The 72,089-nt window shown below is 45.1% G+C and overlaps 2 protein-coding genes across 2 annotated transcripts; one reads left to right on the forward strand and one right to left on the reverse strand.

The window, feature by feature from the left end:
* The first annotated feature begins 15,167 nt into the window (after positions 1-15,167).
* On the forward strand, positions 15,168-41,597 carry GATD1 (glutamine amidotransferase like class 1 domain containing 1). The gene is made up of 8 exons (XM_040410450.1): positions 15,168-15,370; positions 20,860-20,936; positions 22,544-22,649; positions 32,917-33,024; positions 35,364-35,458; positions 37,215-37,308; positions 38,587-38,698; positions 41,172-41,597. Exons 1-8 carry the CDS (start codon positions 15,280-15,282, stop codon positions 41,176-41,178), a joined length of 690 nt encoding a protein of 229 aa, XP_040266384.1. The 5' UTR covers positions 15,168-15,279; the 3' UTR covers positions 41,179-41,597.
* Positions 41,598-41,634: 37 nt separating this feature from the next.
* Positions 41,635-52,500, reverse strand: LOC120981006. The gene is made up of 5 exons (XM_040410449.1): positions 52,143-52,500; positions 50,626-50,975; positions 46,064-46,166; positions 43,954-44,128; positions 41,635-41,776 (listed from the first exon to the last, which is right to left on the reverse strand). The coding sequence occupies exons 1-5, from the start codon at positions 52,230-52,232 to the stop codon at positions 41,649-41,651; spliced, it is 846 nt and encodes a 281-aa protein (XP_040266383.1). The 5' UTR covers positions 52,233-52,500; the 3' UTR covers positions 41,635-41,648.
* Between the last annotated feature and the right edge of the window lie 19,589 nt (positions 52,501-72,089).

Here is a 72,089-nt window from a genome sequence, read left to right on the forward strand (position 1 = left end):
GGGACATATGTCTCGGAGGGCATATGGTCGTGTGCATGAGCCCTTATATTGATGGTCTACTATCCTGAGGAGAGGCCATCAATATCTGATCGGGCATGCCAATCAGCTGTTCCGCAGTAGCTCTGTCCATTGTGTGTAGGGGATGGAGCTGGTTATTGCAGCGCTGTTCCCATTCACTTCAAAGAGAGCAGCACTGCAATAACCACCTCAGTCCACAACACACAACGTACAGAGCTGTAGTTCTGGTGGTGACTTCTGGCACCAGAGCTACTGCATAACTGGTGATCGGAGAGGGTGTGGGGTATTGGACTCCCGCCATTCAGATATAGATCTAGAAGGACTGGAAAATCCCTTTAAATGCAATCTGGGGGTCAAACTAATAAACTGTACAGGGCCTGAGGAGGCGGTACACAGGGCTTCCAAAAACACTAAAGACAGAATCCCTATGGCTCCTCCGGTCTGGCAACCTGTAACCGTACTGTACATTTCTTGTATGAGATGTAGTGTGACAATTGCCCTCAAGAATGAAAAATCTGTGATATTTTAGTTCAATTATTTCTCACATTATGTATTTTTCCAATATGCTACTTCCTATATAAAGCTAGCATTTTCATGTCATATCACAGGCAAAGTCATATGATTCCAGAAGAGAAAAGAATGCATGTAAAAAGCCATGCGCGCCGTGAGAAAAGTAGTCAAAGATATAAAGTTTCGGAATAAAAACATTTAAAAACACATACAGCGAGCAGGGCTCAATAATAATACATATGTGTGAGAGACCCTCCCGGCACAGAGCATGATTAATTACATGATTACATGATTAATTACAATATGTCAAGAGACTCAAGTGCACTACACCAAAAACATCAAACAATAAATCCAAATACCAAATATTACATAGCATATACGGTGTGTCTAATGTCTAATTCACACAAAGGCCCTAAAGAAAGAGCTAGCAAAAAAATTATAAATAAGATCCAATAATAAAAATAAATATATAAATAAAAATAATAAAAATAGAATACATAACACCACCCCAATATTATCTAAAGTGCATAAAGTGCAAGGGCCAATGTAAGCAGAAATATACATAAAAAGGTACATTTGCATAGTGATATACAACCCATAAAGAGAATGGATAACAAGAACTGCTGTGGGATAAATCCAAAAAAACTTTATATCCTTGACTATTTTTCTCACGGTGTCCACCGCTTTTTACATGCATTCTTTTCTGTAATCATGCGCATGTCGGTAGCACTGTGTGCAGTGGCGTACTATAAATGGAGGCAGACCACACAATCACTGGGGTCCAGCCAGGAGACTGTAAAGCAGGGAAGTCATACTTGTGGCACTCCAGCTGTTGCAAAGCTACAACTCCCAGCATGCCATGATAGCTGTAGGTTGTCTGGGCATGATGGAACTTGTAGTTTTGCAACAGCTGGAGGGCCACAAGTTTGCCATCCCTGCTGTAAAGAGTCATGGTTCGGCCACTCCTCCTTTCTGAGGCTGCTCTTTTCTAAGGAGTTGGGGCGTTCTAATAGTGCTTGAGGATACCTCTGTTTATATCAAATTTAACTGTAGTCCACAGCCTTAACTGTAGTCCACAGGAGGATTTTCTCTGACTAAAAACCTCATTAGTATTCTTCCCATGTATAATCTGCTGATATAAGAACAATGTATAGGATGGCAGTAAAAGTATACCGTATTTTTCGCTTTATAAGACGCACCTGATGATAGGACGCACCTAGGTTTTTGAGGAGGAAAATAAGAAAAAAAATATTTTGAACTAAAAGATGTGCTTTTGGTGGGGTTTGAACTAATGGTGGTCTGTGGATGACACTATGATGGGGGATCTGTGGATGACACACTGTTATGGGGATCTGTGGATCACACACTGATATGGGGAGATCTGTGGATGATGCACTGTTATAGGGGGGCTCTGTGGATGACACTATTATGGGGGATCTGTGGATGACACCGTTATGGGGGGAATCTGTGGATGACACTATTATGGGGGATCTGTGGATGACACCGTTATGGGGGGAATCTGTGGATGACACTATTATGGGGGATCTGTGGATTACACCGTTATGGGGGGAATCTGTGGCTGACACTGTTATGGGGGGATCTGTGGATGACACACATATAGCATCTTATGCTGGTCCCCTCATGGCCCTATGTGTTACAGTATTACGTTATTAATGTGTCCCCTCATGTCCCTGTGTGAATAGTGAACCCATTAGACCGGGCCCCGCTCACAGCAGTCTTTACATGTAAAGTCTATTTATTTAATGCTCAAGCAGTGGCTTTGGTTTGTTAAACTAGTGTAATTGTCTGTAGTAGTACTCACTATCAAAGAGGCGGGCAGGCCGGCAGCGTAACGTCACTCACTCAGTCACGCTCCTCCCACTTCATTAATGAAGTGAGTGACGTTACGCTGCCGGCCTGCCCGCCCGCCTCTTTGATAGTGAGTACTACTACAGACAATTACACTAGTTTAACAAACCAAAGCCACTGCTTGAGCATTAAATAAATAGACTTTACATGTAAAGACTGCTGTGAGCGGGGCCCGTCTCCCAGCCCGCGTGATAGAGGTTTACTGTAACTGATACATCGCAGGTGTCTTATAAAGCGAAAAATACGGCAATTTATTTAGTAATTAAAAAAAATTTCATGGAGCAAAATAAATTACAATACAGACATTTTGTGTATATTTAAAAATGTGTTTATTGTCATTTATTTTTGCTCTGTTACATTTTCTTGTAAATACTAAATAAATTATACTTTTACTGTTATCCTATACAATGTACTGATATATAGAGATGAAGAAATACTATTGAAGCATTAAGTCAAAGAAAATCCTCTTGTTTACTATAGTTAAACATGCGGCTCAATTGCTCCAGTTTCTGTCTCTCATACAGCATGGTCGCGGGACCTGGCAGCAATCTGGAAAAAACAAAAAAACATTTTTAACATATATAGGGGTGTCCTCAAGAACTGTTAGGCCATATTCACATCAGCATTAGTTATCTTCCTTGTTCTGCCCCGCTAGGTAAGCAGAACAACGAAAATACCAAAAGCGCTGGATCTGGTACATAACTGAAAGGAACAGAGCTGGACTATGATGGAGTCCGTTCTGGTGTCTGCTTTTTTTTAGCTTAAAAAAGGTCTGCAATATTTTTTTATAAGTTTTTTGGGGGGGCAGAATCTGCAATGAAGCCATCAAACAGATCCTCCAATGCAGATGTGAACAGGCTCTTAGTATGCATATGGCTCATCCCTAGATACATGTGGGTGGGGGGGAGGCAATTCTGGACTGGGGCCCCATGATTTCTGTGTACGCCCCTGCCCGTGTGATATTCATCATATTTGTGGTGCCCATCCATTGTACATCTTGTTTGCATGTCACAGGCAATGTATGATTTCTGAATGTACCACAAGTCACAGGAGGCTGAACGCCTAACAAAGTATACTGAGCAATAATCTGTCTCCTACGCGGCCTGGACTCTGGCATGATCACTAAATGATTATTGATAAAGTATTGTTATAGCTTTTATTAGGAAAAGCAGTAATATAAAAGAAGTAACCCGAGATCATTATATAAAACAAGTATTAAACTAATTCTTCCATAGGCAAGCAGATTCCATATGTCAGCGCTTTGCCATCTCTGCCCTCGGACTTGTCTTATAGATGTCCACACTAAACGCTATGAGAATATTCCTGGTAATTATCTATCATGTGCATGTGCCTCCTTTTTCAAAATTTTTTGTCAAAGGGGTTTTACAATGTTGATGACCAGATCGGTGGGGGTCCAAACCTAGTCACCCCCTCCCCGATAAGCAGTTGTTATTTGTGTAATACTTTGCACATTCACAAATCATATGGGGGGGGGTCATTTAGTAAGACCGGCGTTTTATAAGCCCTTTAGCTAGCTGGCGCCTCTACATAACTTTACTGGTCTAAATGTAAAACTGTTTCCTTGCCGGCTTAAATTTAGACCATTTTCCATGCCTAAAAAGAGGTGTTGAAAATGATGAGACGGGCACTGCTCTGGAAGCGGAAGCAGAGTCTCTGCGCTTGCACCGCTACTTGGAAAAGCGGCACAGTAGCGAGACTGCCAATCAAGAGGTGGGGAGAGCCCTGACACCTCTGGCATTGCTGGAGGTTCGTAAGGCTCCGTCTGGCCCCATTCACTATAATGAGGACCGGTGGTGATCCAGCCACATTGTGGCAAATATGCTGAAAATCAGCCAGAAAAGTGCTGTTAGGAATTGAGGATTGGTGCGGATATGGTGCAGAAATGCAGATCTTATGTGCAGGTGGCCTTAAAGTACGGATGTAAGTAGAGGTCCCCTTTACAGCCGGTTTCATGTCAGCAGCTGTGGATCCAGCATTCTGAAATGGCAAGACAATTTGTTTTACGTCAATGCATACAACGTGGTCTGTTCAATGTTTTCTTTCTGTGCCTCTGCTGGGAAACTGTGTGGTTGTGATGGGTGAAACAGATTTCCTAACACGTCTGACTTTTGGCAGGAATGTATGAACATAAGGCATATGTACTTAATAAAATCTTAAACACATTACATCTCGGTGTATGCATATGTGGACCAATATCTGAAGCTGGCTACACCCCGTCCAGACCAGGGTTCTGATAGATTTTACTATAAAGCTGGCCATACACTTTAGATCAGCTGAATGCTGAATTTTGGCGAACAGCTACACCCCCCCCCTCCCCCACCAGTGCACTCAGCAGGCATGTGTTCTCAGTGGGAAGGAGGTTTAGAGGGGTTGTATCGCTGCATGTCAGATAGGTGCAGGTCCCCCCTCTGGGACACACATTTCCAGAACGGGACTCCCATAGTGAGCGAAGGCTGCCGCACATGGGACTGACGAAAAGATCTAAGTGCTGATTATTTTCAGAACTACCATAGAAATGAATGGAGAGCAGACGCACACATGCACGGTACTCTCTCCTTCACTTTCTGGGGCCTGTTCTGGAGATAAGGGTGGGTCCCAGAGGGGGGGCTGCATCTATATAGCATTGGTGGCATATCCTAGCGATATACCACCAATGTCTAAGATGAGACGACCCCTTTAAGCTGCTGCCAGACTCCTCTGGCAGCAGTTTATCACCCTTGGAAAGGATCGGCCATATTAAAATCGAACATGCCCAACCTTTCTTTCCTCCAAATCTGCCATAATGGCAAAACCACAGTCATTTTGATAGTCGGACAGTGCCATCAAAATCAGCAGGTTCAGCTGGCATTCATCTAAATTTAGAGAGGGTTGCGATTTTCAATTGATGAGGACTTGGTAAACAGAACTATAAACCATATAAACTAATTGTAACAGGCTAGATGTAACTTGTATATAAGTACAGGACAGTATCTGCCTGGCACTGACACTCCATCGCTGGGACCACAAGGCCATCACCTCTCCTCTTGCGGCTCTGATTCTCCAGTCCGGCTGCTCTGGTACCCAAGCTCCGGTTCTGAGCTACACCCCCAGTCTCTGCAAAAAGGTAGACACACTGGAGAAGTCTTCCCTATGTTGACTGAATCATTTACCCGTCATCCTAACCAAGGATGTGGCGCCCTCTGCTGGAGTTATATGTTACAGCAGCGTCTCTGAATTATATAGCCAAATTCTGGTTGTTACAGGGCTGTACACTGGAAGACATCTGCAGTTACTGGAGTGACCCCCCACCATGCAAAATCATTCCAAATTGTTTTTATATAAATCGCTGCATATGTATTTTCCTTTTATGATATCTAATTCAAATGATATTGTAGCCGCACTACATCAATCATACTGCTTAAAGAGGTTGTCAGTGCTCCTGACATGTCGGTTTTAGTAAATTCTTATATTTTCCAGAAAAATAGTTTAAATATCAATCACCAATCTCCCAACGCTGCTATTCCAACATAGTAACAGTTTATAAGGCCGAAAAAAAGACATTTGTCCATCCAGTTCGGCCTGTTATCCTGCAAGTTGATCCAGAGGAAGGCAAAAAAAAACAAAACCCTGTGAGGTAGAAGCCAATTTTCTCATTTTAGGGGGAAAAAATTCCTTCCGACTCCAATCAGAATAACTCCCTGGATCAACGACCCCTCTCTAGTAGCTATAGCCTGTAATATTATTACACTCCAGAAATACGTCCAGGCCCCTCTTGAATTCCTTTATTGTACTCACCATCACCACCTCCTCAGGCAGAGAGCTCCATAGTCTCACTGCTCTTACCGTAAAGAATCCTCTTCTATGTTTGTGTACAAACCTTCTTTCCTCCAGACGCAGAGGATGTCCCCTAGTCACAGTCACAGTCCTGGGGATAAATAGACGATGGGAGAGATCTCTGTACTGACCCCTGATATATTTATACATAGTAATTAGATCTCCCCTCAGTCGTCTTTTTTCTAACGTGAATAACCCTAATTTTGATAATCTTTCAGGGTACTTTAGTTGCCCTCCTCTGGACCCTCTCCAGCTCTGCTATGTCTGCCTTGTTTACAGGAGCCCAGAACTGTACACAGTGCTCCATGTGTGGTCTGACTAGTGATTCGTAAAGTAGTAGGACTATGTTCTCATCACGGGCATCCATGCCCCTTTTGATGCATCCCATTATCTTATTGGCCTTGGCAGCAGCTGCCTGGCACTGGTTTCTACAACTTAGTTTGCTGTTCAATAAAATTCCTAGATCCTTTTCCATGTCAGTGTTACCCAGTGTTTTACCATTTAGTATGTACGGGTGACTTGCATTATTCCTTCCCATGTGCATAACTTTACATTTGTCAGTGTTAAACCTCATCTGCCACTTATCTGCCCAAGCCTCCAATCTATCCAGATCCCTCTGTAGTAGTATACTGTCCTCTTCCGTGTTAATTACTTTACACAGTTTAGTGTCATCTGCAAAAATTTATATTTTACTGTGCAAGCCTTCTACGAGATCATTAATAAATATATTGAAGAGAATAGGGCCCAATACTGACCCCTGAGGTACCCCACTAGTGACAGTGACCCAATCTCAGTGTGTACCGTTAATAACCACCCTCTGTTTTCTATCACTGAGCCAGTTACTTACCCACATACAGACGTCCTCTCCCAGTCCAAGCATTCTCATTTTATATACTAACCTTTTATGTGGTACAGTGTCAAATGCTTTGGAGAAGTCCAGATATACGACATCCATTGATTTGCCGCAGTCAAGTCTAGAACTTACCTCCTCATAGAAACTGATTAAATTAGTTTGACATGACCGATCCCTCATGAAGCCATGCTGATATGGCGTTATTTGCTTATTTTCATTGAGGTACTCCGTGATAGCATCTCTTAGAAAACCTTCAAACAGTTTACCCACAACAGATGTTAAACTTACCGGCCTATAGTTTCTGATCTCTGTTTTTGGACCCTTTTTAAATATTGGCACCACATTTGCTATGCACCAATCCTGTGGAGCGCTCCCTGCCAGTATAGAGTCCTTAAATATCAGAAATAAGGGTCTGGCTATGACATTACTTAATTCCCTTAGGATACGGGGGTGTATACCATCTGGCCCTGGCGATTTGTCTATTTTAAACTTTTTAAGATGCCGCTGTACTTTTTCCTGGGTCAGACAGGGCACTTTTAATGGGGAATTTACTTTTACATTCTGCATTTCATCTGACAAATTATTTTCCTTAGTGAATACAGTGGAGAAAAAAATATTTAAGAGCTTTGCTTTGCTCTCTGCAACTTCCCCCATCATTACTCTGTAAAGGGCCGATACCTTCAGATTTATAATTTTTACCATTTATATAATTGAAGAATATTTTAGGGTTAGTTTTGCTCTCTTTGGCAATTAAAGAATGTAACCCTGTACATTAACTGCCCAGTCATAACTATCATCCAGCCATGTCTCAGGTATTCCCACTATATCGTAGTCCTCCTCACACATCACTAATTCCAGTTCCCCAGTTTTATTAGTCAGGCTTCTGGCATTAGTATACATACATTTGAGAGGTTTATGTATATTTTTTACCCTACACCTTTCCTTCTGAACTGTTATAGTCCCTCCTTCCATTCCTCCCCCAGTCCCACTACCTTGCCCCCGGTCTCTATCTGCACTATCTTCCCATCCTGTAATGTAATTACCCTCCCCCCAGTCCCTAGTTTACACACTCCTCCAACCTTCTAGCCATCTTCTCCCCCAACACAGCTGCCCTTCCCCATTGAGGTGCAGCCCATCCCTACGATAGAGCCTGTAATTGACAGAGAAGTCAGCCCAGTTCTCCAGGAACCCAAACCCCTTCTTCCTACACCAGTTCTTGAACCACTTGTTAACCTCCCTAATGTCCTGCTATCTTTCTTGTGTGGCTCACGGTACCTGTAGTATTTCAGAAAACACAACCTTTGAGGTCCTTGCCCTAAGCTTTTGACCTAAATCCCTAGAATCATTTTTAAGGATGCTCCACCTACCTCTAACTTTTTCATTGATTCCGATATGGACCATGACTGATGGACCTTCTCCAGCCCCTCCCAGTAATCTATCAACCTGATCCGCAATGTGTCGAACTCGAGCGCCAGGAAGACAACACACCGTTCGACGATCCCGGTTTTTTAACAGATTGCCCTATCTGTACCCCTAATAATTGAGTCTCCCACTACCAGCACCCGTCTGGCCTGCGCTGCTCTCCTGGTCCCTTGCTTACTGGAGCTGACATTCCCCTGACTGGCAGAGGAAGGGTCCGGCTGCAGCAGTGCTCTCCCTGAACTGACATCCCCCTCATCTGCCAACCTTGCAACTTGTTGGTGTTGTGTCCAGTCCCCAGTGCTCAACACTTGCTGGTCCTAGTTCAACGCATATGAATTGGTAGGAGATGCCTAGTGAGTGGATGAGCTAGGACCAGAAAGTGGTGAGCAGTGAAGACCTGGTAAAAGTCAGAATGACAGCAGCTGGGGATCGGTGAGTAATATTTCATTTTTTTTAACCTCTCTGAGCCTTATTTAAAGAGCATCTGTCAGCAGTTTTGTACCTATGACACTGGCTGACCTGTTACTTATGCACTTGGCAGATGAAGGCATCTGTGTTGGTCCCATGTTCATATGTGTCTGCATTGCTGAGAAAAAGGATGTTTTAATATATGCAAATGAGCCTCTAGGACAGGAATGGCCAACCTGCGGCTATCCAGCTGTTGTAAAACTACCTGTTGTGGAAGCAAAGAGAGCGTTGTCATTACACCTATAGGCTCTGCTCTTTCTGCAACTGCCGGGCCCTCTCCACTTTGATTGACAGTGAAAACGTCATAAGGACACAGCAGTTGCAAAGAAAGCTGAGCCTCTAGGTGTAACGGGAATGCACCCATTTCTTCTAATGGCTCATTTGCAGATATTAAAACATCATATGAACATGGGACCAACACAGATGCCTTCAGCTCTCACGGGTACCATGCATCAGGTCAGCCTGTTTCATGGGTACAAAACTGCTGACAGATGCCCTTTAAAGATGATATCCTGCTCAAACAACACTTTAATTTAGTTAGGTGTTCTTATTGTCTTACCTACCCTCTTGGATTGCCCAATTTAGACAGAAGAGCAGCCAGGTCCCTAACTGTCTGCTCACTAGCAATATTGGTTACCTGACCTCAACAGGTGGCAATCTCAGAGGCAAGACCTCACCCTATCTGACGTTCTGCCATATTCTACGGCACTGGTCCCCAAGATTAGTACTTAGGAACATATTAGAAGGCTACTGACATTCAGTTCTCTGCTACGTTACCCTCACTAACTCAATGTTCACACTGTACAAAGCACATTTGCAGTGCATGCTTCCAGCGCATTCAAGAAAAGCTTGAATGCGGTGCGAACAGAGCCTTATATATTTTCTGGAGAAATCTTTCTGGCCCTCTAATGAGAACATTAATACCATGGATACATGCGGTGTATCAGCCTGACGCCGCGCTTAGTACAAAAGGTTAATGTTTAGTGAAGGTTCAAGTGCTGTCCTTAAGGTAAAAGAGACTCAAGTGTTTAGTCTCACATATTATAAACTGTGAGTATACAGTATAAACTCAGGAGAGAAGCCTGCTGAGCACTAAATATTGCTCCGGATGGTGCCTGGAGATTTCTGGACCTGGCTCCAGTGTCCTGTGAAGTGGGAGCACACGACTTCACATATAAAATTCTCATTTCTCTGCTACTTTATTCTGGTTTTAATAGGAAGAGAAATGCCAGTGAATGGAGTTTCTTAACACATGTCCATAACATCTACCATACTTTCATGTTGAATCTACAGCCAGGGCTGGATTACAGATGGAGGAGGCTCCTGTTCCACCCAGCTACCATCTGACCTACTGTTACAGTGCGGATCAAGGTGGCTGCTGCTCCACTCACCGGTCCTGGCTCTCTTCCTCCCAGTGGCGCAGACCCAAGTCCCGTTCTCCTCTTCTCCCAACTCTACTCCTTCTCCCAGGATGAGGCCAGCTAGCCCAGGCTCCCTGTACGCATGAACACTGCCCCTCCAGCTCTTAAAGGGCAACTACATGCCCTGATCTTCACCAGGCAACGGCTGGCAACCTGTGGATATTTTAGGCACCTTCCCCATTAGAAGGGTGCCTGAGCAATAAGGTCCCTAGCTTGCTTGTTCCTTGCAAAGGTGTTATTGATGTTGTCTGCCCATGTACCGACCTCTGCCCATTTCCTCACTCTGATCCTCCATTGCCTGACCTGTGCCAAATTTACCATTCTGATCTTGTGTCCCCTGCCCTGACCTTCGGACTGTTTTACTTACTCGCACAAGCTCTGCCCGCCCTGACCTTGACCTGTTACTGACTCTGAGTTTTGCCCTTTGGTACATAGCACCAGGGTCTCTTGATCCCTGTGTGTAAGCAGCCAACCACATGGAGACTACTCCAAGAAGTAGTGGCCTGATGCGTCCTCTGCAGTGAAGTCCAGATCCCTGTATGGGGGTTAAGGGGGGAATACCAGGGAACTGCCAGAATATTGGTTGACACAGTGGTTCCACATTCACCGCCAAAACACCCGCTATCACATGGCTAGGCATTGTTCCTTCAACTGAAGTCTATGGAAGTTATCGAGACAAAGATACAGCTGCTTACATGAGTGGCCAACTCTTCTTTGCTGGGTAAGTTCTTCAAATGGTCATCAGGAAGGGTGGGTGGTAGAGATCCACTTGGCCGTGGAAGGCACAAGGCATGTGTCCTCCATACAACCATAGTGTCCTGTCTACAACCATTGTTGAATATCATCACAAATCACAGCAAAAATATATCTTTGCGGCGTGGAGCTATTCACACAATAGGGCAGATGCATTCATGTATTTGTCAGGGTCTGGGAGAGACTATCCGCCATGTTGGGTTATGATTGTATGTTCCTGCTTGTTAAAAGTCGTATATGTAACAGTAAGTGAGATGGAATAAAATGTGCATTGTCCAGTAGTGGTTAATAAAGTCCAAGTGGTCAGAGCCGGAGTAAGCTGGCTTGCCAGAGAAGCATACTGTTTATTGGACAGATTGACTTGTCTGTGTGGAGACTGGGGGCGGCTAGCTTTAGACCCCAGTTCCTGACAAAAGTGTGCTAGTTGGGTTCACATCATGTTTTATGTCCGGTAAAAAAACGTATACTTTTTTTTTTTTTAACAATGTAAATCTAACGGATGTCACTGTATGGCATCAGCCTGAGGCATCCGTTTAACGTATATGTTTTTTTTTTTTTACAATGTAACTCTATGGTGAATAGATGTCACTGTATGGCATCAGTCTGTGGCATCTGTTTAACGTATACGTTTTTTGTATACATTAAATAAATGGGGGAAAAAAATTTATCTGAACGCAGCCATAGTTGTTGTGCGCAACCTATAGTTTAGAGCAAGGGCTGGTTGTGGGAGGAATTTGGTACGTAGCCCAGTTGGCTGCCAGGATGCTGAGCCGGCATGTAGGGACACTGTAAAGTGCTGTGCCCAGGAACATTTGTGAATAGCCCTGAAAGTTGTTGTAGTAAAGAGTCTGACCCAGGGGCGTACACAGATCTCATAGGGCCCCAAAGAAAACTTATTATGGGCCCCTTCTCCACCCCACCCTGTTTCCCAGCACATTAAACACCTCCAGGCAACAAGTAACACAAAACGTGACACCCCAGATTTTGTATGAACTTATCACAAGTGGAAGAAATTAAAAAAATTGTATGGTCCCCAACTTCACTCACTTTTATGTCAGAAAAAGTGGAACTGGTGCTTCCTAAATGCGGCGCTGATTCTGAACACCATGCGTTTTCACCACACAACTGGCATAAATAGACTGAAAAATGTGCCCCATACGGCTCTATGCCTGCTGCTTCCCTCATGTAGTGCATTATAAAATGGCCTAGCTGAAGCCACCACTAGGGGGAGCTCAGTGCATAGGAACTTATAGTTACCATTGGATGCAAAGTAGGCTGTAAAACTCTTTATGCACTGAGCTCCCCCTAGTGGTGGCTGGAGTTCAGTGTCAGTTGTATGGTCTGCTCCCATGGAAGGTACTCCACTGGCCAGCTTACATTTTTATCCCAGTTTTTTTGCGTTTTCAGAAATGTAACATTTGGAACAAATGCCAACTTTTTCAAGTCCCTGCAAGTGCAAAAAATGCATCAAAAAGAGAAACCATCGTGTTATTTTTTTCTGGTCCAAGCTCATCCACTCACTAGGCATCTCCTACCAATTCATATGCGTTGAACTAGGACCAGGAAGTGTTGAGCGCTGGGGTCCACGTTCCAGCTTTGTAGGCAGTATTTGTAAGGCGGCCGGAGGAGTCAGCTTTGGTCACTGACCTACATAGTAATAATACTTTATAGTCTACATGTATACTAATTGCTGGTACTTATCCCCCGTTCCCCCGGCTGTAAATGCTGCTCATCACAAACACAAGTCTCTACGAAGCACATGTAAGTCCTCTGATGTGCACCAGCACCCGCGTTGCCAGGTTCATTGATAATGAGTGACCATGGTCACAAAACTGTGGCAGCGGGCGCTAATGTGCCATTATCAGTGTCGCTGACCTAGAAGAAGACGCACCTCATTTCCCGTACATACAGAAGATGTCTGCGGCCGTACAGTTCAGTAATGAAGATGAACAGGTGCACGAGCTGAGGAAGACTTGGTAGATTTTCTATCCAGGAGCTGGCTTTCTACCTGCAAGGAAGAAAAAAAGAAAATTAAATAAAAAAATTAATTAATTAAAAAAGATATATTATCTATCTGTCTGTCTGTCTGTCTATCTATCTATCTATCTATCCAGTTGGTTTCTATCTATCTAGTTTCTAGGACATTTGCTATTTTGGTGTCAAAGTCTGCAGAGGACACGGCAGTTGCAGAGAGAGCAGAGCCTCTAGGAGTAATAATAACGCCCCCGTTGCTCCTAGAGGCTCATTTGCATATACTTTATTAAAACATAACCTTTTCTCAGCAATGCGGACACATACAGTATGAACATGGGACCAACATAGATGTCTTCAGCTGCCAAGCGCACATGCAACATGTCAGCCAGTGTCATAGGTACAAGTCTGCTCTTTAAAAGGACAGATACCCTTTAAAACACTGACTGCCTTTTGTTGATCCAAGGCTCCGTTTCTGAATTATGCTAATGTTTCTTAATATGCAAATTAGGACTTTGGTGCAATGAGGGTGCTCTTGTTGCACCCAAGCTCCACTCATTACTTTGGTCGGCCCCTTCCCTAGCTGCTTGGATTGACAGGGTCTGGCAGTGGCAAAGCAGTGAGGGAAGGGCTGGTCACAGAAATGATTGGAGCTTGGGTGCAACAAGAGCACCCTTATTGCACCAAAGTCCTAATTTGCATATTAAGAAAAAGTGGTAGTGGTGGCATGCAGGCAGAAAATGTTATAACACACGGTGTGAAAGAAAGCAGTATTTTTGCCAGTTGTGTGGTGTCCCTATGAGATCTGTGAATCTGTGTGGCCCCTTGTAGGCTCCTCTATCATGTTACCAGGCGGAGGTTGGGGGTTGTCTGCAGATATTAAAAGTGTACAGTTCTTATCATTGCGAGATCATTGTGTACTGGTTTACAGGTCTTCACTGAAACACGGACCCATTTTGGGGGGGGGGGGGCAGCCAGCCTGATGACATCATAACCTGACCAGTTCACTGGGATTTTTCCCAGTATAGAGTCAATGGCCAATCTGCCCTTGGTGGGAATCTCTGATAGGACCGCCCCCTGGATTCATAACTATAGAAAGATTTTCTTTGATTTTCTTTTACAGTTTTGCCATTTTGGGGGGTTAGTTTTTTGCTCTGTATAAATGGCATGATAACCTTGTTCGGAAAGTCAGTATGATTACCTCTGTACCAAATTTATATGTTTTTTTTTTATATCTTACTACTTTTGCACAATAAAAACATTTTTTAAAGGATCTTTTGTTTTTGTGCTGCCATACACTCAGATGTGTGACTTTTTTTATTCATCCATTGACGGAGCCAATACATTCTAATACTCCTGCTCCGTATAGTATTCGAAGGAAGTTTTATGCGAATCGACTTCGGATGTTTCATCCAAAGTCGATTCACTCATCCCTAGTGGTGGCCAGAGGAGATCGGGTTTCCCTGGGTCTGGCCACCACCAAGCGCTCTCCCCATAGAAATGAATAGGAGCCCACCGCACTTGTGCAGCCACTGCTCCCATTCACTTCTATGGGGCAGACGGAAATAGCCGAGCCAGCACTCAGCTATTGTCGGAGGCCCCACAGAAATGAATCGAGGGCGGCTGCGCATACGCAGGGCGCCCTCCACCACTTTCAGGGCTCCGTTCTCAGTGTAAGGCCTAGTTCACACGAACGTGTGTGATCCGTGGCCGTATTGCCCATAGCAACCAATCAGAACTCAGCCTTTAGGTCCTACGGGGCTCTGAAAAAATGAAAGCTGAGCTCTGATTGGTTGCTATGGGCAACTAAGACAGATTTACTATTAGGCAGTTTGATTTGGAGACATTGGAGGCGGGCTACTTTTTCACGGGCCACTCTGTATAATGATCTAATGGTTCAATAATTATCTATAACTATTGCAATGTACCGCCCCCTACAGGCAGTAATGTGAGCACGCACTGACAGGAGAGACCCACGTGACCCGGTCACGTAGCTCATCACACACCAAATGAAATGACATTGCTGGGAGCGGCCTCATACGTGACGTCACACGCCTGGGCTAGTCATTCCAACAATCTTTATTGACAAAGTCCCGGTTGACAACTCCAGAGGCGCATGCGTGCAGCTATACCCGGTGTTTCACCTGCATCTTATCACTGATGAAAAAGCAAGGGTCTACCGGCGGGGGCGGGGCTACCGACCGCCTCACCAAGCCCAGTTGTTTGATCGTCTGCAGCGCCGTTACCGGAGGTGAGAGTCTAGGACTGGTCATGTGACCATCGCTGCCTAACGGGTCATGTGACCTGTATCCTGTACAATGGGACCAGTGTCTGATCAGAATGTATCGTTTATGGATGCGCTCCTGAGTGAGCAGAGCCTGTGGCTCTTGGGAGACGCTGGGAGTTGTAGTTGCTGCAGTTTATAGACCCCAGGGTAAAACATAACAGCTGTTATCAAGATTCTCTGCAGTTATTGGATTTGAAGGGTATTCCCATCATAATGATCACTGTTAAATCTGTTAATGATTTGACAGTGATCATTTTTGTAAATATACTTGATTAACAAATTCCCACCGTTTAGGATAAAATTCATCCCCACTTACCTTATTGTTGTGACTCGGTCTCCCCTGGTTACGACCACCGCTCTTCTCCAGAATCCCGACGGCCGCGCTTGCGCAGAAGACTCCTTCTTTTCTCCCGGCCGGGCCTCTCGCTGTCCTGAACGCGCACGCTGCCGCGCATGCGCGACGGGGACGTCTTCCCGGCCAGAATAGTACAGAGCTGCGAACGCGCACGCCGGCTCTGTACTATACTGGCCAGAAATAAGTCATCATGGCGCATGCGCGGCGGCGGCGTGCAGTCCAGCGCGCGGCCCGGCCGGGAGAAGACTTCAATCAAGATGAACCCCCACCTTAGCCAGAATCCAGGAAGTGAACGGCGCGATAGTGGGATAACCCCTTTAAAGGGACCCTGTCAGCAGTGTGTCCACTTTAAAGGGGTTGTTCACTCCTCGGACTAGGCATGAGCGAATTTCATATTTTGAAGTTCGTGTTGTGGTATTTACTGGAGTCCTCTCCTGCATAACGTAAACCGGACGGATCCGTTATTCAGGCCATAGACTTCTATTATGATGAGAGAGACTGGAGGGAACCATGATTGGGGGAGGGGGGAATCCCTTGAAGACTGACAGGCCAGGCTTTTCACTGCCACAACACGGCCGGGGTCGTCACAGTCCCGGGGCAGCGTTTCTCTCAGATCAGTCACGCGAGTCTTCGGCTCCTTAGCTCTCCAGCGGCCCTGTCATGTTTGCCAGGGTCCTTGGGCGGCGCGCCCCGCTCTCCTTACTACAGCCGGCCCCTCCTCCCTCCAGCGCCCGCTGGCTTCCCCTGCCTGACCCGACCTGAATCGCTCTGGCGCGCCAATACCCAACCTATAACAAAGCTGCTTGCTGTAAGGAGCTTTGTTATTGGTTATTTCTGGCACAGGCAGCATCGCTGTGCTGCTCACTGCGCTGATGAATGTGGGGGGAAAGTCTTAGGCGTATTGGTACGCTTATGGTCCATTCACACGTCCGTGAATGTGTCCGCACCCGTTCCGCAAATTGTGGAACGGGTGCGGACCCGTTCATTCTCTATGGGGCAGGAATGGATGCGGAGAGCACACAGTGTGCTGTCCACATCCGCATTTCCAGAGCGCGGCTCCGGGAAAAAATAGAGCATGTCCTATTCTTGTCTGCAATTGCGGACAAGAATAGGCAGTTCTATGGGGGTGCCGGCCGGGTGTATGGCCCGAACAAGCGTCATACTCTTGTACAGGCGTTATTGTGACCTCAGAATGAGCAGGAATTTAAATTAATTAATTACAAGTTATACTGAATATTTTCCCATAAAACTATATATCAAGCTCAGCTCAGCTCCTCCTGCTCTATAACATGCTGCTTCCAGCTCAGGTACCATGTTCAACATGACAGGTTCCCTTTAAAGGTTTTTTTTCTCAGAATCGAAGCTGTTGCTCCATCGCAAGTCATTGATACCCAAGTGCAGCTCACAGCTATCTTCGTGAGTCCCATAGACTTTGAATGGAGCGGCAGGGTCCATACTTAAAGGGTTTTCCATTATTTTATAACTGATGACCCATCCTCTGGATAGGTCATCAGTATATGATTGGTGGGGGTCCGACTCCGCTCAGGTGAGCGCTGCGGCCTTCTTGAAGCTCAGTAAGCACGGCGCCGTACATTGTATAGCAGCTGTGCTTGGTATCGCATTCTGCCCCATTCACTTCATTGGGGCTCAGCTGCGTGATACAAGTGTCGTCAGAGAGAAGGCCGCGGCCAGAGAAGGATAGGTCATCAGTAGTAAAATCTCGGAAATTCCCTTTAACTAATTGAAGACATGAGGCCCCTGTTCTCATGATCAGTGGAACCCCCTGCGATCAGACATTTATTCCCCTCCCTGAACGGAACTGTGAGGGTCCGCAATAATAAAGTGCAGCTGAGAAGAAGCCCTTCTAGTGACTGCTGCTGGGTGTGCGTGTTTTTCAGAAGGGGCGTGTCCTGTGAGCTTGATTGACAACTCTGATGCGTCGTCCATTGTCCCCTGCAGAGATGTCAGTCAAGTCTAGATGGGAGGTGGTGCACTCCAGATGGCAGGACACCTCCCTCCTGAAGAAGCACACCGGACACCTCTGTAGTAACCTGCATATGGGGCAGTAGTCAAAAAACATCTTTTAGAGAAGGGCACTTCGTTGTTGCAGGTGCACACCGGCACAGTCAGAAATTCTGTATGTCGCAGTGATAGCAGTTCAAGGGGGGGGTTGTCAAAACTACCGACAGGTTAGGGGTCCAACCAAGTGTGGATGGAGTATAAAGCTGCTCATATACGTAACGATTCTTATTAATTTGAGTGTTCTGATTTTTTATTTTTTTCCTTTGTACGCGTCAGGACAGGACGTGGACTAATATTTCCATGATATGAATAATTATTCTGCATGGGAAAATGGGTTAAGGTTAGGAATAGATTTATTGCTAACGTTCCTGGTGGTCTAGATGTGGGATGGGGATTAGTAGAAACATCCCTAGTGAAGTTTAGTGGAGCCCTCCAGGGTGGTCTGGGGCAGAGAAGGCATTAATGGAGACGTATCTGGTGGCCCAGGTTAGTAAAGTGCTCCAGGGTGGGTTCACACCTAGGTATTTAATGGCGTTTCCGAGCACTTTTTGTGTTTCTTGCTGCATTTGTTTGAATGGCTGCCATGTTGTACCAGATCTGTGGCTAGACGCAGCTTTCCCTAGTGATCACTGGTGGGGAGAGACACTGGACCCACAGCAATTATCCCAGCTGCACTTCTTAAAGGGTTTCTCTCCAAGAGGTGATCCCTTATAGACTGATGCAGTTCATGACGGGGACATCCCTGATGTTCTGGAGCATTGGACGGGGTTCATTGTAGTATTCTAACCCTTTTATTACTGTAAAAAAAACTTCTGCCCATCACTGGTGCTGATAGCGCGGCCATCCTCAGGAGGTGCCTACGAATCAGGGCCATTATTGCCCATTTATAGCCTAAACCCTATACCAGTATTTCACCGCATTAGGACAGTGCAGAGCTGAGACTGTCCAGATGATATAAAGGGACAGATTGCTATGAAACGCTCTACAATGTACAAGTGAAACTCGAAAAATTAGAATATTGTGCAAAGTTCATTTATTTCAGTAATTTAACTTAAAGGGGTATTCCCATCTTGCTACTTCATCCTGACCTGCTGTCAGCTCTGCTGTTCACTTCCTGGTTTCCTGCTGCTAAGGCTGGGCGGGCTTAGGCCACGCCTCCTGATGACATCACTCAGAGCTCAGTCCTTTAGTGCTGGTTCATGTGAATTGTATGAGTCATCAGCAGCCTGCAGTGTCTGTGAAGCCCCTCCCCCTGCTGGGGAATCCTCACTCAATTCCATAAATGTGGCCCCTTTGTTCCATCCACTCCATATTTGTCTTCCCTCTATGTGCCTAGATGCCATAATGGAGTTCCTCAATTCCTGTTGATTCCCTTTATTATCATATATTATTATATCGTTGGTGGATTTTGTGGTGCATATAATATTTAAAAAATAATACTCAGCTCTCTTGAACTTGCCTCTGATCCTTCTCTGGCACGTACTCGCACTCCTCTGTAGTTTCAGAAGTCCTTGGGGCGGCCGCGCATGCGCAGATCTATATTGTTTTGCGCCGCTCCAAAAATTGAGCCAAGCATGAGCGGCTCTGTTTTAGACGCGGACAAAGGAATAAATATCAACGCGTTCGCGATAACATGAAGAGGACAGGCACTGGATGGAGCTACTTCTTCTGCGCAAGCGCGGCCCATGGATTCGGTGGCCAAGAGGTGGCCGTATCCATGGGATACCAAACATATACAATGATGTAGGAGGCAACACATTTTAGGGGGAATGCTGGGAAATTTTTAATAAGATATATTTACAAAAATGCTCAATGGGACATATTTATTAAACTATGATCACTGAGATGGGAATACCCCTTTAAAAGGTGAAACTAACACATGAGAGACTCATTACAGGCAAAGCGAGATATTTCAAGCCTTTATTTGTTATAATTTGCATGATTTATGGCTTACAGCTTATGACACCCCAAAGTCACAATTTTGAGGTCCCCTTTGCTCAGGGGATATGGACTAGATATCTGACTAGAGTGTGACACTTTGACCCTAGAATATTGAACCTTTTCACAAAATTCTAATTTTAAGCTGCATTACTGAAATAAATGAACTTTTGCACAATATTCAAATTTTTTGAGTTTCACCTGTATAGATTTGAGTACAAACCCCACGTGGGCCCTGATTTATCACGCCTTCACTCGAAAATTCCAAAATGGGCCTTTTGCGACTTTTTGGGCTCACTTGCACAAAAAATTTGTGACTCTTTGCGTTTTTACATTATTCACTAGAGTTATTATTCAATAGAGCTATTTTTTAATATAGGTGTAAAAGTGGGCATGGTTAACTGTGTTAATGAGTTTCACCAGATTTTTCTTTTATTTAAAAAAAAAAGTCACAATCTCACTCCAGTAGGAGGTTGGAGTAGCTTTTCTAGACAAAAGTTTTAGGTTTAAAGGGGTTCTTTTGGCTTTTACTATTGATGAGCTATCCTCGGGATAGGTCATCAATATCAGATCGGCGGTGGTCTGACACCCGGCTTCCCCACCAATCAGCTGTATGAGGAGACGGCGCGCGCAGCGTACCATCTCCCTTCTCTCTTCCTGTCTGCTGTCCCATAGACTTACAGCGGAGAGCAGGAAGAGAGAGGGGAGACGGCACGTGCTCACTGCGCGCGCCTTCCCTTCATACAGCTGATCGGCGGGGGTGTCGGGTGTGAGACCCCCGCTGATCTGATATTGATGTCCTATCCTGAGGATAGGTCATCAATAGTAAAAACCCAGAGAACCCCATTAAGGATAAAATAAATGTATCACCAACACGTGACATTTGATAAAAGTACGCCAACGCAGACCCAAACAAAACTGACTTCTGGTATTCCCCTCCTGACGTATTCCCCCCGCGCAGTTTCCCCTGATTTCCTGAATACCTCCAGGGTCTTAGGATGCACTTGACTTGACACGCTCGTAGCTCTTCAGGTAACTGAAGCAATTGATCGCTGACTTGCTGTGCCCGTTGTCGGTAAAATGTTTGCCTGTCGCTCGTCTCTGATTATGAGACGGTGATGTCGTCTGTCTCTTTCAGGTGTCTCGGCACAATCCTTCCTGCAGACCTTCACCCTTGCAAGTTCAGCCTTTAACCTACAAGTGGCTTCTCCTGGGGTATGTGTTGTAATTGTGTAATATAGCTGGCTCCTTGAAATTGTACATGTTTTGTTCCTCATAAATGTAAGATCTGTCTTCTCCCGTTTCTTCTAAACACTTCTTCAATTTTACAGTTAGTATATCCAAATGGCTGACGTGCACTAGATTAAAGGGCATCTGTCAGCAGTTTTGTACCTATGACACTGGTTGACCTGTTACATGTGCACTTGTCAGCTGAAGGCATCTGTGTTGGTCCCATGTTCATAAGTGTCTGCATTACTGAGAAATCTGATGTTTTAATATATGCAAATGTGCCTCTAGGAGCAACGGGGGCGTTACCATTACACACAGAGACTCTGCTCTCTCTGCAACTGTGGCACCCTTAGCACTTGGATTGTTAGGGCCAGACAGTGTAAACGTGATCACGCCTCACCCTGTCAATCAAAGTGCAGAGGGTGTGGCTATTGCAGAGAGAGCTGAGCCTCTAGGTGTAATGGTTACACCCCCGTTGCTCCTAGATGTCCATTTGCAGATATTAAAATATAATTTTTCTCAGCAGTGCGGACACATATGAACATGGGACCAACACAGATGCCTTCAGCTGCCAAGTGCACATGTAACAGGTCAGCCAGTGTCCTAGGTACAAATCTGCTGACAGATGCCCTTTAAAGAGGTTGTCTGATCTAAATAAAAATTGTAAGTGATTCTGTCAGTGGCTTTGACCATGCGAAACTGCTGACAGCACTAGATTGCGACTGGGTTCAACAGAACAAACATACCTTTTGGGCAGTTTTTCTCAACAGGATTAGTGTGAATATGAACTTTTATTCTGCCAGATTCTGCTCCTGCAAGTGCCCAGGAGAAGATGATTCACTGTGAAGTGCTCTCTGTATTGACCTGCTTCACAGTCCCTCTCCTTTGAATGACAGATGTACTGGTCTCCTGGTTGGATGCTGTCACTCAGAGCAGAGAAGTGGAACTGTGAAGCAGGTCAATACAGAGAGCACTTCACAGTGAATCATCTGCTCCTGGGCACTTGCAGGAGCAGAATCTGGCAGAATAAAAGTTCATATTCACACTACTGATGAGAAAAACTGCCCAAAATGTATGCTTGTCCTGCGCCCTGTAGCCTGTAACTTGTGCTGGCAGCAGTTTAGCATAGTCAAAACTGCTGACAAAATCCTTTTACTAAAAGGTAAAAAAAAACAACACAATGCTGGAAAGACAGGACTTTCAAATGGTGACAGAAGATTTTTTTCTGTTACACTGTTTCGTGCTTGTTGTTAATTTTTTCTTTAGGTCGGACAGCCCCTTTAATTCATGGCATACTGTCTTGAGGAGTGGGTCCTATCTATATCCACCCAGGAAATACTTCCACGAATAGTCCACGGCACCGCCAAATAAAGTAGAAGCTGCATTATTTGGAGCAGACAAGCCAAAAACAATATTTCTGCACTCAGGCCTTTCTCAAGCCGTATACAGACTTTGCAGTTGTCATAAAGATGGCGTTCATAGATCCTGCCCCCTGAAAGGGATATGAATGACTATAAACTATACAGAAGTCTTCCCACTTGCCTGCAGTCTGGTGGATGACCACTCTCTCTTTTCTTTTTTTTCTCTCTCAGGGAAAAGCTCCAGATTTTATAGGTATCAGCGAGGTAGACACAAGATGGTTCCAAGATTTCCAACTTAAGCCGTATGCCAATCCAGCAAGACTGGAGTCAATAGATGGTAAGACGACGTGACTGAACCCCGTGGGTTAAATAGTACTACCATAACCCATATATTTCCCATCCGGGGGTGTAGTACCTTGGTAAAGTATGAAAGTATGTTGATAGTGTGGATTTGGAAATGACAGTAAGGGTCTCATTACACTCCCCAATGTTCAGGCAGGACGAGCACTGATGGATGATGAAGACATTAATCTGCACTTGTTTGTGCTGGCCTATTGCACGCGATGCAAAGTGAATGTGGGAGGAATGATCACTACCGCAGACATTCCTTACCTGCGCTTCAGAATGCAGCGCCTACGCAGTACAGGAAAGAGGCTCGCAGTACGGGAGAGAATTTCCTGTACTGTGCCTGCTCCGGATACTGAAGCGCACGGCGCATTGCGAGACTTTAGGAGAAGTCGGGGCCAGGCATGATTTACATTTTTGCTGTCTGGCCCTGTCGAAATCCAAAGGACACGGCAGTTGCAGAGTGAGCTGAGCATTTAGGTGTAATGGCAATGCCCCCTTTGCTCCTAGAGGCTCATTTGCATATATTGAACCATCATTTTTCTATTACAGCACCTGTGAGAGATCCTCCCCCTTCCGGACAGGAAACAGGAACTTCCCAGATCTTTAAAAGGGATCCTCCTCTCTCCACTCCTCAGTTTCTTCCTGTTTCCTGTCCATAGGACAGGGGTATGGATCTTTCCCGGATCGATTATGGAGGCTGCAGGACCTCTAGGGTTGAATTATATACCTAGTGGAGGGTACTTGATGGCGTAAGACTCCACTAGGAGCTGCTGTGAAGCCCGGGCTGTCTCCTTTTCTGTGCCTTGGGGGGATTCCTGTTGGCTTCCTCATGTCCCTTCTGCCAGCGGCCGGGCGATGTTCCGGGGGTAGGCAATCTGTCCTCTCCCTGCACGTCGGCGCGGCGTGTACTAGCAGGCCCTGTTTCCGGTGAGCTGGCGCGCCGCATGTGACTCGTGCGTTCCCCGCTTGTGCGGGGAAGGGGAGGAGCCAGAAACATGGCGGGTGGTGCCCTTCAAAAGGAGACGCCGGCCATCATGGAAGGGAGCAGCAGCAGTGTGGCAGGTTGCTGTAGGGTGACCAGTGCCCTTCCAGAGTCCCCCTGTAATTCCACTGATGATTATGCAGGAAGAGGGGGATGGACCACAGCGCACTGAACGGCAGGAGCTTTGGTTGGGGAGTTAGAATCACATATAGCTAGTAAAACCCCGAGAGAACAACTGCCGAAAGCGATCCCTACTATGCTGAAAGCAGTTGATTTTATTTCAGACGCATCGGCTGACGCGTTAAGATTATCAGCCAGAGCAGCGGCATTGTCCAGTTCTGCCAGAAGATCCCTATGGTTAACCCCTTAGGGAGTCCTTAAAGACCCCTGACGTACCGGTACGTCATGTGTTGTTCTGATCACCGCCGGGTGGTGATCGGAACACAGTGCCTGCTCAAATCATTGAGCAGGCACCACGGCTAAATGCGCGGGGGGGTCCCGTGACCCTTCCCCCGTGTCAATTCAGACCTGCAGTTTGCGGCTTTTTATTGTGCGGGGGGCGGTAGTCGGCGGTGCCATCGGGTCCCCATGGGGCTGTGGGGGGGACCCGATGGCATGGAAGGCAGCCTTCCGGTGAAGAGCCTGTGAGATCCAGCCCCCTGGCCAGAAGCTGTATGAGTAATACACACAGTATTACTCATACAGTCAAATGCGTTCCAATACAGAAGCATTGGAATGCATTGTAAAGGATTAGACCCCCAAAAGTTCGCGTCCCAAAGTGGGACAAAAAATAAAGTGAAAAAAAAAGTTGAAAAAATAAAGTTTCCCCCTAAAAAAATTTTAAGTTTCAAGTAAAAATAAACAAAAACTTCATTTTCCCCAAATAAAGTAAAAAAAAAATGGAAAAAATAGGGGAACCCGTATACATATTAGGTATCACTGCGTCACACATTTTTTGTCACCTTACATCACAAAAAGTGTAATAGCCAGCGATCAAAAAGTCACACGCACCCCAAAATAGTGCCAATAAAACCGTCATCTCATCCCGCAAAAATCATACCCTACCCAAGGTAATCGCCCAAAAACTGAAAAAAATATGGCTCTCAGACTATGGAAACACTGAAACATGATTTTTTGGGCTTCAAAAAAGAAATCATTGTGTAAAACTTACATAAATAAAAAAAAGTATACATATTTGGTATCGCCGCATCCGTGACAACTTGGTCTATAAAAATAGCACATGATCTAACCTGTCAGATGAATGTTGTAAATAACAAAAAATAAAAACGGGGCCAAAACAGCTATTTCTTGTTATCTTGCCTCACAAAAAGTGTAATATAGAGCAACCAAAAATCATATGTACCCTAAACTAGTACCAACAAAACTGCCACCCTATCCCTTAGTTTCTAAAATGGGGCCATTTTTTTGGAGTTTCTACTCTAGGGGTGCATCAAATGGGACATGGTGTCAAAAAAAACAGTGCAGCAAAATCTGCCTTCCAAAAAACATATGGCATTCCTTTCCTTCTGCGCCCTGCCGTGTGCCCGTACAGTAGTGTATGACCACATATGGGGTGTTTCTGTAAACTACAGAATCAGGGCCATAAATATTGAGTTTGGTTTGGCTGTTAACCCTTGCTTTGTAACTGGAAAAAAATTATTAAAATGGAAAATCTTCCAAAAAAGTGAAATTTTGAAATTGTATCTCTATTTTCCATTAATTCTTGTGGAACACCTAAAGGGTTAACGACGTTTGTAAAATCATTTTAAATACCTTGAGGGGTGTAGTTGGTTTCTATTATGTAAGCCTCGCAAAGTGACTTCAGACCTGAACTGGTCCCTAAAAATTGGGTTTTTTCAAATTTCTGAAAAATTTCAAGATTTGCTTCTAAACTTCTAAGCCTTGTAACATCCCCAAAAAATTAAATATCATTCCCAAAATTATCCAAACATGAAGTAGACATATGGGGAATGTAAAGTAATAACAATTAATTTTTTGAGGTATTACTATGTATCTCAGAACGGCCTGGGTAAGTAAAAGCGTTTTAAAGTTATCAGCACTTAAAGTGACACTGGTCAGATTTGCAAAAAATGGCCAAGTGCTTAAGGTGAAATAGGGCTGAGTCCTTAGGGGGTTAAAGGGGTGGAAAGGGGACATTGCATCAAAATCCAAATTATGCACTCTTCCTTGTCGGGGTAATTTTCTATTTGGTCCCGCACTGGATGATATATTAGACAAAACCTCTGACAAGAATAAGGGGTTTCCTTTCCCAAACAAAGAAAGCCATTTTGGTTTAGAGAGAAAAAGGAGGAGGCCAGGGACCAAAGGAAAAGCTCGGATTGGAGAAGAAATAAATCAAAAGGTCTGTTGTTTAAGTCCAAACCTCAATCTTCAAACACATCTCAGCAATGACTCCAGGCCTCAGGTGGGGGGTCGCCTCGCTTTATTTTCCCAAGCTTGGCAAAATATTACAGCAAGCGCTTGGGTAAAAAGTATAATAGAGGAACGCTATTGTGTAGACTTCAAAAAGTCCCCACCAAGGAGAGTAAAAATGACAGCTTTACGTCAGCGTTCCCTGAAACAGGCAGCTTTATTAAGGGAAATAAAAGACCTAACGGACAAATCTGTCTTAATCCCAGTGCCGGCAGAAGAAATGGGGGAAGGATTTTATTCAACATTTTTTCTGGTCCTATCAGACAATAATAAATCTGAAAGACCTGAGCTCGTATCTGTCTTATCAGAAATTCCAAATGGAATCTGTAGTATCAACAATCCTTCATCTGTTCCCCAATTGCGTTATGGTGTTAATAGATATAAAGGACGCCTATTATCACGTACCCATACATCCCTCTTCCCAGAAGTTTCTCAGGACTGCAGTGTAGACAAAAGATTCAGTCCTTCATCTACAGTTCAGAGCGCTTCTTTTTGGGGTGTCTCAGGCACCGAGAATCTTCACAAAACTAATGGCGGAGGTGATGGCGCAAATAAGGAGATTGGACATCATAATCATCCCATACCTGGACGATCTCCTTATAGTGGGACAGTCTTCGAATATCCTTTCAGTAAAGATTCAGGAGGTGTTAAGGACCTTGACAAATCTAGGTTGGCTCATAAAATGGGAGAAGTCGTGTCCGACACCAAATTACCGCTAGATTCATTATCACAAAGATCCTTTCTTCCGGAAAGGGAGAGACTTTTAATACAACAAAAGATGAGGGAATTCAGCGAAACCAGAGTCTCTACCCTAAGACAAGGCATGTCAGTACTAGGTCTAATGACATCATGTTTTCCAGCAGGAAAATGGGCCCAGGTGGTGGGGATCTCACTCAGATTTGGGGGTTTTCCAAGGTCAATGGTCGTCTGCCCAAAGCCAGCAGTCCCAGAATTTCAGAGAGCTGAGGGCAATATTTTGTGCTCTAAGCTGTTTAATCGAACATTCAGGATTTTCCACCTTTTAGGCCTCTTTCACACGGGCGTCATGTTTTTGGCCCGGATAAGATGCGGGTGCGTCGCAGGAAAATTTTCCCGGTCGAGTGCAAAACATTGTAATGCGTTTTGCACGCGCGTGAGAAAAATCGGCATGTTTGGTACCCAAACCCGAACTTCTCCACAGAAGTTCGGGCTTGGGTTAGTTGTTGTGTAGATTGTATTATTTTCCTTTATAACATGGTTATAAGGGAAAATAATAGCATTCTTAATACAGAATGCTTAGTAAAATAGGGCTGGAGGGGTTAAAAAAAATAAATAATAATTTAACGCACCTTAATCCACTTGTTCGCGCAGCCCGGCTTCTCTTCTGTCTTCTTCTTTGAGGAATAGGACCTTTGATGATGTCACTGCGCTCATCACATGGTCCATCACATGATCTTTTACCATGGTGATGGATCATGTGACAGACCATGTGATGAGCATAGTGACGTCACCACAGGTCCTTTTCCTGTGCACAGCAAAGATGAAGACAGAATAGAAGCCGGGCTGCGCGAACAAGTGGATTAAGGTGAGTTAAATTATTTTTTTATTTTTTTTTAACCCCTCCAGCCCTATTGTACTATGCATTCTGTATTAAGAATGCTATTATTTTCCCTTATAACCATGTTATAAGGGAAAATAATAATGATCGGGTCTCCATCCCGATCGTCTCCTAGCAACCGTGTGTGAAAATCGCACCGCATCCGCACTTGCTTGCGGATGCTTGCGATTTTCACGCAGCCCCATTCACTTCTATGGGGCCTGAGTTGCGTGGAAAACGCACAAAGAGGAGCATGCTGCGATTTTCACGCAACGCACAAGTGATCTGCACAGCCCCATAGAAATGAATGGGTCCGGATTCAGTGCGGGTGCAATGTGTTCACCTCACGCATTGCACCCGCGCGGAAATCTCGCCAGTGTGAAAGGGAGGCTCAGAAAACCTCCAGGCAGGCTTCCTAAGCAGGCACAGGGTCAGACAGGGGGAGTGGTGCCTTTGTCAGGAGGTGTTCAACCAAATAGCGGGTTTATGGGGACCCCATCAATAGACCTGTTTGCTTCCAAAAAGAACAGCAAGTGCAAAAGTTTTTTTCTCTCAATCCAGCGGATCATTCTCAGGGGATAGATGCTCTGTCTCTGCCATGGGGGAAAGGTCTATGTTATGCGTTTCCCGCTCTGGGCCTGCTACCCAGAGTAATTCAGAAAATCAGGAGGGAGGATGCTACAGTAATATTAATAGCCCCCTATTGGCTGAAAATGGTATGGTTCACGTGGCTGAGGAAACTGTCCCTTTCAGATCCTTGGGTACTTCCAGACAGGGAGGATTTGTTGTATTAAGGGTTCTACTTCATCCGGAAGTAGCTAAATTACATGTAACGGCCTGGATACTGAGAGGGGATTCCTTACATCCAGGGGTCTGTCAGAACAAGTGATCGGTACGCTTCTGGCTAGCAGAAAAAAAGATTACTTCTGATATATATGTGAGAATCTGGAAAGCCTTTATCAGTTTTTCCAGATCAGACTTGGATCCATCCTTACCCCCAGATATGCCATTGATTTTAAACTTTCTGCAGGAAGGGCTTAATAAAAAGTTAAGACCTAGTAACTTAAAAGTTCCGGTTTCTGCACTTAGTGCTTTGTTTGATGTTAGATTGGCAGTTCACCCCTGGATAAAGAGGTTTATAAAAGCATCCAGATCATCCCCCTGGGATCTTAATGTGGTCCTTTCTAGTCTAACTCAAAGTCCATTTGAACCTATAGATTCCATCCCTGTAAGAATGTTATAATACAAGACGGCCTTCCTACTGGCAGTTACCTCAGCTAGACGGGTGGGGGAGATTTCCGCCTTATCTGCCTTTCCTCCTTATACCTCTGTGTTGGATGACAGGATCATATTTAAACCAGATCCAGCTTTTCTACCAAAGGTAGTTTCAGATTTCCATAGATCCCAAGAGATCATTTTACCCTCATTCTGCCAAAATCCCAAAAAAGAAGGTGAAGAGAGGTTCCATACACTAGATGTAAAAAGGTGTGTTTGCAAATACTTAGAGTTAACTAAGGCATGGAGGAAGGCCTCTCAGTTGTTCCTTCAATTTCAGGGTCCAAATAGGGATCTGAAAGTCACAAGTCGTACGATTGCTAGGTGGATTATGTGAGCGATAGGGTTAGCCTGTTCTTCTGCGGGTCTCCGGGTCCCTACAGGGTTCTCTGCGCGATCCACAAGAGCCCTAGCATCATCTTGGGCAGAGAGAGGGTGTGCCTCCACTGATCAGATTTGTAGAGCTGCGACCTGGAGCTCTCCAAACACCTTTTATAAACATTACAGGTTGGACCTTTCATCTAGTCAGGACTTGGTCTTCGAAAGAAAAGTTCTGCAGTACCCCCCAAGGCATCTATTATAGTCTCTCACAGGTGTTGTCATAGGGCGTAATGGAAATACATAGAATACTCTTACCGGTAATCCGTTTTCCATGAGCCCATGACAGCACCTACATAATTCCCCACCCTACATATATACAGTTGCAAGAAAAAGTATGTGAACCCTTTGGAATGATATGGATTTCTGCACAAATTGGTCATAAAATGTGATCTGATCTTCATCTAAGTCACAACAATCGACAATCACAGTCTGCTTAAACTAATAACAAACAAAGAATTAAATGTTACCATGTTTTTATTGAACACACCATGTAAACATTCACAGTGCAGGTGGAAAAAGTAAGTGAACCCCTAGACTAATGACATCTCCAAGAGCTAATTGGAGTGAGGTGTCAGCCAACTGGAGTCCAATCAATGAGATAAGATTGGTGGTGTTGGTTACAGCTGCCCTGCCCTATAAAAAACACACACCAGTTCTGGGTTTGGTTTTCACAAGAAGCTCTCAGAAGACCTACGATTAACAATTGTTGACTTGCATAAAGCTGGAAAGGGTTATAAAAGTATCTCCAAAAGCCTTGCTGATCATCAGTCCACGGTAAGACAAATTGTCTATAAATGGAGAAAGTTCAGCACTGCTGCTACTCTCCCTAGGAGTGGCTGTCCTGTAAAGATGACTGCAAGAGCACAGCGCAGACTGCTCAATGAGGTGAAGAAGAATCCTAGAGTGTCAGCTAAAGACTTACAAAAGTCTCTGGCATATGCTAACATCCCTGTTAGCGAATCTACGATATGTAAAACACTAAGCAAGAATAGATTTCATGGGAGGATTCCACAGAGGAAGCCACTGCTGTCCAAAATAAACATTGCTGCACGTTTACAGTTTGCACAAGGGCACCTGGATGTTCCACAGCAGTACTGGCAAAATATTCTGTGGACAGATGAAACCAAAGTTGAGTTGTTTGGAAGAAACACACAACACTATGTGTGGAGAAAAAGAGGCACCGCACACCAACATCAATACCTCATCCCAACTGTGAAGTATGGTGGTGGGGGCATCATGGTTTGGGGCTGCTTTGCTGTGTCAGGGCCTGGACGGATTGCTATCATCAAAGGAAAAATGAATTCCCAAGTTCATCAAGACATTTTGCAGGAGAACCTAAGGCCATCTGTCCACCAGCTGAAGCTCAACAGAAGATGGGTGTTGCAACAGGACAACGACCCAAAGCATAGAAGTAAATCCACAACAGAATGGCTTAAACAGAAGAAAATACGCCTTCTGGAGTGGCCCAGTCAGAGTCCTGACCTCAACCCGATTGAGATGCTGTGGCATGACCTCAAGAAAGCGATTCACACCAGACATCCCAAGAATATTGCTGAACTGAAACAGTTCTGTAAAGAGGAATGGTCAAGAATTACTCCTGACCGTTGTGCCTTGTCTGATCTGCAACTACAGGAAACGTTTGGTTGAAGTTATTGCTGCCAAAGGAGGTTCAACCAGTTATTAAATCCAAGGGTTCACATACTTTTTCCACCTGCACTTTGAATGTTTACATGGTGTGTTCAATAAAAACATGGTAACATTTAATTCTTTGTGTGTTAGTAGTTTAAGCAGACTGTGATTGTCTATTGTTGTGACTTAGATGAAGATCAGATCACATTTTATGACCAATTTGTGCATAAATCCATATAATTCCAAAGGGTTCACATACTTTTTCTTGCAACTAAATATATATATATGGGCGTGTAGATTTAGGCGCACATATGTATGTAATAATAGAAGTGAATGCTTCACTGTATATAGAATTATTTCAGTCCTATGGATCTTGTCACAGACTGAGGAGTGGAGAGAGGATGATCCTTTTACAGATCTGGGAAGTTCCTGTTTCCTGTCTGGAAGCGGGAGGATCTCTCACAGGTGCTGTCATGGGCTCATGGAAAATGGATTACCGGTAAGTGTAATCTATGTATTTCTCAGCAATGCGGGCACATATGAACATGGGACCAGCACAGATGCCTTCAGCTGCCAAGTGCACATGGAACAGGTCAGCCAGTGTCATAGGGACAAATCTGCTGACAGATGGCCATTATCATAAAATTGCCATGCAGGAAGTGGTGCAGTCATGAATGGACGTTGTGGACCCAGATGTCTGCACTGTTACCATTGATATTCCTTTCATCAGTAACGTTGACCTCGACTGCATGGACAGGTCACCACAGTGCTATAGATGTTATGTCACTTGTAGATGTTAAGAACTGCGCTGAAGCAATGATGAAGCTGCTTAAAGGGCTTTTCCAGGGCTTTAATATTGATGTCCTCTCCTCAGGATAGGCCATCAGATTGGAGGGGGCCCAACTCTCAGCACCCCCGACGATCCGATGGCGAGCACAGTGGCCTCTTGTCATGTCCATTGGCCTATGTGCAGCTCAGGCCCATTCTTCAAGCTTCCATACAATGTACAGTGCTGTGCCTGGTATACTCTGAAGAGGCTATAGCACTCCTCCAGGCCTCTTCAAACAGTTGGTCTTCGGAGATTTCGGTAGTCGGACCTCTGCCGATCTGATATTAATGATGTAACCTGAGGATAGGTCATAAGTATTTAAAGGGTTGGTGTCATCTCAAGCATTGGTGTCATACCGCTAGGACATGCCACCACTGTCTGATAGCTGCGGGTCCCACCTCTAAAACGCATCTCACAAAGTGAAGGAGAGCGGACCATGCATGCACAGCCGTCCTCCATTCATTTCTATGAGAGTGCTGAAAGTAGCTGAACTGCGCACTTGGCTATTTTCAGGCGTCCCATAGAAATGAATGGGAAGCGCACTGCGCAAGCTCGACCACCGCTCCATTCACTTCTATTGGGCTTACGGAAATAGCCAAGCCAGTCCCATAGAAATGAATGGGAAGCGCACTGCGCAAGCTCGACCACCGCTCCATTCACTTCTATTGGGCTTACGGAAATAGCCAAGCCAGTCCCATAGAAATGAATGGGAAGCGCACTGCGCAAGCTCGACCACCGCTCCATTCACTTCTATGGGGCTTACGGAAATAGCCAAGCCAGTCCTATAGAAATGAATGGGAAGCGCACTGCGCAAGCTCGACCACCGCTCCATTCACTTCTATGGGGCTTACGGAAATAGCCGAGCCAGTCCCATAGAAATGAATGGGAAGCGCACTGCGCATGCTCGACCACCGCTCCATTCACTTCTACGGAAATAGCCGAGCCAGTCCCATAGAAATGAATGAAGGACCGCGGGTCACTGTTCTTCACTTAGCGGGCTTTGTTCTACAGCTTATGGACATTGCGATATGCCACCAGTGCTTGAGATGACACGACCCCTTTCATTCTCAGGTTGTAGGTGGGATCCAGTATAACGTATGGCATTTAGTACTCTTGCCTATAATGCACGTTATTTCTTGCTGTTCCTCCAGGTTCTCGCTATCATGCACTTTTAATCCCACATTGCCCGGGAGCTATGACGGACTTGGCTAACAGCGGTTATCTGGCCAGAATCTTGCAGCACTTTAAAACAGAGAAAAGTAAGATGGAAAAAAACCAGCAGCTTGACGTCCGGCACCGAGCAGTGCGGACACGCGATTTTAGTGTTTATTGATTTGGACTCAGAAAGGGTCATTAATGAAGAGAGAAATGAGAGTAGGCACCGCTTCATTGTGGAGCTAGGAGTGCCTGTTGTCTTGCCAAGCAGATTTAAAGGTGTGGTTTTTGGAAACCCCCACTGTATGCCAGTGCCGTCTAATTGTGTGCATTGGCAGGGTGGCAACATGAGAAGCTTCATGATAAAGTCAATCAACCACTATATTCTATGAGTATAATGCACAAAGAAATCCTAGTTTTAAAAGGGTTGTCCGGGACTGAAAGATGGATGACCAACAGTATCTTCAGGACAGGTATCCGGAATCTGATCGTGGGGGTCCGACACCTGTCACACCCCTGATCGGCAGTTTTTATACTACACCAGTGCTGTATCGGTGGGACTTCCGCCAATGCTGGTTGAAGTGGGAGCGCTGCAGCTTCTTCCCAGTACACCAAGCACAGTGCCGTGCATTCTATAGTGGCTGTGCTTAGAAAGGCGGCGCAGTTCCACACACTTGAATCAGCTTATGCTGCAATACCAAGCACAGCCACTATGCAATGTGCGGCGCTGTACTTGGTATGCTGTGAACAAGCTGCAGCGCTCCCCCTCCAACCCGCATTGACCGAGGTCCCAACGATCTTATATTGATGACCTATTGTGAGGATAGGTCATCAATATTTGATTGGTGGGAGTCCTAACTCCTAACACCCCAGTCTATCAGCAGTTTGAAGAGGCTTCAGCCCTCAGACGACCATCGCAGCCTCATCGTAGAATACCAAGCACAGCGCCATGCGTTGCATAGTGGCAGTGCTGGGTATTGGGACTCAGTCCCATTCAGGCTGTGTGAACGATAGATGTAATATCGCAGGCTGATGAAAAGGCTGCAGCTGTCACCGATCACCGCGTCCCCCTTCCAACAGCTGATTGGCGGTGATGCCAGTAGTCCAATTCCCCCCCCCCCCCCCCCCAATCAGATACCGATAGCCTATTCTGAAGTTAGGTCATCAATATTTCAGTCCCGGACAACCCCTTTAATAAGATTGCTGTCCAGGGCTATTATGGGTATTGTAGAAGGTGATGCTGTAGCGTCTTTAACTTAAAGGGGTTTTCCACTTCTGGTGGGGGGCAATGGTTTTGCTAGAATTGCTCCATGTTGCTGGAGGGATCTGTCACTGCTGCAGGAAGCCATTGGCTTCAGTGGCCATGTGATCCCTGTCTCCGGAGACCGGAGCGCACCGGAGGCGGACCAAAGGAGCCGAGACCCAGCGGTGGTATGTGCCCGAAAGGACCCCTGAAGATGGATAACCACTTTAAAAATCTGCATTGTGCTGTCCTTTTTGTTATTCCTCCTGGAAATGTATGCATAAACTGACATCACGGTTTACCGTTCATCTTGTCAATAAGAAGTCTACGCAATCTAACACTTGGCACGAATTGGACGCTGTCAGTCATTCATTTCCAGGAGGAACGACAGAGGCACAGCACAATGCAGAATTATAAGACAAAGGCTCTAGCTTTGTAAGGGCTCATGCACACAACTGTATGTATTTTGAGGTCCGCAAAACACGGATCCACACAAAAATGGATGACATCCATGTTGCATCCGTTTTTTTTTGTGGATCCATTGTAACAATGCCTGCCCTTGTCCTCAAAAACGGACAAGAATAGGACTTGTTCTATTTTTTTGGCGGAACAGTTTTTTTTTTTTTTCAAGCCTAATTGAAATGAATGCTTCCGCATATGGACCTGTAAATGAACGGAAGAAAAATACGTTTGTGTGTATGGGCCCTTAGTCTATGGTGACAAGTCTGGATAGCCGATAGCAATCAATGGAACAGTAGTAAGCCCCGGCGTTTGGAACAGCAATAGGCCTAGGTGTTTGTCCGGATGGGATAGCCCCTGTGTCAGTCGGTTATGCTATTTTCACTCTATGGTATATGGACGCAGCTTGATTGGCCCCCATCTAGGATCAGGCAGAGTGGTTTTTATCATGGCCAGATCTTTGTTTCCCTGGGAGTTGAATGCTACCAGAGGTGCCTGGCAGAAGCTTACCCTCCTCTCCCGATCGATCGGCCGATCTGCACTTGTATATTTATGAGCAAGAAAGTAGTCAATGGCCGGCCGCCATTAGTAACATTATGTGACTGACTGGGGGACACCACGCAGGACGCTGCAGTTAGAGGAAGGTATTACTGAGGCATTTCTAACTTTAGGATAAATGTTGTCAGATGCCATAAATGTGATTTTTATATTACTTTACTCATTTATGTTCTTTCCCTATAGAACCCATTTGTGCCATAGGGCACGGAGTGACCGCGCTATGCTGTGTAACCAGTGAGGATAAATCCTGGGCCTTCCAGGACTACAGCCTCACCGGGGTGAGTAAAAGCCATTTAGGCCACATTCACACCGCCGTATCTGCAAAATGCGGATGTGGTCCTTGTGCATGCTGCACTTTCCACGGGCCCCATATTCAAAATGCCTATTGTTGTGCACAAAATGGACAAGAATAGAACATGTTCTGCAATTTGCGGCACGGGTGCGGACAGCACACGGATGATATCCGTGTACCATCTGCATTTTTTGTGGCCCCTTAGAAAGGAATGGGATGTGGATCAGGCGCAAACCAAAAATGCGGTTGTGTGAATGAGGCCTAATTCCTACTGCATAGCCAGGCAGATTCATATACTACACAGATTGGGTGGCAGCCCTGGTGGGAGCTGTAACAGGAGCCACGTTGGTTGTTTCCCAGAAATAACTAAAACGGCTGAATATTTGACATGAGGACACATTTTACTTTATTCCCATTTATTTATTGGCTCGTGTATAGCGCGGTGAATAGTATAAGTTATTCCAATCTCCCAGAATAGCGCTGGGCTCACTTATATATTATAAGGCAGGAACTACTAATAGTATTTTCCAAATGTAGAATATTAGACACTTTGCATCTATCAAAAAAACTATTTTCTATTTTTAAAGTCCTTTTATATTGATGGTCTATCCTCAGGATGGGCCATCAGTATCTGAACAGCGGGGGTCCTGCACCCTTGGCGATCAGCTGTTCTGCAGTTCTATAGCATCTGTATTAGCTACACATCTGTCCATTGTGTAATGAACTGGTTGCTGCAGCACTGCTCCCATTAACTTCAGTGGGAGCAATGCTGCAGTAACCAGCTCCATCCACTACACACAATGGACGGCGCTGTAGTTCCGGAGCTGGAGCCACTGCGGATCTGCTGATTGGAGAGGCTGAAAGGTATCAGACCCCCACAGATCAGATATGGATTACATATATTTAAAATAATACTTCCTTACAAAGGTATTCAACATTTATCCTAATGATGGCGCCCCCTTGTGTGTACAGTGGTGTCTGCTTTGTGTGACCATGAATGAGATTCAGATCACATGGTCAGTTTCTTTTTGTTCTCTGCAGGAGGACCTTGTAGCACCCATCCCATCTATGTGCTGTATTAGGGCTCATGTACTCGCATGTATTTTCTTTCCGTGTCCGTTCCGTTTTATTTTGCAGACCATTCATTTCAATGGGTCCCCAAAAAAACCTAAATTTTCTCTGTGTGCATTCCGTTTCCGTATGTCCGTTCCACAAAACAATAAAACATGTCCTATTGTCCGCATTACAGACTTGGATAGGACCGTTCCATTAAGGGACAGCTGTTCCGTTCCGCAAAATACAGAATGCACACGGACGTCATCTGTATTTTTTGCGGCCCTCAAAATACATACGGTCATGTGCATGAGATCCACATTTTGGAAGCCCCATCCCGCTGGTACTGTCAAATATAAACTGAGGGTTTCTTGCTGTTAAAACCCTCTTCCAGTGCGCAGCGTTGGATGCTTTCAGTAGTGTCTGTCTGAAGTCCTGCGTCTTACATCACCAGGGTTGGGATTCATCTTCTGCCTGCATTTAGTGTACAGCAGGCATGCTCAACCTGCGGCCCTCCAGCTGTTGTAAAACTACAACTCCCACAATGCCATGCTGTAGGCTGTTCGGGCATGCTGGGAGTTGTAGTTTTGCAACAGCTGGAGGGCCGCAGGTTGAGCATGCCTGGTGTACAGCATTGTGACTCTTGACAGTTATGTTACTTTCTCCTATACATCATGGGTTGACTTAAGCCTTCTGTGTATGAACTGGTCCGTCAGCCAGACTTCGCCAACTTGCCGCTCATCCTAGAAGACTTTGCTAAGGACTCTGGAGCCACGTTTAGTGGTAAGTAGTGGTAACTTATTTTTCTCCTTTAGTTGCCTGGTGGACGAGCGTCTGTATGAACACTTGTCAGCGATCATCTTGCAGCAGCTTGCCGATGGCAGATCGTGCTGTCTAATTAGGATTTGCCGTGGGCAAACCACTAAGACAGCATGGGGACAAGAGATGGCCTAGCGATCGCTCGTCCCCAGGCTGCGGAGGAAATTGCTGCATGTAATAGCAGTGGTCTCCTCCGCTAGCTAGCAGGCGATTGCCAGGAGGGGACGCTTTCCTCCCGACAATCGCTTGCTCAATCGCCCAGCCTTTAAGATATTTCCCATACCCTGGTACATGATGGAATATAACAAAGCCAATGTCTCTTACTTCTGAAAGAAGGATCTGTGTGGGATGTCATCTGGGCTTGAGAATGGCCCTTGTATTTGTGGGATATTTAAAGAGCAGTAAGGCTCAGTGCATCACATTAGCCCCTAATTTCAGACTTGGGCACCAGGGAAGTTAGATGTCTGAACAAAGGGAAACTATGGATTATAATTTTTTTAATGTAGTGTTGAACAACCAGAGCTCTCATCTACTTCCCCGGGATAAGGTACAGCAGGGCCTTGCTTACCCCTTGTCCCACTAGTGCCCGCACACTCACCATCTCCCTAAAGTGCTTCCAGCAGTACCCCCTACATCCACATTGGTAACGACAGTGTCCTCCATCACTTACAGTGGTCACAGCAGAAGATTGTACGCTCTTCTCTCCCCCCAAACCCCACAGTTATCCAGTAGTCACCGCCACACAATTCTGCAAGATGTCCTCTGCTGTAGGGACCAACCTATTCCCGGGTCTTGCACGTTGCGTCCAGCTGCTGTGACACCACAACTCCCAGCATGCAGGGAGTTGTAGTCTCAGAACAGCTAGAGTACCGCAGGTGGCTGATTCCTGATTTAGTGTATGTTACGTGACAGCCGCTGTGTGCGCTCTTCTCCCGGACCGTGGCAGTCTCTTCTGGAGACAGTGGGGCTGGATTCTGTGAGTGGCAGCGGGTTGAGTTATCCTGCAGCTCGATGCCTACGAGGGAAACCATGTCTCCAGGACCATTTTCTGACATGGTGGTGGGGTTTCGGGGATCATCTTTTTAGGAGTCTCTTCTAATATGTCTGTAATGAAAGTAGTCATTTTCTTGAGGGGCTGTTAGCAGCTGATCATAGAGACAAGCTAATAATGTCAAGCACAGAATAGTTTGATTATTTGAACATTAATGACACTGAAGGTCTCATCGACATCTCTGTATTTAGCCAGCGAGCCGGACGCCGTTCACTTGGTCTTGGACAGACATTTGATCACAGGACAGAATGAAAACTCCACAATGGCTGCAGTACAGAATCTGATCCTGCTCTGCAATGGAAGGTTAGTGCCGACTGTCCATTACCTCCTGTAAAGGCAGAAGGGTTGTGCCACGGGTATGCTGGTACCAAAGTAAAGAGCATCCTCCACATGGCATGTAGTGCTGAATATATTAAAGGGGTTCTCCGGTCCAAACCTATTAATTGCTGGGTAAATCTAACCTGTGAAGGGAAGGTTAGTGGTCTTATACTTACCTTCCACAGTGCAGCCAGTTCTATCTTCCGGCCGAAGTCCGTCTTCTCTTCCTTTCTCCAGCAGGAGACGGATCGTCACGACTGACGTCACCGCCTCCGACAGTCTTCACAGTGCACTAGGCTGAACACTACTGCTCATGTGCAGGACCGCCGGCCGTCAGTCTCTGTATCGTACAGGCTTCTATGTGATGTAAGCGCTGTGCAGGAGTGACAGCATGGCGATCAGCCACAGAGACTGATCGCTATACTGTGCATGTCACAGGGGGGCAGTGGATGGCACAAGGGGTTATAGGATGGCAAACAAGGGGCACTGGATGGCCCCATGGAGTAATGGATGGCACAATAGGGGAACTGGATGGCACAAGGAGTCAATTGATGGCACGTGGGGCACTGGATGACACAGTGGGGCACTGGATGGCACAAGGGGGTCAATGAATGGCACAAGGGGGTCAATGAATGGCACAAGGGGGTCAATGAATGGCAAATAAGGGGGCACTGGATGGCACAAGGGGGGCACTGGATGGCAAACGGGGGTAAAATCTTTAGGACTCCTCTCCTTACAGTATAGTAGGGAAGCAGATTCCTAGCATTCAGTCTAAAGCCTCATGCACGCAAAACACAGATACCGGCCGTGTGCATGCCACCATTTTCCTTTTCCATTCAATAGAAAGGTGCTAACCTTGTTCCCAAATTGGGCAAGTATAGGACACATTCTATTTTTTATTTTTTTGCAGGACTATGGCACCCATATATGGATGCAGATAGCACACAGTATGCTATCTGCATTTTTTGGAACCTCATTGAAATGAATAGGTCCGCATCTGATCTGCAAAACGTATGGATCATGGTCATGTGCATGAGGCCTAATAACTGGCCATAGTAAGGAATGGCTATTGCATCAAATCACCAGTGATTGATGGAGAGTTTAGATCCAGAGTAAAGCTTCACTTTAAGGCCTCGTGCACATGACCATATTTTCAGTCCGCATTCATTTCACTGGTGCCGCAAAAGATGCAGTCAGCACGCTGTGCGCTGTTCTGGTCCGTATGTCCATTCAACTGCCCCCCCCCCCCCCCCCCAAAAAAATAGAACATGTCCTATTCTTCTCCGTCTTGCAGACAAGAATAGGCATTTTGTAACATAGTGCAAGACCTGCGGAAGGGGAAAATTTGGGATGCACACGGCCATTATCCGTGATTTACAGACAGCAAAACTGATATGGTTGTGTGCATGAGGCCTTAAGAGTATGTCCATCCTTGTATACCATTTTTAAAAATCTAAATAGCTTAAATTCCGCACTGATTTATTTTTATAGCAGTCAGAGTTTTCTTTTTCTGATACAAAATCTCCAAATTACCAGCATCATCATAGATATAGATGGTAGATGTATCTGATAACATGCTGGCCGCCTGCAGCCCCCTCTAGAGCTTACTTCATGCTGTTAACCATTGAACAGCTCCCTCTAGTGTCAGCTTCAGGTAGTCAGCCTGCTATCTTATAAATCTGTCTGTGCAGAGGATTTGGAACTATGTACCTGTGTCCTGAGCTCTGCTATAAAAATATAAGAAATGAATTAGCTCAAAGCTTTAGACCTAAAAAACAAAACAAAAAAACAACAACAGTGATAAAAGGTAGAAGATTTATTTTAAGGACCACCATGTTCTACTGTTACATTGGTAAATGCCATAGTTAAAGTGTAACTGTCATGTTTTCATCAAAAAAATCAATTTTTACATACGTTATGGCTGCTGCTCCAGCACTATGCATAAAGCAATCTTTAGTTTCTTAACATACCACTGTTTTCCTTGAGTTTTTCCCTTAGTTACTGCTGTTTTAACCCCTACAATATGAGTATCTTCTCAAGATGGCTCCTCTGCCAGTTTTCTGAGGCCAAAACGGTCTTCCCTCACTTCCCATACACACTTGCTGTAGCCAGCAGCTTCCTCCTAGCCAATCAGATTGGATTACTGAGAGACACGCCTCCTCACTCTGAAGCCTAATGCAGACATGCAGTGTGGAGGACCGCCCCTCTGTCTTCTGTTTACAATTATCCACAGACAGACAAGCCCTAGCAACTGTTTTTTAAGGGAGCAGTGGAAAGGGACAGAGGACATTAATGAAAGCTGTTATTATAAGGTAATTACAGATCTTTTGACAAAAAGTGACAGACTAACTCCGGTATACATGCCTAGCTCTAATAAAACTAGCAAATAAAAAAATATAACAGTTACACTTTAAAGGTTGTCAACAATAATCTATTGGATCTTGTTTCTTCTGTATAGGAAATGAATCTGCTCTCTGATGATGATCGTAGGAGAATCTATATTCCACTCGTACGTGTTTTTCTACAGAAGATCTAGAGGCCCTTAAAGATGTGCAGAGTGAATTTCTCTGAAGAGCAGGGGCACTCGAGACTCCACAACTGCGCCAGCCTTGCCATATTTATTAATTGTGCCACTGCATGGAGGGAGCAGATACAACCAGGGTTGATTCGGGTTGGGCAAGTTGGCTCTAGCTGACCGATATGGAAATGTCTGAGATCCTGCTTTCTCCTCGTGTGCTGAGGGTTGACCATGTATGACGTTAATTTCTGTCCGATCCCATTGATGAACTTTCCGTGTCACTGTGGTTGTCGGCAGATCATTTTCTGTGGTTTTGTATTGTATCTGGACCCATTATCATTTTCAATAAAATATCCCATTCCTCCAGTCTGCTTTTTTTCTTTACACATCCAGTTGCTGAGAAGACCACCATCTTGGTCACAGATCCATTAGGATGTTCCTCCGGCGCAAACCAGAAAACGATTTCCTCACAAGCAAAAGCACCACGGCCAAAACGGTGCCACCGAGAACCATGCCGATCACCACTGCCGCATAGTTTGGGGTGGCTGATGGACAGAAAAAAGGATATGGTGAGACATTCCATATCTTAGTTATAACATGATGTACAAATACAGTATTCCTCTACCTAGTTACTAATTTATGAGGGTTGTAGGAGATGAGGAAACATGGCTGCTTCTAAAACATCCCTCAGTAATCAAGTATTGCAGCATTGTAGCTCAGCTCCACTTAAACGGGTATTACGGTTATTTTAAGTTATCCCTTATCCACAGGATAGTGGATAACTATTGGACCAGTGGACGTCCTACCACTGGGATCCCCACTGATCATGAGAACATGGGCCACGTATGACGCAGTCTACTCCCCTGGAAATGAATGGAACAGGTCAGGCTGGAATACCCCTTAAAGGGAACCTGTCACCTCCCAAAACCATCCCAAGCCGCCAGCAGTACCTGTGTGTAGCCAGCAGCGTGTTTCTAATGATGCCTTTCTTCCTGAAGGCAGATGCAGCAAAAGTACTGAAAACGTTTGTTTTATCCCCTGCCCGGCGCGCTTCTCCACACATGCTTTAAGTCAAGGGAGCAGCGGCCTCCTTGCTTCAAGTCACGGTAACCGTGCCCCTTCCCTGCCCCTTCGCTGTGACTGACAGCCGGCTGTTCGGTAAATGCAGCCGAACTCTCGTGCATAAGCGCTGTCAGTCACAGCAAAGGGGCCGGGAAGGGGCACGGTTACCGTGACTTGAAGCAAGGAGGCCACTGCTCCCTTGACTTCAAGCATGTGTGGAGAAGCGCGCCGGGCAGGGGATAAAACAAACGTTTTCAGTACTTTTGCTGCTGGCTACACGCAGGTACTGCTGGCGGCTTGAGATGGTTTTGGGAGGTGACAGGTTCACTTTTTAAGGCTCCATTCACACGTCCGCAAAATGGATCCGGATCCGTTCCGCAACGTTGCAAACTCATAATTTTTTTTTAATGGTGTCGGAAAAGATGCAGACAGCACACAGTGTGCTGTCCGCATCCGCACTTCCGTTCCGCAAAAAATAGAACATATCTCACCATTGGGTCTAAATCTACTATAACAACGGTAACTGGGATACTCTATTGCTAATATCTGTACACCACAAAAAACAAGTAAACTAAATTCCCATTAAAATATAATGTTTTTTCAAATAACACTAATAAAATGACAAGACCTTTTTCTACAATGTATATAATGGTTACCGACACCTGTAGAGAGATCTAATAAACGGAGCCACCAAAACTACAATTGTCTATTGATTGTCTAAGAGCAATAAAAAGCACTATGTACAGGATAAGACCAATGAACGCTAAAGTAATACCTAGGGAAATACATCCTCACCAATAAATCTACACCTGCATGGATCAAATTATTTATATATATAACAAAAGTATTGGAATTTCTAGTAAAGCCTATCATACCAGGGTAATGGCTGGGAGAGTGGTCGCTGGCTCCTCCTCACAGACACGGACAAGATAAGACATTTCTATAAAGCACAAAATGTGGAACGCACATGGCCAGTGTCCGTGTTTTGCGGACTGCAAGACACTTGCGGACGTGTGAATGGATGGACCCTTAAAGTGCGTCTGTCAGCAGTTTTCTCCCTATGACACTGGCTGACCTGTTACATGTGCACTTGGCAGCTGAAGGCATCTGTGTTGGTCCCATGTTCATATGTGTCCGCATTGCTGAGAAAAATCATGTTTTAATATATGCAAATGAGCCTCTAGGAGCAACGGGGGCGTTACAGTTACACCTAGAGGCTCCACACTTTCTGCAACTGCTGGCCCTGTCAGAGTGCAGAGGGCGCAGCAGTTGCAGAGAGAGCAGAGCCTCTAGGTGTAACGGCAACGCCCCCATTGCTCCTAGACCTAGAGGCTCATTTGCATATATATTAAAATGTCATGTTTCCCAGCAATGCGGGCACATATGAAATGGGATCAACACAGGTCCCTTCAGCTGTAACAGGTCAGCCAGTTTCAGAGGTACAAATCTGCTGACAGATGCCCTCTAATTGACACGGATCTTTCCAACTGCTTTTCTGTTGTCAGGACAGCGCCAATCCATCTTAGTGTTATTTCAAACACGTTGGTTACTATGGTTACAATGCCTGGCAACCACCCTCAGTCCGGTAGCAAAGTCCTTAGCAACCAGTCTGTCTCAGATGACCCTGGCTCAAAGCTAATCTAGCGTAGGTGATACTTGCTTTTTTTCCTTGTCTTCTGAGTCACACAGACTGGTTTGGCGAAGATATGGTAGGTTCTCGTTTCCAGCAGGGGTCCTATGGGTTGTTCAGAGAACAACTGTACAGGACAGTAAGAACCGCAGGCCCCGGAGTGGTTAGAAGCCAGGCAGAGCTTTACTTCACAGCTTATAAACACCTAATGGAGGAAAGAAGACACTATGGATGCTGAAAACATGACAGATGGGGGCAGATGTATGAAAACTGTCTGTTGGCCATAGCAAGCAATTGCAGCGCAGCTTTCATTGTTCAAGAGCAGAATGTGAAATGAAAGCTGCGCTGTGATTGGTTGCCATGGGCAACAAACAGTTTTGCTTTCAGACCGTTTGATAAATCTGCACTGTTATGTCACATCATGCAAACACCACATACCAGAACTATAAGGCCTCTTTCACACGGGCGAGATTTCCGCGCGGGTGCAATGCGTGAGGAGAACGCATTGCACCCGCACTGAATCCGGACCCATTCATTTCTATGGGGCTGTGCACATGAGCGGTGATTTTCACGCATCACTTGTGCGTTGCGTGAAAATCGCAGCATGCTCTATTTTGTGCGTTGTTTTACGCAACGCAGGCCCCATAGAAGTGAATGGGGCTGCGTGAAAATCGCAAGCATCCGCAAGTAAGTGCGGATGCGGTGCGATTTTCACACATGGTTGCTAGGTGACGATCGGGATGGGGACACGACCATTATTATTTTCCCTGATAACATGGTTATAAGGGAAAATAATAGCATTTTTAATACAGAATGCATAGTACAATAGGGCTGGAGGGGTTAAAAAAAAATATTATAATTTAACTCACCTTAATCCACTTGTTCGCGCAGCCCGGCTTCTCTTCTTTCTTCTTCTTTGCTGTGCAGGAGGAAAAGGACCTGTGGTGACATCACTGTGCTCATCACATGGTCCGTCACATAATTCATCACCATGGTGATGGATCATGTGATGAGCGCAGTGATCAAAGGTCCTTTACACAGGTCCTGAAAAAAAAAAAGAGAAGCCCGGCAGCGCGAACAAGTGGATTAAGGTGAGTTTAATTATTATATATATATTTTTTTTTAACCCCTCCAGCCCTATTTTACTATGCATTCTGTATTAAGAATGCTATTATTTTCCCTTATAACCATGTTATAAGGGAAAATAATACAATCTACACAACACCTAACCCAAACCCGAGCTTCTGTGAAGAAGTTCGGGTTTGGGTACCAAACATGCCGATTTTTCTCACGCGCGTGCAAAACGCATTAAAATGTTTTGCACTTGCGCAGAAAGCACCCGCATCTTATCCAGCCCAAATCCATGACACCCGTGTGAAAGAGGCCAAAATGTCGCAAAGTTTGGCCAGTGGCATACCTTCCATGAAGGCAGACCACGTGATTCCTATGGGGCTCCTTCTTATGTTCCCGACACGAAAACACTGCATTTACATGCAGCCCCCACTAGGGGGAGCTCAGTGCAAATACATTTTTGCAGCTTCCATAGGGCTGTATGATATTTATCAATGTATTTTTGAGAGTTGTGTCATGTAAATGCTCTTCTGGATCAAGCGGACATCTCAAGGGGTGTGTCTTTTCTGCTACAGCTAAGGGGGCGTGTCTTAGCTCTCCCTATCACAGCTCAGGAGGCATTTGAAGGATGGAACTGAGCATGTACGTCCTCCTCAGTGAGATGGACAGAGAAATAAGAAAAAGAACAAACAGCAGGTGGCACTATACAGATAGATTTTCTTGAGTAGCTCACGGGCTATACAAAATTTTTCATTACATGCAATTACAAAAGTATTTAGATTCAGGTGCTGGTTTGAAAACTGTAGAATATTTTTCATGGGATGCCCCTTTTATTATAAAAAAAAAATAAAATTGTAAGTTTGTCAGAAATCTGGGGTGTTGCATTTTGCTTTTCACCTAGGCTACGAGTGCTTGACGCACGTGTTCAGTGAAAAACTGGGTGGGGGGCCCATATCAAGTTTTCTATGGGGCCCTCTGAGACCTGTGTCCCTGTAGTTGGCTACATACCGGTAGTTTTGTACTATGGCCCAAGAGATTTCCTCAGTCCTATAACCTGAGTCACACCTACCATGGAGGGACCAGAAAGCTGAGCTACTCCTGAGAGATGCAGTGTGAAGACCATCTTCGTGTCTTCCCTTGAGATATTCTCGACCATTTTGTTATCTAAACACCTGGAATTAGATTGAAAGGATTTAGATTTATTTTTTGGCAAAAATGACCTATTAGCTATCCTGGCCTCCTGGAAATGTATGAATGAATTGCATGGGTGTGTCCTCTCTGACTTCAGCCAATCAGTTCTGGTAGTGTTGTCACGGGTAGGGACACTCCCCATTGACAAGCGGTATTAAAACACACCCACTCTATAATCTAGCTATACATTTCCAGGTGGAATAAAAAAGGAACAGTACAAAACAGATAGCTATAAGAAAACATTCTCCAGAATTGGTGTTTTATGAGGAATGCAAGAATTTCCTGTAATAGACATGTTTGAGATATGACAGATTTTCTTTATATTCTTTCTTCTTATTGAGAAATCTAAGCAAAATACGTTTTTCGGATGCAATCGTTTAACAAGTGGTTGAATTCCAGCAGAGGAGATAGCAGCACTAATTCCACTACCTTACAAATCCCATGACCTGTTAGGCTGAGTTCACACTTCAGTTATTTCCATCAGTTATTGTCAGCCAAAACCAGGTGCGGGTCTAAAACACAGAACGGGAGCAGATCTTTCCGTTATACCTCATCTCTGAAGGCTTCACTACTGGTTTTTGCTCTCAATAACTTATGGAAATAACTGATCAAACAACTGATGTGTGAACTCCGCCTTAGGCCTCCTGCACACGAACGTGGGCTGACCGTTGCCATATTGCAGACTGCATTTGCGGATCCGCAATACACGGGCGCCATTCCGTGGGCATTCCGCCTCACGAATGCGGACCCAATCACTTGAATGGGTCAGCAAATCCGGAGATGCGGAACGGAAGCACTACGGAGTGCTTCCGTGGGGTTTCGTCCCGTACTTCCGTTCCGCAAAAAGATAGAACATGTCCTATCTTTTTGCGGAACGGGCGGATCGCGGACCCATTAAAGTGAATGGGTCTGCGATCTGCTGCCCCACGGTTGGTGTTCGTGCATTTTGCGGGCCGCAGCACGGCCATGGGGAGCACACGTTCGTGTGCAGGAGGCCTTACACAGACAAGACCTTAATGTCTCTCCAGAATATTAGGGTATGTTCACACAGCGCTGAAAAAAACCTGATGCAGAATCCGCATGAGATTTTTTTTTTTGCTTGCGTTTTTTCCCCCCTAACACATTTTTTAACCACGATTTTTGGTACACTTTCAGCGAGGATTTTCATTCCTGCTCTTTTTCATGGAAATTGTGGATGGGGATTCCATGCAGAATCTGCGTCAAGAATGGTCAGGACTCTTCTTTTGCCCTCAGTGCAGTTTTTAAGGCCTCAAGTGGAGAAAAAAAAAGAAAAGTATGGTTTAAAGGGCATCTGTCAGCAGTTTTGTCCCTATGACACTGGCTGACCTGTTACATGTGCGCTTGGCAGCTGAAGGCATCTGTGTTGGTCCCATGTTCTGTTGCCTGAGGCAAAATTTTTAATGCCCCCCTCCCCAATTAAAAAAATAGTATGAAAGCCAAGTAGCCACCGAACTCCGAGACTGTCCTGCCAGATCTGGGGCGGTACAAGTACAGATAATGTTGTTGATATCACCTGCAGTCCTATGTAACACAGTGATTAATCTCTGAGTAAAGATACTATAGTAGATGTTACCTCCAGTCCTATGTAAAAGCACAGATAGCACTGGTGCTGATAATGTGGTAGTGTTACCTGCAGTCCTATGTAAAATCACAGATAGCACTAGTGTAGATCATGTGGTAGTTTTACCTACGTCCTTAATATGCCTCCCAGTGCCTCTCCCACGGGACTCCATGCTGGTGGCGCTGCTTCCTCTTCTTCTTCTTCATGCCCCACACAGAACGTCTTGATGTAGCTGCGTCAAGACATAGGAACACTGTGGGCATGGTGATGGGAACACACACACACAGAGGGACAGACACATCTGTGCCCCCTTCACAGTAGTAATGCCCACTCTGTGCCCCCATAATAGATATGCCCCATCACAGTAGTTATGCTCCCTTCACATTAGTAATGCACTCTGGGCCCCCTTCACAGTAATAATGCCCATTGTGCCCCCTTCATAGTAATAATGCCTATTGTGCCTCCATCAATGTAGTAAAGCCCTCTGTGACCCCTTTATAGTAGCAAGGCCCTCTGTGCCCCCTTTATGGTAGCAATGCCCTCTGTGCCCCCTTTATGGTAGTAAAGCCCTCTGTGCCCCCCTTATAGTAATTCCCACTGTACACCCTTTGTAGTAGTAATGCCCTCTGTGCCCCCCTTATGGTAGTAATGCCCACTGTGCCCCCTTTGTAGTAGTAATGCCCTCTGTGTCTTATTTAAATAAAAAAAACACAACAAAAAACACAGTACCTATTCGCCTTGTCCCGTTCCTGATGCTCACATCCCTCTCTCCCCTGCAGACACAGATCGCTCTGCAGTCTTGTGTGGGAGGAGCTTAGGCAGATTCTCAGGCTGAAAGCTCCTCCGACACAGGCTGGCAGCACAATCTGTGCCTGAAGGCTGAATGGTGGAGCGGGGAGAAGTCTCCCTACTTCACCATTCTGTGCGGCTCTGGCCTAAAGGAGGGGAGGAGCGCGGGGAGCTGAGCGGTAAGTGACAGGACTACAGCTCCCAGCGCTCAAGCAATGAGCACTTCCATCTGTATTGATGGAAGCGCTCATTGCTTCTGGCAGCCCCCTGAGAGCGGGCACCCAGGGCACAGCTTAAAGGGAACACTGGCGGCATCCAGCAGTGGTTAACTGCTGTGTGGACGCTACCCCCTAAAAAATACTGAAAACTGCCGCCTGAGGTGAGATTCTCGCCAGAAAAGGCCCTGTTAATATATGTGCCCGCATTGCTGAGAAAAATTATGTTTTAATATATACAAATGAGTCTCTAGGAGCAACGGGGGCGTTGTCATTACACCTAGAGGCTCTGCTCTCTCTGCAACTTCCACGCTCTCTGCACTTTGATTGACAAGACCAGGCAGGCGTAATCACATTTACACTGCCTGGTCCTGCCCATCCAAGTGCAGAGGGCGCGTCAGTTCCCCATTGCTCCTAGAGGCTCATTTGCATATCTTAAAACTTCATTTTTCTCATATGAACGTGGGACCAACAAAGATGTCGTCAGCTGCCAAGTGCACATGTAACAGGTCAGCCAGTGTCATGGGTACAAAACTGCTGACAGATGCCCTTCAACATGTGGATTCCCCATTGAAATCAATAGGGAAGTTCTGCATGCATTTTCGGCGGAGATTTTAGGCACAGGATCTGTGCCAAAGTCCACTCCAAAAATACTCTGTGTGAACATACCCTTACCTTGCTCTGTGCTGACTTGGTGAATGTGAGAGAAGGCCCATATATCCATGAGAGCGCAGAGGAAATAACCTGGACACTTCCCCATATGTATATTCATTGAAGGGCTTTTCTGGGCGAATAATTTTAATTGCAAAAGGGTTTGATAAAGTGAAAATAAAAAAGATCATTACTCACCTCACCCATCCCCACCGCTGCTGTTCCGATCTCTCCAGTTCCTGGTCTCGGGCTCGACATGTAGGAAATGGCTTGGACTGGCCAACCTGTATCTATGGTAGTGTTCCCAGCAATGGCATTTGGCTGAGGATAGGCCATCAATATTGTGAAGCCAGAAGACCCCTTTAACAGAGAGGGGTCCCTCATTTGAGCAGTTTGCCATAGCAGAAAGCAGCTACAAAAACAGCCTCCCTCTCTGGAGGACACAGGGCACAGTGTAATGCCTCAGTTCTCCTGTGGTGGTGCTGCAGGATTCCTCTGCAAATTACAGGTGACCGTTTGGAGTCCTAGTTGTGGGACAGACTGTGTTTAAAGGGGTTATCCAATGAGGACTATATACAAAAAAAAAAAGCTACAACCAGCCCTGTACCTCACGTGGATCCAGATATCTCCCCATTCATTGGTCTGCTAGATTTATGCTGGCAGCTCAGGGAGCATGTATCTTCTTAGGAGTGTGTCCTTTCTGCTGCAGCTGGTGGCAGTTGAAAGATGGAAATGAACATGTGTTTCAAAGAAATTAGAAAAAGAGCAAACAGCAGGTGGCGCTATACAGATAGAGTTCATTGAATCTGGCTGCAAAATATTTTTATAAAAATTTTAAGTTACATGCAATTACCAAAGTATTCAGATCCAGGTGCTGGTTTGAAAAGTGTAAAATATTATTTATGGAACAACCCCTTTAACTTATTTTTAAAGCCTTGTCTAACAAAAGGGGATTATAAAAAATGGACGATCCATTTGAGGCCTCGTGCAAATTTGACCCTATCCGTTTTGCTATCCGCAAAACACTGATCCCGGCCGTGTACATGCCACAATTTTTTCTTTTTCAGTCTACTGTAGAAATGTCCAACCGTTGTCCGCAAAATGGACAAGAATAGGACATGTTTTATCTTTTTTGCAGGGCCGTTGAATGGACATACAGATGCGGACACCTCTTGGGACAGAGAAGGAAAGTCAGTTTCTTACCCGTCCTGGATGAAGTAGGACTTTGTCTTGTTCTTCTTGCTCACAAGCTTGCATGATGTAATGACCAGCCTGACATCACTCCTGTTGGTCTCTGCGGTCACAGTCACAAAAAGCTTCTCGGAAGCCCTGATATGCAGGAGAGATGATGTAGCCTCAGTCACGTTTGAGCTGAGGTCTGGGCTTAGTCCAATGCCAAAACGGAACTGACCAAACTGTCCGTCTGTCATGAAATCCGTCCATACAAGGTTGCTTTCCTGGAAATTCGGAATATGTGTTTTGACAACCAGTGCATCGGAAGGATCAGTGGCATTACTTATGGTGGTGCTCATGGTATATTCCAGGTTATGCTTCTTTTATGAAAAAAAAAAATATCAAAGTTATGATATCACCATAGTGTCCACAACCACATATTAGCAGAAGCATTTTAAAGGGGATCTCCCATGACTAATGTAAAAAATGAAATCAGTCATCATATAGTACATGACAACCTCTTTCTAAGGGCTCATGCACGGCAATTTGCGGTCCCCAATGCACGGCGACGGCCGCAGACAGATCTGTCCTCATCGCAAAAAAGTAGTGTATGCACTACTTTTTTGCGGTGCGGAGGCAGGGACAGAAAACCCACGGAAGCAGTGACTCCGTAGTGCTTCCGTTCCGTATCTCCCGGATTGGGTCCGTGATGCGGGATGCACACGGCCGGTGCCCATGTATTGCGGACCCGCCGTATGCGTATTTCATGTTTGCATCCTATTTTCTCCTCATCAGCCATAGTTTTAGCTACTGTCCTATAGTTCGGAGTCCAGTATTGCTGCAATTCTTGGGTATGGCTGTGTAACGATATATAACAGAGCTTCACTCACCGATACAAATGGTCATAAAGTATATTTCATCACAGGGATAGAAAATAGTCCTCTCCAGGAGGGAACATAGACACTGCATACCTTCCTATAATAGAGTGCTAATGTATACATTTGTCATTGTATAATGGGCCAGATGCCACCGGTCTTGCTCTCCGGGCCAGGCTGACAGCTTCAACCACTTGAGAGGAATGCTCATCACAGCAAAGTTATATGTGTGAGGTTTGTGCTACCAAGACACCAGCTTCTACTTCTGTAAAGTCTACAATTTCTGGTAAGTGTACCACCGGAAGACCCTGAAGGTTAATATGAAAATGTATGAACATCCAGCTGTTGAGACTGGACCTCCTAAATGATGTGTGAAGTGCTCCAATATCATCTATGAAACATGGATCCAACACTGTGTGGGTGGGCTGAATAGTAAATGTCATCATAGTCGTGATCCAATATCTCCTCCATCATTGTGGACCAAAACCTTTCATCCACAAATCATCATACTGCTCAATGCATGTTCCATTATACTGTTATTATTAACAACCAAAAATGCAAAGTCATGTCAGATATTTCCTCAAAAATTCAGCACATTTTTCTCTTTTTTCAAATGTAGTTATTGGCTTCTTGGAGGCTGGACTGTAACATTATAGAAAATGTGGACCTTACCTGCATACGACTTAGGTTCTCTGTACCAGCGCTGGTCACTTCACATGTTAAATAGAAAATCCATGGTACGATGAAGTTCTGTAGCCCCATTTCAAAGACAACGGTCCATAGACGCCTGGTAAAAGGTCTCCCTGGGCAGTAGTGCAGAAGCTTCTAATGCTTTTCCAAGCTCTCTATGGAGGTTATGGCTATACCTTTAGTGCTGCTTAGGATGAAATGTGTCTAGTAATGGACTGTCTGTGGAACAGAGGGTGGAGACTCTTAACCTTTTAGCTGCCAAGTTATGAATCTGAATGTTTACTCATTAAAGTGTAGATACGTTTTTGTTTTTTTTAGATCCCATCTCCTCTAGGTAAGGTCTGGACATCCGCACATGATGGAAAATGCTTTCACAACCACAAACAAGTGTTGTTTTCTGGTCTTCAGAATGGAGTTAGTGGTTGAGAGGAATAAGAACAGGGCAATGTGTAAGCAGATGTCAGATAATTATAACAGAAGATATCTTCCAGGCTTCCGGCTCATCCTGTGCAGCCAGGAGATGTTTTTTTTTTCTCTCATTTGTGTGTGGTGGGATATGCAGGTTCAGGGAACTGCTTGTTCTAAGGGTATTAGTGAATGTTGATATTAAACAGTCGTGAAAATTTGTACATTTTTTTACTACATTTTTTTAAATTGCAGTTTTTTATGCTGCGGATTTGTTAGAGTGGGGAAACCACCTGCCAGAGATGCACAGAATTTCCAGATGACCCAAGGATTGTCCATGTCAATACTCATCATCTATGGATAGGATTAGGGATGAGCGAATTTTATATTTTGAAGTTTGTGTGCGGGTTCGTGTTGTGGTATTTACTGAATTGCGTTATGGATTCCGTTACCACGGACCATAATGCAATTGCATGATGGAATGCCTTTAGAAGCATTCCGTTATTCATTCCGTCATAATAGAAGTCTATGTCCTGCATAACGGATCCGTCCCGTTTAAGTTAAGCAGGAGAAGACTCCAGCATAACGTAAACGGGACGGATTAGTTATGCAGGACATAGACTTCTATTATAACAGAATGCCTCTAAAGGCATTCCGTTATGCATTCAGTCATGGAATTGCATTATGGTCCGTGGTAAAGGAATCCATAACGCAATTCAGTAAATTCCACAACACGAACTTCAAAATATGAAATTCGCTCATCCCTAGATAGGATAATGATACCGTTGTATATATTGTCAGTACATCCATCTAAAAAATCTCTGCCTCTAAGGACAGCTTTATCCTCAAAGGTGCCATAGATGCCGGTCACAGATGATGACCCACAATTGTTGGTGGAGTGCCCTATAGATGCCTATGACATTCTAACTTATTGATGCAGCCCCATGCACCCTGACTTTCATGTAACCATTAACGGGGTTATCCCTTGAATCACTTTCATAAAGTCTGAAAGATTAGGCCTCCTGCGCGCAACTGTATCCGTTTTGCGGTCCACAAACAACGGATCCGCAAAATACAGATACCTTCCATGTGCAATCTGGATTATTCTCAGTCCCATTTATAGAAATGGCTATTCTTGTCCGTTTTGAAGACATGTTCTGTATTTTGTGGGACGGACATACGGATGCAAACAAAACACGGATTAAATCTGTGTGCTGCCCCTTTTTTTTACGGACCAATAGAAATGAATGGGTCCGTGTGCGACCTGCAAAAAATGTGTATCGGACGCGGAACTAAAATACGGTCGTGTACATAATAGATGTATTAAATAATTTTCTGTTTTTCTACTATAAAATACTCTTTCCATCACTTTTGCTTCCATGTGTCCTTGGTGGTGCTGTTCTGAACAAAATCAGTCTCCTTCCCCCTCTGGCAGCTGACAATATAGACCCTTTTTACCTCCCCTGTAGGACAGAAAACTATTCCTATTTGCCGCTCTTCAGTGGAGAGTTGATCACTATGCAGATAACTGGCTGTGAGGAGGGTGACCAAGCATGCCTGACCAGCAGCACCCTGATGTCATTAGGTGGTGCCATGCTATGTAGGTAAAGCACTGTATTAGTTTTCTTAAAGGGGTTCTACACAAAATAGCATTTGTCATGTACATGCTGCTAAAGGGGTTCAGTACCTTTATCTTACAGATGATCTATCCTTTGGATAGATCATCAGCATCTGATCGGCGGGGGTCTCACACCCGGCCATTCACTTCAATGGGGCTGAGCCGCTCCCAGGCCATGTCCATAGTCATGAGGTCACTGGCCTGTGGGCGACAGCGAGAAGGTCAGGTGTTACTGCCTTCTCAAACAACTGATCGTAGGGGTCCTGGGTCTTGGACTCACGCTGATCAGATGCTGATGATCTATCCAAAGGATAGATCATGTGTAAGATAAAGGTACTGAACTCCTTTAACAGCATGTACATGACAAATGCTATTTTATATGATTTGTACATTGAATATCATATTTAATGTTGGGACAACCCCTTTAAGGAAGTCCTGGAATTAAAGGTTTGTCATTGTGATCTGTTGGTTGACCTGTAGATTATAACTGGTTATTTGGCCAGCCCGGGTCTGTTTATTGCACACTCTCGTATAGTCTGGTCTTGTATATAGTTTTTGGGGGTGTGCTAAGCGACAAAAGTGTGGCATGCTGGACTTTAATATGCCCTATCCTTTGTTCTGCCAGCTGGAGAGATCTGACCGTTAAAGGGGTTTTGCCACTTCAGCAAATAGCATTTATTATGCAGAGAACGTTTCCATGGTTACGACCACCCTGCAGCATGGCCGTGCTTGTACACTATAGAAAAAAGTACCAGCTTTCGTGCTCTCCCACGGTCCCCAGCACTTTTTCTTATAGTGTGCAAGTACCAGCACCACTGCTGGATTACAGGGTGGTTGTAACCATGACAACGAGCAGCGTATACTGTGATGGAAAAATGAATCCAGCCAGCAAAGGAGGCAACATGAACAATCACAATACATTAGTGACTTGTATTAACTTTCTCTACATGATAAATGCCACTTGCTGAAGTGACAACCCCTTTAACTATCAGTGACAGAGCCATGTACATATGTATACACACTTAGGCCTCATGCACACGGATGTATTTTCGGTTTCCATTTTTTACGAATCAAACGCGGACCCATTCATTTCTATAGGGCCGCAAAAAAAAAAAAAAAGGTGGAAAGCACACGAATGATATATGTGTGCTGTCCGCATCCATTTATCATGTAGAGAAAGTTAATACAAGGCACCTACTAATGTTCTGTGATTGTCCGTATTGCTTCCTTTGCTGGCTGCATTTATTTTCCATCACATTACACACTGCTCGTTTCCATAGTTACAACCACCCTGCAATCCATCAGAAAAAATGTCAGCCTCTCTGGTGGCCGAGACCGTGGGAGCTCACGTAGGCTGGTGCTTTTTCCTATAGTGTACAAGCATGTGCACCGCTGCTGGATTGCAGGGTGGTCGTAACCATGGAAACTTTCTCTGCATAATAAATGCTATTTGCTGAAGTGGCAAAACCCCTTTAAGTGAGATAATTTAGAGAAGGTTACGTACAAGAAGCAGATCTTTCCATGTACAAAATTTTTTTGCAGAGTGTGAATATGCCCCAATGTATTTCACATTATTTTCTATTGATCATATGTATGTACACAATAATCCCCCCTCCAAACCATGAAATGCATAAAGCACAGCCCCTTACAGCAGCGCAAATATATTATGATAATAATATAAAAGTTATTCCAAGATAATCCCTTTAAGGCTTTTTCCCAGAATTCAATATCGATGGCCTATCCTCATCACAGGTCCTCGATATCTAATCGATTGGGGTCCATCTCCAGGAACCCCTGTAGCTTCCATTGTATAGTGGCTATGCTTGGTATTGCAACACAGGCCCATTCACATGAATGCGACGGAGCTGCAAATAGGCCACGTGACCAAAGACATGATGTCACTGGCCTTCAAACAGCTGATTGGCAGGAATTCTTGGAGTCGGATCCCCACCGATCAGATATTGATGACTTGTCCTGCGGAAGTCCTGGAAGACCCATTTACGTAAATAACCTTACATATTGCGTCCTGAGTTGTCAAGTTGCTAAACATTCTGTCATTCAATTATTTCCTAGTTATTTTGGGGAAAGACCAGCAATTCCCAGGCACCTAGATGGCCATTAGTCCTCACTCAGACAGCTGAAATATGGACGCAACAACTGGACCACCCTCAGCTGAACCTTAGATCATCACTGACCCTATGGTACTGTGGGAAGTTTGGGTGTTACGGTCAACTGAATGAGGCCTTATGAGGTAATATGTCCACTGCTCTGAATGTGACAGGATCTGTAATGGCAGTCCTAATAGTTGTTCCAAAGACTCCCCAGAAGGTGACCTACATAGGTTTTCAAGAGTTGCCAAGGTTGCCTTATGTCCTAGATCAGGCATGGCCAACCTGAGGCTCTCCAGCTGTTGTACAACTCCCACCATACGCTGCTGTAGGCTGCTAGCTGTAGGCAGTCTGGGCATGCTGGGAGTTGTAGTTTTGCAACAGCTGGAAAGCCTCAGGTTGGCCATCCCTGTCCTAGATCATAGCCTCCACAATTCATCCATGAAATAGGACGTTTTGTTCAGTCTGCCGCCTCCTGATTATAAAAAGCAGGTGTCAAATCCTGATTTTTTTTTGGGCCATAATTTTCAAAATGTGGGAAATGTCTGATTTTCTGTGCTACAGATAAGGCTACTTTCACACTACCGTTCAGAGCGGGTCCGTCTGATGTCTGCATTATAGGAGCGGATCCGTCTGTGCAGACGTTTGGATCCGTTCAGAACGGATCCGTCTGCATTATAGTTTAAAAATAATTCTAAGTGTGAAAGTAGCTTGAACGGATCCGTCCAGACTTTACATTGTAAGTCAATGGGGGACGGATCCGTTTGAAGATTGAGCCATATTGTGTCAACTTCAAACGGATCCGTCCCCATTGACTTACATTGTAAGTCTGGACGGATCCGCTTGCCTCCGCACGGCCAGGCGGACACCCGAACGCTGCAAGCAGCGTTCAGGTGTCCGCTTGCTGAGCGGAGAGGAGGCTGAACGCCGCCAGACTGATGCATTCTGAGCGGATCCGCGTCCACTCAGAATGCATTAGGGCTGGACGGATCCGTTCGGGGCAGCTTGTGAGCCCCTTCAAACGGAGCTCACAAGCGGACACCCGAACGCTAGTGTGAAAGTAGCCTAACGATGAGAAGCTTCATTAGCAGCAAGGAGACATTATCCAGGCTCATAGCAAGCATCATAAACAGGCCCTCGTCCTCAGACAAAACCCAGGTGCGTTAATATATAACCACTTCATATGGCATCAAATCAAAGCCGGCGTCCTGTCATGTAACGCGTTCTACAGCGGCTCGGTAGATTACATAGCAACGCAAAGAATGAATTGGGTTGGAGAGTCAAACACATCGAATACGCTGTCTAGGCCGGAGGCCGCACGTTTTCTGTGATCTGAACTATCTATGGTCGTTTTATAGATTCTGCAATATTTCTTCGTTTCAGTGAACCTGTTTTTTCCAGACACAAGTATCATATGGCCAAATAGGGGTTAAGACTCCGGGCTATTTTCGGAGCAGGCCTTTATCCACTTGGATTTCGATCCCCTTTTATGACTCTGTCTGCGGCTGTGTTTATAAAGCTGCCATGTTCCCATTCTGTGTATTGTATTTGTACGTTTCGCTGTATAGACGGAGCTTTACATCCAGGGCACTCTTCTCAGGGACTATGTCAGAGACGACACAAATATCCGAGACCGTGGTCATACCACGCTGGGTGTATATCACAACCTGGTGAATGGTACCCCTTCCACTGATGCTGGTGGCTCAGCGCAGGCGGGAGAACAGCACATCTGCTCTGCACGTCGTGGGATAGGAGAGTATGTAAACCATAGGTGCATCATACTGCATGGTGAGCTCTAAAGAGACATCATTACAGTCTGAGGGGCACTAAGGGAGCATTCTTACTATGTTTGAGGGCACTGGGCACCTAGTGTTGAAAAATGTGCCATAGTTGGAGGTACAGTATATATATCCCCCACTTATGATGCAGTTTTGACTTGTAATGCTACATTAACAAACCAGAAGATAGAAACCCATTTTTTTTTTCTTTAAATATCAACTGTCTCCTTTCCAAACATCTATAATGTCTAATATTTAAAGGGATCATGAGAGCACTCTTCGATAGTGAAAGACAACAGTCCAAGGACGTTCATGCTCCCAGGGAACGCAGAAAGGCTGAGGTCATATTCTTGGTACTCATTGGGGTGGGGGAGTTTATCATTTCCTTCTCGCCAGAAACCTTGTGACAAAAAAGTAGCACATTTTGGCACATACCACAATTTGGCTCAAAAAGCTGCACTTTGTAACTTAAAGGGGTTCTGCACTTTCATGATCCTCTGGATAGATCAGCTTCTGATCGGCGGGGGTCCGACACGCGGGACCCCCGCCAATCAGCTGTTTCAGAAGGCAGCGGCGCTCCAGCAGCACTGCAGCCTTCTCACTGTTTACCGCCGGCCCACTGACGTCACAACTAGTATCAACTAGCGTGGGCGTGGCTAAGCTCCATTCAAGTGAACAGAGCTTAGCCACGCCCACGCTAGTTGATACTAGTTGTGACATCACTGGGCCAGCGGTCCAGTTGTAAACAGTGAGAAGGCCGCGGCGCTGCCTTCTGAAACAGCTGATCGGCGGGGGTCCCAGGTGTCGGACCCCGCCGATCAGAAGCTGATGATCTATTCAGAGGATAGATCATCAGTTAAATGAAAGTGCAGAACCCCTTTAAGGTCCAAAGAAAAGTGTTCATGTGAAACAGCTGTCACCATCTGCACTTGCTAGCACCTGCCGCTTCACTGTAATGGACTACTGATTTTTTATTTTTTATTTTTTTTTATAGCGCCAACATTCTGCAGCGCTTCACAGACAGTATCGCTCATACTGTATATTCTCTATTTCTGGAGTGTGGGAGAACACCCACATAAACACAGGGAGAACATACAAACTCCATGCAGATGATGTCCTTGGTTGTATTTGAACCTAGGACCCCAGCGCTGCAAGACTCCAGTGCTAACCACTAGACAAAAAAGGCATGGTTTATATTTCCATGTTTAACATCTGTGGAAAATCCATCTATGAAGAATCCACATTTGGTCTGCCTGTCATCCATATTATCCAAAATATACAACTATAAATGGATACCTTAAAACGTAACTTTTAATCTAACATGATAAATCCCTAGATGCATCAAACACCACTCGCTGCGCCATTGGTAACCAGGAGCTAGGGATAATAGGGAGACTAGTACCGGGTCTCTTACAACTAGTCTATCCCTACAATGGATATACCCTGAGGTGGCGGTCAGAATATCCACAATAAAATCCCACGGCTGCCCATGAGAATGGTTAACCATGTAAGGGAGAGTTCACATGACCGTCATTTTCTCATTCTTCTGATCAGTCAGAACATAAAAATAAATAACGGATCCTGTGCATCGGTTATGCACATTTAGCAGCCGTTTGAGACATTTCCATTTTTTTAGACTGAAAAAAAAATAAAAAAATTTAATAAAAAGCCGGAATTAGTACTTACCGGTAATTCATTTTCCATGAGATCACCACGACGGCCATACAAGGAGATTGCTTCCTGCCCCTACAGAGGTCAGGGGTCAAAGAAAGGTTTAAATACCCCCCTCCCACCACCAATGCTTCTAAAATACCAGAGTAAAAGGTGGTGGATACAAGTGAAAAAATAAAACAGGAGAAGATATTACTTCATATCAACCCCAAAGTAACGAAAAGGGAAGGAAATATGGGGCGTCATGGTGATCTCATGGAAAATGAATTACCGGTAAGTACTAATTCCGGCTTTCCATAGCATCACCACGACGGCCATACAAGGAGATATACCAAATATGATTTTAAGGGGGGGGGGGGGGACAACGACGACGACACACAGTCTAAAGGACTTTTTGTCCAAAAGACAGTTTTGTTTTTTAAAAGGTCCAATCTACAGGGTGGGCCATTTATATGGATACACCTTAATAAAATGGGAATGGTTGGTGATATTAACTTCCTGTTTGTGGCACATTAGTATATGTGAGGGGGGAAACTTTTCAAGATGGCTGGTGACCATGGCGGACATTTTGAAGTCGGCCATTTTGAATCCAACTTTTGTTTTTTCAATAGGAAGAGGGTCATTTGACACATCAAACTTATTGGGAATTTCACAAGAAAAACAATGGTGTGCTTGGTTTTAACATAACTTTATTCTTTCATGAGTTATTTACAAGTTTCTGACCACTTACAAAATGTGTTCAATGTGCTGCCCATTGTGTTGGATTGTCAATGCAACCCTCTTCTCCCACTCTTCACACACTGATAACAACACTGCAGGAGAAATGCTAGCACAGGCTTCCAGTATCCTTAGTTTCAGGTGCTGCACATCTCGTATCATCTGAAGGCAATCGTCTATGCTGTGAAGATACGAGATGTGCAGCACCTGAAACTACGGATACTGGAAGCCTGTGCTAGCATTTCTCCTGCAGTGTTGCTATCAGTGTGTGAAGAGTGGGAGAAGAGGGTTGCATTGACAATCCAACACAATGGGCAGCACATTGAACACATTTTATAAGTGGTCAGAAACTTGTAAATAACTCATGAAAGAATAAAGTTACGTTAAAACCAAGCACACCATTGTTTTTCTTGTGAAATTCACAATAAGTTTGATGTGTCAAATGACCCTCTTCCTATTGAAAAAACAAAAGTTGGATTCAAAATGGCCAACTTCAAAATGTCCGCCATGGTCACCACCCATCTTGAAAAGTGTCCCCACTCACATATACTAATGTGCCACAAACAGGAAGTTAATATCACCAACCATTCCCATTTTATTAAGGTGTATCCATATAAATGGCCCACCCTGTATAATGTTTGGCAAAAGTATGGATGCTGGACCAAGTGGCTGCATTACAGATCTCCTCAAGGGAGACATCTTTCTGCTTGAGAAGACAACATTGCCCTAGTAGAATAGGCTTTGATATTATCAGGGCAAGATAGATTCTGTAAGGAACAACAAGAAGCGATGGTAGCTTTGATCCATCTGGCAATGGAGGACTTGGAAACCTTCTGACCCTTGTTTCTTCCTCCAAACTGGATAAAGAGGAAGTCCGACTTCCTAAAATCTTTTGTGGTTTCTAAGTAATCAAGAACTGCCGTCTAACATCAAGCGAATGAAGGATAGATTCCCAATCATTTGACGGGTTGTTAAACAGTGAAGGTAGAGTGATCTCCTGGTCTTTATGAAACTTCGAAACCACTTTCGGTAGAAAACACGGATCTAGTTTCAGAATTATCCTGTTGTCCAGGACCTGTAGGTAGGACTCTCTAATCAATAGTGCTTGTAGCTCACGGATTCTTCTGGCTGAGGTGATGGCCACCAGGAATGCGGTCTTGAAAGATTTTTATAGTTTCAAGGAGCAGTCACTCAGAGGCTCAAATGGAGAATGTGATAGTCCCTTAAGGACAATATTTAAATCCCAGGTGGGGACATGGGACCTTAGAGTCGGACGTAACCTAGTTATTGCCTTCATTATTTGCCTTATCCACTTACGATTTGCCAATTTGGTGTCAAAAGCAACTGAGGGCTGATACCTGGACTTTGAGTGTAGATGGTCTCAACCCCATGTCAAATCCTTTTTGTAAGAAGTCCAGAATTAATTGGATATTTGGAGCCGAGGTATTTGGCGAGGGTAAACCCGACCACGAGTAGAAACGTTTCCAGATTTTCAGGTAAATTGAAAAGGTGACCTTTCTGGAGGCTTTGAGGGTGGAAATGACTGCATCCGATAATCCCTGATTCCTTAGCATCTGGGTCTCAGGATCCAGGCTGGTAGGTTGAGGCAGTCCGGGTCTGGGTGAAGAAACGGACCTTGGTGAAGGATGTCTCTCCTCTTTGGCAGGATCCAAGGATCCTCGCTGGCAAGGTTCCACAAGATTCGGAACCAGCTCATTTTTGGACAGTAGGGAGTGACTAGTATGACTGAAGCCTTGTCCTGAATGATTTTCTGTACCACCCTCGGGATTAGCGGAAGAGGAGAGAAGGTGAAATAAAGACCTCGATTCCATCTGAAAGAGAATGCATCCAGAAATTTCAGGCTGTCTCTGGGATTTAGGGAACAAAAAACTGGCAATTTTGAGTTCACCCGTGTGGCAAAGAGATCTATTGCTGGTCTGCCCCATTTGTCAGTCATAGTCAGGAAAACTTCCTCATTTAAGGACCATTCTGAATGGTCTATCTTTCTGGCTGAGGTAGTCTGCTTCCACATTTAAAAGGACCCTTTTAGGTGGACTGCAGACACTGAATGAACATTCACTTCTGCCCAGATGAATATTCTTGCAGACAAATCTAGCAGGCTGCTTGATCCCATGCCTCCCTGATTTAAATATCTTATCACTGTCGTATTGTCTGACAGGACCCTTATGTGATTGCCTTGAAGATGAGTTTTGGCTTTCTTTAGAGTTTCCCAGACTGCCATCAATTCTCGAAAATTCAACGACTGGAGACTGATCGACTTTGGCCAGACTCCTTGGTAATAAGCATCTCCGACCTTCGCTCCCAGCCGCACTGGCTTGCATCCGTGGTGATCTGGGTGTAGGGATTCTTTGACCGCGTCACACCCTTGGAGATATTGAGCCTGTTTTTCCACCAAGGAGGGAGGTTTTTATCCTTTGAGGGATGATCACTTTTTGGTCTAGGGAAGACTCCCTTCTGTCCCAGACCCTGAGGATCCACATCTGCAGGGTTCGGAAGTGGATCTGGCACCACTGAACAAATGGTATGCAGGATGTAAGGATCCCTAAGACTCATTGAATCCCTGATTGAGTAGGACATCTTGGAGATGGAGATTCTCTTTTGGATGTCCTGTACCTTGCACAGAGGCAAACAAGTTAGCTGTCTCTGGGAGTCCAGAATGACCCTCAAGAACTGGATCCTTGTTGTCGGTTTAAACTGACTTTCCTATGTTGATCACCCAACCTAATCCCTCCAGGGTCTGACGGAAGAAATTCCGATCTCTCTGCAGTAGGAGAGCAGAACTGTTTGAGATCAGAAAATCGTCTAAGTATGGGAAAACTGTCAGACCTTCCTTCCTTAGATAGGCAACTACCTCGATCATTCGTTTTGTAAAAACCCGAGGTGCTGAGGATATGCCGAAGGGGAGAGAGGTGAATTGGCCTAGATGGTCTGACCGAACCTCAGGAACCGCTGAGAGCTGGCATGTATCGGGACATGATAGTAAGCGTCGGTCAGGTCTACCGTGTACATTACTGAATTGTTCTGAAGCAGGGGAACTATTGATTTTAGGGTCTCCATCCTGAATTTGATAAGCAATGTACTTGTTCAGGAGCTTTAAGTTTATTATGCTTCGATAGGAACCCTCCTTTTTCACTAGGAAGAGGTTCGAATAGAACCCCTTTCCCTGTTCGGACGGTGGTACTTCCGCCACTACCCTTTTTGCGAGTAGTTCCCGAATGCCTATGCGAATAGGATGATTGGGGTCTGGGAGCGCAATTTTGGCGACTATGAATCTTTTTGGGGGAGGGTCTGAGAACTGTACTCTGTATCCTGACTATAATCCTCAGAGCCCATGAGTTTGAGGATATTTCCTCCCAACGGGAAAAAAACATCCTCAGTCTCCCCCCTACCCTGATGTCACCATTTCTCGTTTCCTTTTTGGGGAGGAAGAGGGAGCTTTACCTCTACCCCTTTGGGATAACTGAAACGGCCCGACTTGCCCTTACCACTGTATTGTTTATTTTGGTTGGAAGGGGCACGAAAGGGATACTGCCTGCTATAAACTTTTTCCTCCGGGAACTCCTTTTTATCAGAGGCTTTTTCTAAAATTTTATTTAATTCTGGGCCGAAGATATACTCCCCAGAAAAAGGAATGGCACAGTCTGGATTTTGACACCTTGTCAAACTTAACCCACAAGGCATGGCAGGCTGCATTAGACAGACCCGCATCCCTTGCTGCAAAGCGTACCGACTCAGCGGAGACGTCCGCTAAGAAGGCAGTAGCAGATTTTAACAGGGAAATAGCACCCAAAATCTCCACCGTTGGGGAATCGCTGGAAGCCGTATTCTCTAACTCAGAGCCAGATGTACATAGATCTGGCAACTGATGTGGCCGCTATGTTTGACTTAAGTGTGAACATGGCCGCCTCCCATGACCTTCTCAATAGACCGTCTGCCTTCCTATCCATCGGGTCTTTGAGCTGTGAGGCATCTTCAAATGGTAGATTGGTCTGGACTTTATTGACCCTAGCTACTTGGGCGTCAATTTTAGGAATAGTGTTGAAGGTCTTAGCCTCTTCCTGATCAAAAAAGCAGATTTTGGAAGGATTTGGCAACTCCTAGCCGTTTCTCCGGATCCGCCCATTCATCCAAAATCATCCCCTTGATGTTTTCATTAATAGGGAAGACTTTGGATTTCTTCACCCTGAGACCTCCGAACATCTTGTCTTGTACTGACGGAGTAGAATGCACCTCCTCCACCCCCATAGTAGCCCTAACGGCCTTTAAAAGCTCAGGCATATCTTAAGAGAAATAATTTTCTTCTGCTCTCTGAAAATTCTTGCTCAGAGAGTTTATCTTCATCCTCACCATAATCTTCAGAATCAGATGAAACCTAATCGCCTGATTTGTTACGTTTGGAGGGGGGCTCCGTAAAAGCGGGTTTCTTTGTAGTGCAGAAATGGCCGCAAAGGAGGACTTCATGTCTTCCTGCATCATAGATCTAATTTTGTCCATGAGGGACGGCTGTTCCTCACGGACAATTTTAGCAATGCAGTCCCCGCACAATTTCTTAGGATGGTCATCAGGTAAAGGCTTAAAGCATGAAATACACTGAGGATCTCTTGGGCTTTCTCAGCGGATCTTTAGCAGTCTGGAACAGCCAGAAAAGCCCATTAGAACCAGGGAAAAGATCCACAATAGTGTGCCCAGGTGAGAGAAGAAACAAAACTCTCCCCTAAGGGGAACTTACGGACAGCAGGGTAGAGGCCTCTGTGCGCAGACATCCTGGAAGGGTACTCTATATTATCCATTAAAATAATTTGTAATTTTTATTAAATGACATAAAGGACGTGTACATTAAACATACAAACATAAAATGCAGAGACCATACAGAGTGCCATAAAACCTATCCTCATGAACATCACTATTAGCTGCTATTTCTGAATATCTAGCTGTATGAGAGCTGTGTGAAAACGCCCAGGTCAGCATATAAATATATCAGCTGGCTCCGGATGTGCTCACAGCAATCTGAGCTAAGATAAGTCAGCATAAATATATACCAGGTATGGATGATATTTCAGAGCGCGTCATGGATTGCGGGTGGGAGGACTTTCGCAGTCCCGGCAGGCAAAGATCCCAGTGATGTCAGACGCATTCTGCCCTCACTTGGATCACGCAGACGGGAGGGCGGAAGTCCTATTCCAATTCTCATCTAGCCATCGCATGACGCGCCACATTAGAAATCAACGGCAGTGGAATCACATGACACATATGGGCCCAGCCATTGGTCAATAACCGTATTTAAAGATCTCACCATTCATTGGAAAACCAGCCCCTCCTGATGAAGCAATAAAGCGAAACGTGCGTCGAGGAGCACGCCAAACAGAACCTCTCCAGACTGACACACCACTTTATACAGGGTAAGAACTGGGAAGCTTTGACTGACCTGCTGATATAGATATAAAGTGCATCTGCAGGTGCTACCATAAGTTATTCATGTCGGCCGCAGCATCTTAATATCATCCATACCTGGTATATATTTATGCCGACTTATCTTAGCTCAGATTGCTGTGAGCACATCCGGAGCCAGCTGATATATTTATATGCTGACCTGGGCGTTTTCACACAGCTCTCATACAGCTAGATATTCAGAAATAGCAGCTAATAGTGATGTTCATGAGGATAGGTTTTATGGCACTCTGTATGGTCTCTGCATTTTATGTTTGTATGTTTAATGTACACGTCCTTTATGTCATTTAATAAAAATTACAAATTATTTTAATGGATAATATAGAGTACCGTCTCTCCTTTAAGTTGATATATATCTATAATGGTACATCCCTGTTGATAATAGGCTGTGTTAATCTAGTTGAATTATCCTGGAAGGGTAGCAGAGAGTTATCACTCACCACAGGACTCTGCAGCAGGGGGATCCATTTGAATTTTTTGACCAGATCCCGCCATCAGAAGGCAGTCAGCGTCACATCTGGTGACATCACAGCTGGCCAGAAGTGACAAATTTGTATAGCGCTGAGCACACAACCCGGCTGTGGTTTCAGGGAAACCGGCGGGCGTCTGCGCTCCAGGAGCAGGCCCCAGATCAACTGGAGGAGAGTCTCTTCCCCTGCCCCCCTGCCCAGCGTTAGTACAAGACCGCAGGCTGGCAGGGGGGTCCCGCTGAAGCAGGTACGCGACTCCACATCATGCAGAACCTTCATCTCTACGGCGGCTGCACATGGAGACCTTTCTCTGCCCCTGTCCTCTGTAGGGACAGGAAACACTGGTGCTTGGTGGTGAGGGGGTATTTAACCACCTCAGCCCCCAGTGCTTAAACACCCTGAAAGACCAGGCCACTTTTTACACTTCTGACCTACACTACTTTCACCGTTTATTGCTCGGTCATGCAACTTACCACCCAAATAAATTTTACCTCCTTTTCTTCTCACTAATAGAGCTTTCATTTGGTGGTATTTCATTGCTGCTGACATTTTTACTTTTTTTGTTATTAATCGAAATTTAACGATTTTTTTGCAAAAAAATGACATTTTTCACTTTCAGTTGTAAAATTTTGCAAAAAAAACGAGATCCATATATAAATTTTGCTCTAAATTTATTGTTCTACATGTCTTTGATAAAAAAAAAATGTTTGGGTAAAAAAAAAATGGTTTGGGTAAAAGTTATAGCGTTTACAAACTATGGTACAAAAATGTGAATTTCCGCTTTTTGAAGCAGCTCTGACTTTCTGAGCACCTGTCATGTTTCCTGAGGTTCTACAATGCCCAGACAGTACAAACACCCCACAAATGACCCCATTTCGGAAAGTACACACCCTAAGGTATTCGCTGATGGGCATAGTGAGTTCATAGAACTTTTTATTTTTTGTCACAAGTTAGCGGAAAATGATGATTTTTTTTTTTTTCTTACAAAGTCTCATATTCCACTAACTTGTGACAAAAAATAAAAAGTTCTATGAACTCACTATGCCCATCACGAAATACCTTGGGGTCTCTTCTTTCCAAAATGGGGTCACTTGTGGGGTAGTTATACTGCCCTGGCATTCTAGGGGCCCAAATGTGTGGTAAGGAGTTTGAAATCAAATTCTGTAAAAAATGACCAGTGAAATCCGAAAGGTGCTCTTTGGAATATGGGCCCCTTTGCCCACCTAGGCTGCAAAAAAGTGTCACACATCTGGTATCTCCGTACTCAGGAGAAGTTGGGGAATGTGTTTTGGGGTGTCATTTTACATATACCCATGCTGGGTGAGATAAATATCTTGGTCAAATGCCAACTTTGTATAAAAAAAGGGAAAAGTTGTCTTTTGCCAAGATATTTCTCTCACCCAGCATGGGTATATGTAAAATGACACCCCAAAACACATTCCCCAACTTCTCCTGAGTACGGAGATACCAGATGTGTGACACTTTTTTGCAGCCTAGGTGGGCAAAGGGGCCCATATTCCAGGGAGACGCCTGTATGCGTTTTGCGGATCCGATCCATCTATCAGTGGATCCGTAAAAATCATGCGGACATCTGAATGGAGCTTTACAGGGGGTTGATCAATGACAGGGGGGTAATCAATGACAGGGGGGTGATCAGGGAGTCTATATGGGGTGATCAGGGGTGATCAAGGGTGAATAAGGGGTTAATAAGTGACGGGGGGGGGGGGGTGTAGTGTAGTGTGGTGCTTGGTGCAACATATTTACTGAGCTACCTGTGTCCTCTGGTGGTCGATCCAAACAAAGGGGACCACCAGAGGACCAGGTAGCAGGTATATTAGACGCTGTTATCAAAACAGCGTCTAATATACCTGTTAGGGGTTAAAAAAAAACACATCTCCAGCCTGCCAGCGAACGATCGCCGCTGGCAGGCTGGAGATCAACTCTCTTACCTTCCGTTCCTGTGTGCGCGCGTTCACAGGAAATCTCGCGTCTCGCGAGATGACGCACGGATGCGTCCAGGAGGAATGAATCAACCACCTTCCGGACGCATCCGTGCGTTAGGCGGTCGGGAGGTGGTTAAACCTCTCTGCTTCCTGCCCCTACAGGGGTCAGGGGTCAATCTCCTTGTATGGCCGTCGTGGTGATGCTATGGAAAAACTGCATGCAGGACTCAGCAATGCAGGCACATGAACATGGGAAAACACAGATGCCTTCAGCTGCCAAATGCACAGGCCAACCAGTTTCATAGGTACAAAACTGCTGACAGATGCCCTTTAAGCCTGGTTACATGGTGCACAATGGGAATGCAACTAAAATCTCCAACAGTCTTAAGTTTCTGCAGTAGCTGCAAGATCAAATATGGATTTTCCTTTCTCATAGGGATTAACTAAAACTTCAGGCAAAGCAGATTTCCTTACACCTCATGCAGGGCCTGGGGGTATTTGCATGACAGAACCCAAACAAGAACTCCTGCGTCCAGCTGGCCATGCAGTGGGCATGACTATGGCATTTATTAATGTGTTTTCATCTGATTTTTGCATAAATAGTCCAAGTTGGGGACACATAAAATTACAATGTTTTACATCTGTTTTCGCACCCAAGAAGAAATGGTCAAGAAAAGTAGGTGCAATTAAGTTAAAACCACCCACAAATTAGTTGCAAATATGCAGCTTCTCATAGCAATGCACCAGATTTATTAAGAGGTCTAGCCCATTTAACAAGTTAGGTGCATTTCTCACCAACTACCCTCTAATCAGGCATTAAAGGGTAACGGTCATGTTTTAATAAAAAACAAAAAACGGAATTAGACTTACCGGTAATTCAGTTTCCATGAAATCACCATGACGGCCACAAGGAGATTGACCCATGACCTCTGTGGGGGCAGGAAACAGAGAAGAGGTTAAATTGCCCCCTCCCACCACCACACCTCAGTGTTCCAAAGATATCAAGTGCCAGAAGTGTCTTAGTATTTCCCAGTATTACATCATACCAGAAAATACCGGTGAAAAGAACTTAAAAGAAAGGGAGGGAATATATGGGCCGTCGGTGATTTCATGGAAACTGAATTACCGGTAAGTCTAATTCCGGTTTTCCCATATCATCACCATGACTGCCACAAGGAGAGTTATAAAATTATTTTTTTAAGGGTGGGGGCAACCGCTTGGAGAACCTTCCGACCAAAGGAGAGGCCAGAGGTTCCAGATAAATCCAAACGGTAATGTTTCACAAATGTGTGAATACTAGACCAGGAGGCGGCCCTGCATATATCATCCAGGGAGGCCCCTGCTCTTTCAGCAAAAGTAGTGGAGACAGCTCTGGTAGAGTGAGCTCTAATATTGGAAGGAGGATCCAGATTCTGATTCTTATAGCAAAGGGTAATAGTGTCTTTAATCCATCTTGCAATGGAGGATTTTGAGACCTTGGATCCTTTATTCTTTCCAGCAAATTGGACAAGCAGGCTGTCAGACTTCCTGAAGTCCCTAGTGGCTTCTAAGTATCTAAGGACTGTACGCCTAACATCAAGGAAATGAAATTTCTCTTCCTCCTGATCCTTGGGATTGTTGAAAAAGGATGGGAGGATCTCTTGGCCTCTGTTGCGGTCTGAGGCTACCTTTGGCAGGAAACCTGGGTCTAGTTTAAGCACAATCTTATCCTCAGTGATGGTAAGGTATGGTTCCCTAATGGAGAGCTTGAATTTCTCCCAGTCTCTTGGCAGAGGTAATTGCTATAAGGAAAGCAGTTTTGAAGGAAAGCAATTTAATTGAACAACTCTCCAATGGCTCAAATGGGGAACACATAAGGTTGTTGAGAACTAAATTTAAGTCCCAGGTTGGGCTGCGGGATCTTAGCGTGGGTCTAAGTCTGCGGGCAGCTCGTATGAATCGTTTGACCCATCTATGGTCTGCCAGGTCGGCGTCAAAGAAAGCGCTTAATGCCGAAATCTGAACTTTTAAAGGTGGATGGAGAGAGGCCCATGTCCAGACCTTTCTGTAGAAATTCCAGAATTTTCTGGCTATTAGGCCCTACAAAATTTGGATTCTCTTCGCCCGACCATGAACAGAACCTTTTCCAGATCTTCAAGTATATTGCGGAAGTTACTTTTTTCCTGGAACATCTCAGGGTGGCTATAACTTTGTCTGACAGGCCCTGAGACCTTAAGAGGGAGACCTCAGGATCCAAGCCGTGAGCTTCAGGAACTCCGGATGAGGATGCAGCAAAGGACCCTGGTATACGATGTCCCCTCCGAGTGGGAGTCTCACTGGTTCGTCTATTGCTAGTTTCAATAGAGGAGCGAACCAACTTCTCTTCGGCCAGAACGGGGCGATCAATATTACTGTGGTTCTCCTCTTCTGAATGACCCTCGGGATGAGAGGCAACGAAGGGAATGCGTACCCTAGATCCCAGCACCATTTTAGGGAGAAGGCATCTATCCTCCAGGGATGATCTCCTGCATTTAGGGAGCAGAATGTTTGTACTTTCGTATTTCTCCTTGATGCGAACAGGTCTATTGTAGGAAGCCCCCATCTCTGGGTTAGCATATTGAAGACCTCTGGATTCAGTGACCACTCTGTATGATCTACCACTTGTCTGCTCAAAAAGTCCGCTTCTAGATTCTGGGACCCCTTCAGGTGCATTGCTGAGATGGATTTTAGTTCTTTCTCTGCAAAGAAGAAAATTTCCTCTGAGATACTCTGGATTTTCCTTGATCGAGTACCTCCCTGGTGTTTCAAGTAGGAGACCACGGTCACATTGTCCGATAGGACTTTCACATGCTGATTTCTTATCAACTGTCTGGCGGAGAGTAGAGCTTCTCTTACCGCATACAGCTCCCTGAAATTTGAGGATTGGGCAGATATCAGATGCTTCCACGTCCCCTGGAAATAGGCTTTGTCGATTTTCGCTCCCCAACCGGATTGGCTGGCATCCGTGAAGATGGTAATTGAGGGTGATTTGATCCATGGGACTCCCTGGGAAAGATTTTTCTCCATCCACCATGAGAGAGAGCTCTTTACTGATCCTGGAATTGGAAGTTTGGAGTCCAGAGAGCCCTTCTTGTTCCAGTGGGACAATAGCCAGTTCTGTATCACTCGGCAGTGAGCCTGTGCCCACTCGACAGAAGGTATACAGGAGGTTAGGAGGCCGAGTAGGCTCATTGCTTCCCTCACTGAACATCCTTTCCGGCGTTGGAAGTGCCTCACCTTGTTCATCAGGGACTGGACCTTGCTCTGTGGAAGGAAGGTTGACTGAGTTACGGAGTCTAGAGTAACTCCCAGGAACCTCACCTTCTCGGATGGAACCAACATTGACTTGGATTCGTTCACTATCCATCCTAGTTGAGACAGGCGGGACAGAAATATTTCCAAGTCCGATAGCAGGAGTTCTTTTGAGTCTGCTATAATTAGAAAGTCGTCCAGATATGGCACTATATTTAACCCTTCCTGTCTGAGTGGGGCTATCATCTCTATCACTAATTTGGTGAAAAGCCTTGGAGCGGCTGAAATCCCGAAGGGTAGTGCTATAAATTGGAAATGACGAATCCGATTGGAAGGATCTAGGATAGCAAATCTTAGAAACCTCTGGTGATCTGGGTGAATGGGAACGTGCAGATAGGCGTCCTTCAGGTCGACCGAGCACATAAATGCCCCTAGCTTTATCAATGGTACTATGGATCTGAGAGACTCCATCTTGAACTT

Source organism: Bufo bufo, chromosome 10, assembly GCF_905171765.1.
Source record: "Bufo bufo chromosome 10, aBufBuf1.1, whole genome shotgun sequence".
NCBI lineage: Eukaryota > Metazoa > Chordata > Amphibia > Anura > Bufonidae > Bufo > Bufo bufo.

Bases quoted from the DNA above. Each gene is read 5' to 3' on its own strand.
- LOC120981006 (XM_040410449.1), bottom strand. From the start codon at position 52,232: ATGGGGCTACAGAACTTCATCGTACCATGGATTTTCTATTTAACATGT. The intron at 44,129-46,063 runs GTAGGTGTGACT...TTCCTCCATTAG, and splicing joins AGCTTTCTGGTCCCTCCATG to GTGTTTATAAGCTGTGAAGT. The intron at 41,777-43,953 runs GCAAGTATCACC...TCTGTCCATCAG, and splicing joins TCAGAAGACAAGGAAAAAAA to CCACCCCAAACTATGCGGCA.
- GATD1 (XM_040410450.1), top strand. From the start codon at position 15,280: ATGAAAAAGCAAGGGTCTACCGGCGGGGGCGGGGCTACCGACCGCCTC. The intron at 20,937-22,543 runs GTATGTGTTGTA...TTTCTCTCTCAG, and splicing joins TACAAGTGGCTTCTCCTGGG to GGAAAAGCTCCAGATTTTAT. The intron at 35,459-37,214 runs GTGAGTAAAAGC...GGTTGACTTAAG, and splicing joins AGGACTACAGCCTCACCGGG to CCTTCTGTGTATGAACTGGT.